Consider the following 72,089-nt stretch of genomic DNA (forward strand, 5'->3'; position numbering starts at 1 on the left):
AGGCATGTATCTAATATGACTATTAAATGCTATCCATCCACAGATCAAGCAACAGTACTAAAGTCAAGCAACTGTTTTTCTTCCTCTTAGATGCACAGACCACATACACAGACTGTAGATCAGCGCCTGATCCCCCTCTCCTTACCTGTGTTTAGTAACACACTATTATTACTTTTTATAACTCCAGGCCTAATGAGAGATCAGTCCGTTTATTTTTTTATATGAACTAGCAAAAAACATCTCACCTGACTGGCCTTCAGCAGAGCTGCTGCCTCTCTTAAAGAAGTGTCCTATGTCACTCTAGAGGTTGAGGAACTGAGGGATATAAAACTGTGTTACGATCCATACTGGTAGTTATACAACTGCTGCATTCACATTCACTTACTGTTAAAAGTCTATGGCTGCTACTGATACGCTTGTTTCAAGTACCGAAGGGAAATTTAAACACAAATAATATAAAAAGCTGTTAATAAATTTATTTCTATCACGTTTGCTCGTTCACACACTGTGAAGCGTCTTAAAATTCATGCTTAAACTAGCTGGCTCGTCGGCTAACTTAACCTAGCTAGCCTAGCCAATGTTGTTTACCTCAGTTAAAGTTAGCTTCTTCTTTCGGCTGCTCCCTTTAGGGGTCGCCACAGCGGATCTTCTACCTCATCTTGCCCTATCCACTGCCTCCTCTACTTTTACACCAACCATCTCCATGTCCACCTTCACTACATCCATAAACCTTCTCAGAGGTCTACCTCTTCTCCTTCTACCCGGCAGCTCCATCTCCAACATTCTTTGACCAATATATCCACTATTCCGCCTCAACACATGTCCAAACCATCTCAACCTGGCCTCTCTGGCTTTATCTCCAAACTGCTCCACCTTCACTGTCCCTCTGATCTGCTCATTTCTAATCTTGTCCATCCTTGTCACTCCCAACGAAAATCTCAGCATCTTCATCTCCGCCACCTCCAGCTCAGCCTCCTGTCTTTTAGACAGAGCCACAGTCTCCAAACCATACATCATAGCAGGACACACTACTGTCTTGTAAACCTTCCCTTTCACTCTTGCTGCTATCCTTCTGTCACACATCAGCCCTGACACCCGTCTCCACCCACCCCATCCTGCCTGCACCCTCTTCTTCACCTCTTTTCTACACTGTCCATTGCTCTGGATGGTTGACCCAAGATATTCAGATTCAGATTCAGATTCCTTTATTGATCCCAGGGGGAAATTGCAGTTGTTACAGTTGCAGCCACTTATGTAAAAATAAACACTTTACTAATAATTTAAGACAATATAGAGAAATTTACAGTATGTACACATGATTTAAGTACTTATGAGTATAGTAAGGTGGCAGTGATTGTGATAGTAATATGAAACATCAGGTATAAAGCAGTTACAATTATTTAAATTAAGTTAGTGTCTCTCTGAGTTATTGCACACACAATTGTTATTATTGCACATATGAACAGTTTCGTATTGAGTTTTGTGAATCACACACCGAGGAGGAGTTATTGAGTTTGATGGCCACAGGTAAGAATGACTTCCTGTGGTGCTCTGTGGTGCATTTTGGTAGAGTGAGTCTTGAGCTGAATGAGCTCTTGTGTCTCATCACTGTGTCGTAGAGTGGGTGGGAGCCATTGTTCATAATGGCCTTCAGCTTAGATAGTGTCCTCCTCTCCGACACGGCCGTCAGCGAGTCCAGCTCCACACCCACAACATCACCGGCCTAGCGGATCCGTTTGCTGAGTCTGTTGGCATCTGCCACCCTCAGCCTGCTTCCCCAGCATGCAACAGCATAGAGGATAGCACTCGCCACTACAGACTCATAGAAGATCCTGAGCATAGTCCAGCAGATGTTGAAGGACCTCAGCCGCCTCAGAAAATAGAGACGACTTTGGCCCTTCCTGTAGAGGGGTCAGTGTTCTTAGCCCAGTCCAGTTTATTGTCAATATATACACCCAGATATTTGTAATCATCCACAGTGTCCACACTGACCCCGCTGATGGACACAGGGGTCACCGATGCCTTGTCCCTCCTCAGGGCACCAGTTCCTTTCTCTTTGTCACATTGAGCTGCAGGTGGTTCTGCTCACACCATGCGACAAAGTCCTTCACCGTCGCCCTGTACTCATCCTCTTCACCCTTGCTGATACATCCAACTATTGCAGAGTCATCAGAAAACTTCTGAAGGTGGCAAGTCTCTGTGCAGTAGCTGAAGTCCGTGGTGTAGAGGGTGAAGAGGAAGGGAGAGAGGACAGTTCCTTGTGGAACTCCAGTGTTGCTGACCACTCTGTCCGACACACAATGCTGCAGGCATACATACTGTGGTCTGCCAGTCAAGTAGTCAACAATCCAGGACACAAGGGGGGCATCTACCTGCATCACTGTGAGCTTATCACCCAGAAGAGCGGGCCAGACGGTGTTAAATGCGCTGAAGAAGTCAAAAAACATGACGCTCACAGAGCTGGCTGGCTTATCCAGGTGAGCGTAAACTCGGTTGAGCAGGTAGATGATGGCGTCTTCAACTCCCAGGCGGGGCTGATAGGCAAACTGGAGGGGATCTAGAAAAGGCTGGACTATGGGTCGGAGATGATCCAAGACGAGCCTCTCCATGGTCTTCATGACATGAGACGTCAGTGCCACTGGCCTGTAGTCCTTGGCGTCACTGGGTCGTGGCGTCTTTGGAACAGGAACAATGCAGGATGTCTTCCACATCATGGGGACCCTCTGGAGACTGAGGCTCAAGTTGAAGACATTGGATGTCATCCACCTCTACTCCTTGCATCTTCACCCTTCCACCTGCCTCCCTCTCATTCACACACGTTAAAATCCATAATGTAGGAGGGTATCTTCACTCTGTAACTATTCACTTTTTCTCTCTGTATATGACAAATTATGAATAAGGCCTTATGTTTAGCTAACTACTGTAGTGAGCTTTTACCCCAAATCCTGTCACGTCAGTGGTTGCCGAACAACGGTATCATACAGGGTCATTTGGCTTACAGCTTGAGATCTGTGATATGATTGGCTAGAGACGTTATAAAGGCCACTGGTTGAATATGGATGAAAAGCTGAGGGAAGAGTTACTTCAAAAACAGAACAGCAGAGGGCGTCTGCGAGTGAGTTCTCAAAGAATGGGGTTAATAGAGCAAGACGGCTAAAAATGAAAGCAGAAATATGTATTTCTCTAAAAAAGCAGACCTACCTGTATGTTTCTTTTTCTACAGCAAACACATTTTGGCAGCCTGACGCTGGCATTACGCTCCTGCGTGCTGACTGATTGGCGAGCGGAGCAGCTAAATTTTTCCTTCATCCCGCTCCTTCTACACTAGACCAAAACAGCTTGTCTTAATAGACTCATTACCATTTAGCAGCATTTACAACACGAGGTGGATCAGATGAGAGACAAGACTAAATTTGGACACCTTGCATCAACGTCTTGAACATTCTCTCTTTCAAGATGCAAACATCTCCAGATAAATGTTTGAATTTCAGGCTTCTCGCTTTATTTCTCTGTTAGCACAGACTTTGAGGTGATTCATGAGCTCCCTCAGGAAGGTCCTGGAGTTCGACTGAAGCTCCTTGCACTTCGCCAGACCAAAGGAACCCAGGGAGAAGATGAGTAATAAAGATGGTGAAAATGAATCAGTATTGAGAATGGACCAGCCCATGAGCCTGTTGCCATGCCAATGCAATGCTTTGTGTCTTTAGGCCCCAGACATCCTACCTGAAAATCAGTTCTTCTTTACATACAACAAGTCTGATAGAGAAACAGAACAGGAGAGTCAGGATTTACTGCTCTGTCAAAACCTCCTTCAGCCATGCAGAGCGAGCACTTTCAACTCAATTCCACTAAAACTACTGGAATGGAAATGAAAGGCTTCAAGGGCACAGTTATCAAGTACAGTTCCTCCAAGCAGGGACGCACCAGGAGTCACTTCTCTGGCTATTTGGCTCGTTTTCATTTTCACCTCACATCTCATTGCACCAGATTTTATTATCTGGATGTGGAGAAAGATCATTGTTTATATTTCTGTTTTATCCTGTTTATTCTGAGTGGCAGTCCACTCTTATATTGTCCCAGATGGTATACTCATTAACTCAAGACATCATAATGTTTGATAAATAGTGAGCTGACTGTGGAGCAACAAAGAGAACGATTGAAAGTTTTGAAGTGACGGGAAAGTTATGAGTAGAGGTGTTTAGTGTGACTTTTATTGTTATTACGTGATTAACAGTATGCTTTTAATCGATTGCTTTAATAGATTGCTTTTCTGAGCATATAGCGGATATTGTATCAGACAGGGGGCAGTCGTGGGCTGGAGGTTAGGGAACCAGCCCTGTGACCGGAAGGTTGCTGGTTCGATCCCCTTGGCTGACAGTCCATGACTGAAGTGCCCTTGAGCAAGGCACCTAACCCCCAATTGCTCCCTGGGCGCCGTGGATAAGGCTGCTCACTGCCCCCTAGTGTGTGTGTCTTCACTAGTGTGCATATATGTGGGTGTTTCACTGCACGGATGGGTTAATTTCACAGTGTGCAAACACAGTGACAAATGCTTGTAAATTCTAAAGACATTTTTCGAATCTTTTTTCAAATAGTAACATTTCTGCCATATCTCATCTCTCACTCCTAATTTGAAGGGTGTGAAATCTTGGCAAAATGCAAATTAGTTCTCATTTAGTAAAACCACATAATCTGAAGCATCCTAACTTGATTTTATTTCCTTGTACAAAAGTATTACACAATACTGCCTTCTGCAAGTCAAATATGTCCTTCAGAGGAATTATTGTTTTTTTTTTTTAACATTAGTTAATTATTTAAATCTAACATCATATTCATTGCTTTCAAAAAGAACAAAAGACATAAAAACCAAACAGCCTAATTAGCAGCCATGAGAATCCAGTTCAGACAACAGCAATCATTTTTCACACTGTTCATTCTAATAGAAAGCATTATCTTGGTACAGTATGTAGAAATGTAGTGCCTTATAAAGTGCTCCAAACAAGCACTAACGAACTGTTCAGAAAAAAAAGAAAACCAGGAAAAAGCCACACTGCACATGAAGACCATCTCCATGTCCCTCAGGGAAAACCTATCAGTGTGAATTTTTGAGTTTTGAGGTTCAATTGTGAAGTTCTATTCGCTCTTTAATCCAGATGTGTGCCCCGAGCACCGGTAGCTGTGACGTGACACACCTCCACATCAGCTCCCAGCTTCTGCAACTCCTCCAGCCAGAGCTGCTGTTTCTGGGACAGACGGTCATTAGGGCCCTTCACCTCCACCAGCTACAAGAACAAATCAGTAGATGTTTATGGCAAGCCTATCTGTTTTTCTGTACTTCCTTAACTATTCATTTTACTGTTTTAACATTAATTCAGTGCTTTCCAAGCCTGGTACTGCAGCTCCACCTGCCCTGCACATCTTAGGCCCGGAACACACTAAGCCAGCTGTCAGGCATGGGATGTCAGTGTTTTTTTGACAGTATTTTTTTTAACAGTAGTGTAAGTAGTGAGTTTTAGAACTAAACATGGGCATTTTAACTGGTTTTGCACTTTGAATGTCCAAATATTTACATGAATAATATGTAATGTGTTTACTGTCATACAAAGTTTAGCTTAAACACTGACGTTTGAAGGTTATAACACATTCCAACAATGTATTATTTCCTTTGTATGCTGAAGTTTTATAGTTTTAGACTATTGCCAACTCCTGCCATGTTATGCCTATTTGAGCAAGCACATTAGGTACAAGCTAAGGTACAAGCTAAGGTACAAGGTAGGATTGTCAGCTGTAGCCTTTGGGGTGTGGCAACAGCTGACAGAAAGCAATTATCAGTCGAACATGGTTGGCTCTAGTTCTTAAAATGTGGCTTGCCGTGTCCTGGGCCTTTGTGTTTTCCAATTTGATTTTGGATCAGTTAACTGGATCAGGTGTGTTGAAGCAGGGAAAACAGTGGAATGTGCAGAGCAGAGCTGTTAACCACTAGTGTACCAAAGTGACTACTTAAGTCCCGATTAACTGCTTATTGAAATTCGTGTGCCAGCAAGTATCGCCTCGTGATTTCCTATGCTCACCTTGTAGCTGTTGGTTGAGGTGCTCCAGACTACCAGGTCAGGAAGCCCCCCTCTGCTGTGTCTGTAGTCCTTTGCCATTCTAATGACAACTCCACTTAAAAAGTGGCCTCCTAGACATGCCACCAAGCTCTACATAAAACAGAATAAACCATTAACCTCAATTTAATTTATATTCTGCTAATCAACACACAACATACACTGCTACCTTCACCTGCTCTTTGCTGTAAACATTTGGTATAATGTTTATAAGTATAATGTGTTTATAAGCATGATAATCATGATGTGATTGGGTTTCCTAATTCCAAGTCACCTGAGCTTGCTGAAGAGATGAAAAACGCTCCCAGTTGACTAACGCACAAACTCGTCCCTCCTGGGAATTCCACACCTCGGCCAGCAGCTCCTGCAGAGTCTCTGTGGATGCCTCACGCAACAGCTCTGCCCGAGCCTCAATAGCCTCCTGCCGGTTGCCATAGAAGGAGTCAGTGTGGAAGTCTAGAGGACATGTCTGGGAAAGAGAACAATGTTACGATCATTAATTTGCAAAAAAAATGCCTATATATTTTCCACAATGAATGGGACTGAATCGTACTTTCATTTTACCTGATAAGGTGTACGAAAGACATCAGGAACCCCCTCCATGAAAACGATGTCCCACATTAGAAGGCCAAACAGGGTGGAGAACGTAGAGCCTTCGCCATGAATGCCTGCAGCATATGTATCTATCAGCAATATGTTTCTTACAAAGTTGACTAACACGTACCAAACTGATACGTGGTATCAAAATAATAATAATAATAATAATAATAATAATTTAAAAACTGCAGTTCTACTCATATGCTTAAAATTTTTTTAAAAACCTTGTTCGAAGCCAAGCTTTCTGTAGTGGGCTAAAGCCAGCTCTTCTACAGAACATATAACCATAGCATTATCTCCTTCCTCAGAGTCCTCGTCCCCAGTAGCAGGTCTGAGGAACACTGATTTGCCCATACCACCTTCGTGGGGAAATAGTTGCCCTCGAATTGTGACCTGTTAAGAGAAACAAAAACATTGCGTCAGCTGAATGTCTATAAAGAAAGCTTCTTTGCTTAGACCTCAGACCCAGTTATATATAGTCCCAGGAAGGTAATGTTAACATTGTTAGCTTATATAACGCACTGCTGTTCCTGCTGCTATATCTACACATTGTAGTACACAAGAGTCCTTACATAGTCCATACAGTCTATAATCAACAGTTGTAACAATAGGTCTGGATTCAGACAGCTAAATCTAAAAGAAAAAGTTAGACTCACGTGAGTAACATCCTGCACATGTAGAGAAGGGAGCTTGCGGAGCAGCAGGCGATACTTCTTAAAACTCGCTGACTCATTCATTCTGGCAGCTCTCTGGTGCAAAGACAAGCGGTGGCCTGTCCGTACTAATGGGTCCATCAGTCCATCCCGGATAGCATAGATAGCCTTTAATGGAGTAAAAAGTCCCCAAACAGTCATTAAATTAATTTTGGTCACTGAACCTAGCAATTACATGATTTTCACAGTAAAGCCTTATTCTTAGGAGTTACTGATATTACTCAACTCCTCTGTAATTATTACTGACACGTATGTTCCATACAGTCACCATCTCTGTAAAATTATTAGGTTTGAATGAGAATGTGAGTGTGTTTTTAACAATTGTGAAACAGGTTTAACATGGGCATTTAGGCGCTATGAGCTGACAAATATGTTCAAGGTTTATTTTTCAGCAGTATTTACAGAGAACTTTGGTACAAATGACACACAAAGAACTAACAACTCAAGATGTAATTAATAATAACTGAGGACTGCAGTAGTAATAATCCTGTCTGAATATGAATTAAGGGTTTTAAAGATTCTGAATACTGGTTCCCCCTCTACGGATTTTGCTATGAGTTCTGTAACTTCACAGATGACTGACAGTTGCAGTTCAGTTTAAAATAAAGATGGCAATAAATGTGAAGTGAATATTCACACATTCATGCATGTCTGCTTCATTTCTGGTGTCTAGCAACCCTGTAGAACATACTTGTCACCAGCAAAAGCCTATAGCTTTTGCCCTCCCAATGATGACAGCTCTTAAGAATTTTTAAAGAAAGACCTCTTCACATAGGTTCAAAGCAGTTCTCTCTGTGGATTTGCAGTACCTGCTCATGCTGTTTGAGGTGCTGATGAAGATTAAGAGCCAGTCTGTCCCACCAGCGCCCTCTGCTGTCTGGACAGAACACTGTCTGAGACAGAAGAGAGCGTAGCTCCTCCACTGCATCCTACACAATTAACAAAGGATAAACACCAAGCACAAAGCATTACAAACATACAGTTCTACAGTTTAGGCTAAATTATTATACAATAGGTTAAAATCTTACAGGGACAATTCCTCTGTATAACCAAAAAACTTCCAGGTTTTTTCAGCCACAACTTGTTTTTTGTCAGCTAGATAAAGTATTTTACTTGAAGCCCTACTTAAGATATTACTCTAATATCTTATTTTATTATATTCATTTTTAACTTGTTTTTGTTATAATGGAGTGCATCTTCCATTATTTGATATGTTTATGTTTACATACGCACCTCATAGCGGCGCAGTCTCTGAAGTATCTCAACTCCACGAGATAATACCCGTGTGTATGTCCAGCCCACAGTAAAACAGCGCAGGAACACTGGTAGTGCCTCGTGACAACTGTGCACAAATACAGATTTATGAACCACATTAATGACACCACCAAACAAATGGCTAAAAAATAAGCAAATTTGCAGTTTTTGACCTCCACCAACATTTCTGACCTCCAATCACAAGTTTGCTTAAGGTCTTGCCAGGTGGCCTTTGCAGTACTGTAGAGCACATGGGCATCTTCCCAGCTGCCAGCTTGCATTGCTGTAATCACCTCTTGAAGGGTGCGCATGGCAGCCTCATATCTGAGCAGAAGGGAATGATAACTGTCCGTCATACACTAATCTAATGTCTGTAGCGAATTACAAACTAACCAGCACATTTAGTGCACACATTAATGGACCTAAAAACACTAATACACTGTCAAACTTACCTGATAAGGTCATCCCTGTCCCGAAACACTTGGGCAGAGCGCTGCACCGTGTACACTGGGAATGCCAAACGTCCAGAATTGACCAGCAGAATGGTGTACAGCTGGCCCTGACCCCCTGCTGCCATCTCCTCCTCTTCCAGCGTGTCCGTAAGGGAGAAGAGAAGCAGGACTCGGGAAAACACTGCACGAGGGCCCCGAGACAAACGCACACAGGAACCCGCTAGCTGCTTAGCCCTGCAAGAGGTGTGAAACTACTATGTGAAGTAAGAACATGATTTCAAAATAACAACTGGTATAACACAATGACTCTGGCACGGGTGCCCACTGACTTAGCCACAAAAATTGCACCTCTTGAGAATAACAGCCCCGGTGCTGTTTTGAGCAGGTGCAAGAGCAAAGAGTGAACGCTGCTTGGCCAAACGGAGAAGTCCTTCTACTAGCTGTTGTTTCTGGGTGCTGTTCCCTGGACCTCCAAGATGGAATGTTTTGGCCAGACTTCGGAGTTCTGGAGCTGGTAGGAGATCAAGAACTTCTTGGACATCCTTAAGTTCTGACTCTGAGAAAGAAATTTAAACAGAATCTCGATGTGGCTGACCTGTTTGCTAGCTTAAGAGAGTGTTTATTAAAAAAATTAAGCTATGAGATGATGTGCATTTACCCTTGGTTAAGGATGTCAGTAGGTATGACATGAAGTGGTAAAACACACGATGTTCAATAAATAATTCAGATGATTAAGAATAATAAAATCAAAATATGTGCACTGCATTTCATTAAGAATAAACAGCCTATGGTTGCCATGCAGCATAAAGAAAGAAGGTTATTCGATGAACAGGGTTCTTTGTTCATTAATACAGACATTAACTGATGTGTGAGGTCATATGTAGATATAACGAGATTGTACAATGCTTTGAAAGTGGCTCAGCTAATAAGATTTTGAAAACAGATTTTTCTTTAAAAAAAAAAAAAAATTCTATTAAACCCTATTAAATCAGACACATGCCAAACACTAACCTGTTTGTAGGAAGCCACTACAGACAAGCTCCTGCACAACAGGTCTGAGGTCTGAGCCAATCTCAGAATAATCCAGTTTGCTTACTTGCAGCCATTTCAACTTCCTCTGGAACAAACGCACATAGAGCATCTGCCCAGGCACTATTAAACAGAGAGAACAATGATCCGTTTAACACCTTTAGAAAGCAGGTTTAGTAGCCATAAGTTCTGAGGCACGCTCTTCACCTGAGAGCTGCTTGAAACCATGGACAGATGAGAGGTCATCTTCATTGAAGAGCATCATATCATCCTTGTTCTCCAGTACTGCTTCCAGAATGGTCAGGAAGTTCTGAAGGTAGTATGGTCGCCTGGGTGAACCACTTTCCACAGAGACTTCACTAGGTTCCTGTGGGTGACCTCTACTCTTATGTGGTGGTGTGATCTCATCTCTTTGTACATCCTCAAGTTTGGATTTGCTGACTTCAAACGGTGAATCAACATGTGACCTCTGACTGTGGCTAACTACAGGAAAAGTGGCGTTTTTATTTTTATATCCAGCATATCTACTTCTCTTCTTCAGGTTTGAAGCAGCACATGTTTCAGGAGACTCCTCCTTCCTCCTCTTCATTAATCTGAACATAGCAGCAGTTTTCACTGATTGAGAAGCCTCAGCGCTCAGTGATTCCACTTTTGGCGCAGTCTCCTTGAGTCTGTGTGTGCTTTCCACTTGAGGTAGATTTACAGTAGCTACTTCAGAAGGAAATGTTTGAGTTGATTCAATACTCACATTCTCATCACAGTTTTCTTTCTGTGAAGTACTTAATTCACTACAGTTTGGCTCTGCTTCAGCAGGGGGGTTTGCGTTCTCTGAAAACTTCAGCGCTCTTCTTGAGAGTTTTGAAGACAAGCTACCAAGACTGACCGTCTTGACAACCTTATCTTGGTCGCTGGCTTTTGGTGACTCTTGCTTTGCTGAGCAGTTCTTTTTAAAATATGGACTTGTTTTTGTACCTTGATTGTTCTTATCAAAGCTTGCATCCATTTTCTTATCCGGACTCCTAGGTACATTATTTGGAAGAGGACAGGTTGTTTTCTCTTGTTTATTGTGGCTGGCTGATGAAGCTTCTAGGCCATTTTCCTCAAGGAAGTCCCGACACTGAGAGTCAATGTGTTCATTAATTTTGTAACGAGGTATGAGCTTGCCACATAGCGGGCAGGCCAGTTTAGATGGTGGTGTGTTCTTGAAAAATGAAGTAATAGAAAGCCCTTTCTGCTTATTACTGGTATTTTCTTTTGCTTTGCCTCTCTGGCCATCATTTTTTGCCAGTGAAAGTCTCTTGAGAGGCCTGGCATGACCTTTGGTTTGGTTTCTGCCAGCCCTGGAATCCATATTAACTCGTATTCCTTGGATGACAAACTATGTATAGACGTCTTGAGATACCTGGAGACGTCCTAGCTCTACAGCTTGGTTTCTGAACCTATGAAAGCAGACATACAAATTCAACATGTTCCACGGTTAATCATTGTACCAGCAGTTTACTAATTTCACATGTAACCAGAAAAAGATATTTCTTTAAATGAGTGTTCAAATAAGATGCCCACATTCTCTGATAGAGAAGACTCTTACATGCACCAGTATTTTACAGTTGTATAGCTCATAACCATAGACAATTTATACCCACAATGATAATACATTAAACTAATTCAATCAAAAGACCCTGCTGAAAACTTACTAGATTATACTGCCCAAAGAGATTCATGCATTACCTGCCCTCTCCTGGGTGCATTTGTAAATTCGACCCGACATTCATCTGTAACCAAGGGACTCTCCTCAGAGTGCTGCAGAGGGTCCTATTAAATACAAAATAAATGCACAAATCACTGTAGTTAGTTTTTAATCATAATCATTACATTAATTTTTTAAAGCAGAGTTAATGTCACAAAAGTCATGTGAAAGTAAAATCTGTTATCATTCCAACCATTTCAAAAGGCCAACAGCTTTGAAACTCTGGCACTCTGAGAGCACAATTTACAAACACACCCTAGTCTTTTCATACATCAGCCATGCTACAGCTTGTTTTAGAGTTATTAAATATTTAATTCTTGCCTGTAGCAAGAAAACAAAACGCATGTAATCTGAAAACACCTTTGATTTGAAGGACAGAAAGTAGCTAAAAGTACTGCAATGAAATTCATTCTTCAAATATCAACCTAAAGAAAAGAGTCTAGGTTTGTTCAATCAAGTGATTTACTGATTGTTCTAAAATCTATGTACAGGTTGTTAAATTGAATGTATTGATGATTGTTTGGTTAAGCTAGCAGATAAAAAACTGTGGGCTCCCAGCACTAGGACTGCAAACTGCTGGCACAATTGCCAAGCTATCAACTGTAGTTTTGGTGTTCTCTTAAATCAAATAAATGAGAAACATTTCTATTTTTATTGTAATAAGATTTAAAAACTGTGTGACAGACTTCAGTTCTGGAGGTCCATTTGCCCAAACAGGAATTTGACAACAAGAGTGGCAAGAGTCCTGAAATTAATTTAAATACAGAACAAAAAAAAAAAAAAAAAGTTTGCCAATGTCCCTGATAAAAATCCAGTGCCTCCAATGGAACCGCTGAATCAAGAACACCAGCTTGAGGCTGACTTCAAAAAAGGCAGTCCTTGCAAGTAAATGAACTACCATCATTGTTAACTGCACCAGTATCCTTTCCACAACTTTCATGAAACCAGTTGTGGCAAACAAAACAAGCAATCCAGTTCTCCATGTGTTTTGAATCCCCGCTCTGACCATACATCTTCCTGCACAAGGCACACTGGTCATCAGATTTCTGTGCTTTCACTTGGCGCTCCTGCTGTTTGTTTTTTGTCATGGTTCTTTTGGTAACATGCCCCTTAGTAGCAGGATGGAAAAAAGGAAGTACTGAATTCTTCCTGGTGCCTGGCTCTGCCCCATCAGCAGCTGGAAGTATATCAGCAGAGCTGGTTCCTGCCTCATCCTCTTCAACTTCACAGACTGGTGCATGTGACGTCAACATTTGGGCCAGGCTCAGTGAGGGGTATTTTAAAAAGCTTAAGGGAGCGCACTGAACAGGGCTTGAAATAGAAGGCTGAAGAGAGCCTGGAGAAGCAGACTGTTGGGTAGGGCTTGAAACAGCTTGCTGCTGCACATTTGGGGGAAGGACACATGGCTCCTGTTCCTGCACAATCTCTGCGGTGAAGAACAGGTTATCTAAGGAGCTGATGATGAGGCTGGCATTAAGTGGATATATTCCAGTTTCACAGAAGCCAGCTCGAGCAGTCTGAGCTGTGGCTGATTTCAGCCAAACCTTTGTGAGCACAGAAAAGAAATCTTTCCTCTGGGGTTTCTTGCGTCTGGATTGGCTAGTGAAGTCCTTGCTTTCCAGAGTCCAGTGATGTTTTAGGATTTTAAACAGTGTCCTTTGAGTTGGCTGCAAAACATGTTTGTTGTGAACAGGAAAGCGCACAACATGCACATTGTGGCTCATCATTTCGCTGAGGAAGTCAAGGTTGAAGACGTGACTGCTGTCACCATTTACAAGGAGTACATGCGGTCTGGGATCATCTTTTGGAAGCGCTACCACAAACTGTTTGCCCCAGTCCAGGAAGAGGTCTAAGCTGATCTGTCCATTCTCTGACACTCGTACTGATGTGCTGGATGAGAGCCATTCTGCGCTCAGCTGGTTGCTTTTAAAAATGATTTGCAGTGGGCCATACTCACCCGCCGCATTCAGACTAGCAAGGACAGTAGCTGCTATCTTCTCATGACAAAGAGCTTCTGAGTTTGTGGAGATCAGATTTTCCTGGAGTTTCACTTCATCACAATTCCATATATGTGACGGGACGTCTCTGATGCCCAGACTGTTCAGTATTGACTCATAGTTCTCAAACCACTGCCTCACCACAGCAGGTTTCAAACAGGCCGCCCGGACAGCAGAAACTGCTTCAGTCTTCCGAAAACTGAGGCCTGGGTTTCTCTTCAGGAAACCCTCAAACCAGTAGTAGCCTGCTCTCTTTTTGGTTTCTGAAAAACCTCTGATTTTATTTGCTTTGGCAAACTGGAAAGCTAAATTCTGAACCTCTAGTTTGCTCATGGGAAACCCAGTCTTCGCCAGACTCCTAATAAGCTCGGCTAACTTTATCTCACTTTCTTGTGAAATAATCGGGTTTCTCCCGATGGCATGTTCATAACCCTTAACCATTCCCTTGACTCGACGCTGTAGCGTTGACTTTGGTACATTCCACGCTCGTGCCAAAAGTCTTATTTGAGGCAGCTGTCCTGCCTCCACTTGCTCACTATACTCCTTGAGTGCTCCCTTCATTCTTTCCTCACTCCACTGGTTCAGCTTTCTCCTTTTCTCTGGCTGAGGGCAAGCTGTCTCAGGATTGGAGCTGTCTTCTCTCTCTTTGCCCTCCATCATGAACTGAAATACAATCTCAGATTCTGAGAAACTGATCTGAACAATGCACAGAGCAAGCTGGCACCAAGAGGGCACAACAACATCCTAAACCATCATCCTGCCACTTACCCTATCACAGCAACATCAGCATAACCTCACGCTGTTCACACAGAGGGCACCACTATCTAGAACATACCTGACCTGCTCATTAACCTGGTAAAGAATTAAAATCGTCTCAGGAACACTTAATCTGCACTACAGAGAGGAAACTAGGCCACTTGTGCACTGTCCCACTTCTGCTGACAGCCTATGTTGCCCCATTTTACTGAGTAGCTTTTCACTAACTTGACGTATTTCAGGGATATTTAAGTGAAGACCTTTGTAGATGCTCAATGTTCAATTTACACACACGGAGTTCACGCTACATGAAACGAATTCCACATACCGGCTCCATTCAGGAGGACGCTAGATGTTTAGTCTAGTCATCTTCTAATCTTCTCCACTGTGAAAATGACTTCTTCCCCCAAATGCACAGACATAAACAAACCGACGGCCGGCTCTGCAGCTGGAGCTGACAGCGTCATCAAATCTTACGGTACATAATCGCTGCCAGACCTGCTTGTGTAGCACTGTAGCGGGAACTGGTGCGGGTGTGGATCTACAGACACCAAGTCTACAACTCTGACTCGAGTAAATAAAGGGAAACGGCCGAACTTCAGTCAGACATTCTGTCAGCCGGAGTCTCCATCACCATCAGAGCTGGAGAACGCTGCGTCTGACGAAACACGTTGGCGCTAAAAGCAGCGTCATTACGTGTTTTTTTCTTTCTTCAAAATAAGAGTCTTACTTTAGCGACTTTTAGCCCATAGACCCTAGAAGTGAAGAGAATTGCTATACATTGCACATAAAACTTTTATCGCAGTACATGTATTTGTACGAAAACATTCATTTAAAATATTTGAAACACTATATTATATTTTAAAACATGTAAATATAAATATTATATATTATATATATTATTTTTTTTTACTTCTAAATTATATGTCGCTGTTGTAGGTGCGAAACCTCACATACGAGGAAAAAAAATTTCAACTTGTAATGGATTACTGTAACTTTCTTTACTTGTAAAAATTGTTTTAAGTAATTTTGGACAATCTGTGTTGAACTTTAATTTTTTAAAACACAATTCAAGGGCAACTGGAGTTTTCATTGTGTGCAAAAAAAATAAAGAACTTTATTTAGCCTGTAAGTAAAAAAATGTCTAGGTGGTTTAACAGTCCATAAATTGTAACAGAGAACGAAGTCATTAAAAGTTTTAACTAGATTTATATAATTATATTATGTCACATAATTGACATAATATAATTGTGGGTAGGTCCCCTGCAGGGCCTGAGTTCGAATCCTGGCTGGGCGACCAGAGTCCTTTCTGTGTGGAGTTTGCATGTCCTCCCCATGTCAGGTGAACTGGACATGCTAAATTGCCCCTGGTTGTGAGTGTATATGTCTGTGTGTCAGCTCTGTGATCAACTGATGACCTTGGAATAGGCTCCTGCAACCTAGGAGGTGTGTACATACATATATATATATATATATATATATATATATATATATATATATCAGACACACACACACACAGACACACACACACACACACACACACACACACACACACACACACACACACACACACACACACACACACATATATATATATATATATATATATATATATATATATATATATATATATATATGTACACACAGTTATGTGCAAAATAATAGCAGTGTGTTTAAAACAACTGAGAAAATGCTCAATCCTCATAACAGCATTTATTTCCAAATACACAAAGGCACTGGGAGCACTGCACATTCAATTCCAAATGAAGTCTGTTCAAGAAATAGCAATGTCTGCATTTTCATTCACAAACTTCAATATTTACAGTATAAACTGAAATTTGTTTACAGATATAGCTTTTCTGTTAATCACTGAACTAGTATTTAGTTGTATAATCTTTATTTCTGATAACTGCTTTACATCTGTGTGGCATGGAGTCAAATAACATCTGACACCTGTGAACAGATATTCCAGCCCAAGCTGACTGGACTACATTCCATAGTTCTTCTGCATTCTTGGGTTTTGCATCAAAAATAGCATTTTTGATGTCACTCTGCAAATTCTCAATCGGATTGAGGTCTGGGGATTGGGCTGGCCACTTCACAACATCAATCTTGTTGGTCTAGAACCAGGATGTTGCCCGTTTGCTGGTGTGTTTGGGGTCGTTGTCCTGCTGAAATACCCATTTCAAGGGCATTTCTTCTTCAGCATAAGGTTACACAATTTCTTCCAGTATTTTAATATATTCAAATTGGTCCATGGTGCCTGGTATGCGATAAATGGGCCCCGACTCTAAACATCCCCAAACCATTATGCTTGCACCTCCATGTTATAGTCTTCACAGTGTACTGTGGCTTGAATTCAGTGTTTATGGGTCGTCTCACAAACTGTTTGTGGCCTTTAGACCCTGATCATTGGATGCTTCTTTGCCGTTCTTGTTATTCTATGTTCTACATGGATGGTAGTATTTCTTTTCCTACCATCTGTTTCAGGTTTTGTTTGCCATTTTAAAGCATTTGAGATCATTTTAGTCGAGCAGCCAATTATCTTCTACACTTCTTTATATGTTTCCCCCTCTCTGATAACTTCTTGATCAAAGTTCTTTCTCCTTCAGTACAATCTCTGGATTGACCCATTTTACTTTTCCTATTAATTTGAATGCACCACTTTGATTAAATGAGTCAATTACACCCAATCAGCAGCATGCGTGTCATGACTGTTGATTCTGTTGTTTGCCCATTACTTGGCTACATCTAATCATGAATTTTTTCCCATGTTGTATTATCTTTTCTGCCAAAATCAGTAATTAAACACATTAGTGATGTTAGACTATTATTTTGCACATAACTGTATATATGTCTTAAGAATATTTCACACATTTCATTTGATTTTTTCCTCAATGTTTTACCTTTGTACTAGTGCCACTACAATAGTGAGGTTTGTTAAAAGTTTATTTAGAAACAAGTCAAACATAACACTTCAGTTAACAGTCCTCCCCTCTTAAAATGCCAAAAAAACATAAACATAGAAAAAGCATTCCTAATTCCTCAGGGAATTAAGGAAGAAGGTAAGCAATAAAACACAGAAATACACGTTTCTTCATAGCGTGACCTGAAAATGAAAAGGTAATCCTGCATCAATAACTTAAAGATAATTAAGAAAATAAACCATTTATTAAAAAAATGAAATGTGAAAATCCATAACCTGGTGTGTATCTTGCCTTAATGCCAGCATTAAGTAAAAAGATGATGCAGAATCTTATGGGACCAGCAATGGTATTTTTGACACACAGCACAAGACACACCTGGAAAGGGGAAAGAGGGACCTGTGAGAAGGTTTCCTATTTTCTGCTGGATAGTAAAACGAAAAATCATCGCAAAACAGTAACATCGACTCTACTTAGGCCATTGATTTCTCTGTCTCTGAATTGTATGAAAAAATATAGGGTACTCCAAAGTGACCTCTTGCTCCTTGTCTCTGATCATTCGGTGGTAAAAATGTCCATTTTAGCAATAAATACCTTACACAGCACATTCTAATCAACAGCAGCTTTCTTAATGTAGAGACATTACTGACTTAATACATTATTCTTCTGTCTTTGCAAACATATATCTGCTACAAAACTATTTTTGGTTGTAGCTAGAGGTAGTCTATATTTCATCAATAGGCTACATCTTAGACCAATTTAAGACCCAAGTTGGGTACTACATTTTTAAACATGGTATGAGCTACTGTTCATGTGCACTTAATGAGGTAATGCAGTTGCACTTAAAGTATTGATGGCTGATAACCTTCTGAGGAAACCGACAACAGGGTTTTGTAATTCTGCTCCTGGTCTATGATATATAAGTAACAGACTCTAATCACATTTCATCTCCATCCTTACCATTTCGAACAGCATGTGAGAGCTCAGAACTTATACTGCTCCTTCTCACCAGCTTCTCAATCAACTACTCTTCTCAACTACTTTCACTTTCCTTCCATTCTTTTCAAACGCCTGTTTTTTTTCTCCAAATGCACTAAAGTGGAGAGACTGGAGAGATATTATAATTTCAAAAACAGCCAGAACTTACTTTGAGAACTTACTAACAGTTCCTGAGGCAGTTATTTGTACACTAAGTAATAATTATGATGGTAATTCCCATTGCTAGTGGCACTGCTGACTGTACAGAGTAGGAGTAGATCCAGAAATGAAATGGGCACTGAAAGTGCTGCTTTTATCGCCATAGAACAGAAATGTACCTTGAGCTAAAGAAGCCCAATGAGCATGCACCTCTCAGTCAGTAACGGACCACTCCATACCTGTGTACTTTCACAAAAAGCATTCATGGTGCCTGTTCACGTTAATGGAAAATTCTACTTAGTGTGTTTTTAAAGCTACATTGATTTTGGGAAACTGACCATGCAGGAACACATTATGTACACTGTGGATGTTTTGGTGAAAATACATAAACGTACCTCTTAAAGTAAATTATTCTGCCAAAACAGATTACAGTTACTGTGATTTGGAACTATAACCTGCTTCAAATCTGATTTACAACTGTTGGTAATCTCATCTTATTTGTATGTTGGAAGAAACAATACTGTGAACTTGACCCCTTTCTCAACTCACTCACATCACATCTCCTAGACTTGCTGCTTTTTAAACTTTCTCATGTCCGTTCAACACAAGGGCTACAAACGTCATCCTACTTTTCCTTGAGTAAACCATTCAACCTGTTTTCACATAGGCATGACTTAGATCAAGTGCTTCTGAAAGAGCCAGCTTATAGGACAGAATGATGAGGAGAGAGAGAGAGAGAGAAAACCACAACTAAAACTGAACTATAATATTCGGCTGGCATGCAACTAACCACTATGTTGCGACTGAACTTAATAGAAAGGTAATGCTGCATATTCAATCAACTTGAGAGGCTGCAGCACCACAAGATGGTATAGCTGGCCTACATTTTCTGTTGAGGCGTAGCAAGAAAAAAGATCCTGAAATCAGAACTAACATAAAAACAAGGTGACAAAAACTCAGATGATGAGGAAAAGAAGAAAAAATGAAAATCTCTTTGCTTCATTTCGCTTGGAAGACACTATGAGCACAGCTGACCTGAAAACATGCTTCCTGCTGCTCGTTTCACTTTTAAAGTGTGTTTTGACACACACTAACAGGAAAAGAATGGAAGACGTCGAGAGGACGGGAGATGAGACAACGAAAAGCCTTCCTCGTCAACAAGATCAGCAGCTTCTTTATCGTTTTCCTTTTTTTCTACTCTAAAGCACAAATTTTGCTAGCAACATTTACTCCTACGAAAGCACGAGGACACACAAGTTTATATATATAGAAAATAAAAATACAAAAAAGGTAAACATCTTGACTTTCACTCAAACAAATATGAATAAAATGAGAATGCCATTTCATTACAATAGTGCCAAAAAAATAAAATAAGATATAGCTTGCATAGGGGGATGAAAGAAACGTAGGTAGAAACACTTTGTATACCAAAGGCAATGTGGGGACTTTTTTTTTTGAAAGTATCACATAGTGCAAAACCCCAAGAAGGAACCAGGGAGGGTTCATTAAATAAAACTTTTCCCCCACACCCATGCTAATACCAGCCCTAAACAACCCACACCCTTCTGCATGATTAATGAGGGACCGTTAACAAACCCTCTCCAACCCCCCAACCCCCCAAAAAAACCCAATGTGGACTTTGGTCTCTCGTGTGATCAGCGAATGGGGCGGGGTGTATGAGATTGCCGTGGTGATGGACATCATGTGACCCTTCCCCTGCCCACTTGATTGTTGATTGCCGCTAGCGCATCTTGTGATCGTCAGTGTTGCCCATGTTGGAGCCAGGGCTGGGGTCCTGCTGTCGCCTGGGCTGAGACACACACACACACACACACACACACACACACACACACATACAGCACAGTTAAATGAGTGTTATTTGCCTGCTAATTTGCAGAAATTGCATCATCTCATTACAGACAGAGGCTGTTTGTTGGGGGAAGGTTGGGCTGAGCAAGTTGTTGACGCTTTTTCACATTTCTCATGGATTGGACTGCATGAAAGCAATTCTACAAATATTTTAGTGGATCCCACGCATAACCAAGGGATGGAATTTGAGCATTCTCTTAGGAGCTACACCTAAAATGGATAGCCAGTTAGCTGATAGTAGCTACCCGAATGAATGGGCATATCCTTTGCATGTTTAGGGAGGGGCAATATGGCAAAATATATTATTGTGATATTTTCCCAATACACAACATTTTACTGATTTGATAAGTTGGAAAAATAACAGTACAAAAAGATAACAAATTATTAGTACAATGATTTTTATTCAGTGTTTCACACACTGCACTAGATCAAATTAAACAGGACCGATTTTGCTCTCTTTTTAATAAAACATGCAGATGCTCAGTGTTTTTAAACTAATAAAAACATTGATTATACGTTAACACTAGAAAAGTGTACTGCCATGTGTTATCCCAACAACAATAAAAACATGCTCATAATGCCCGCCCTGATTACTATCTAATCGTATCAGGAATTACATATAAAACAATGCAATATAAGTCACTATTAAGTTAGTTTAACTTATATCAAAATATTTTATGTCAAGGCTCAACTGACCCTTCAACCCCCAAAACACATTGAAATTGCATTTATGGCTACTGTGAGAAGGTGTTAGAAACTGCACCAACTGCATTAATCATGAACTTAGCTGACATCAGTCTATTTACATGTAGTGCTAAATTACCCCCTAACGTTACCCATTGGTAGAAAAGTTTTGTAAAAAATGTATAAAACAAAGAATTATAATATAATATTATAAAATAATATTATAATATAAATCTCAGACAAATATGCATTGAATTCCAGAGAAATTCTCTCAAAAACTGACATGCAACATGTAGCACATACAGCAGAGGGCAGCAGAGGCTAGCTCCAGTGCAGACTCTAAAATAAAAATTCAGCTGCTTTTTTTGGTTTGAGTGGCAGACAGTCATTAGTCAGGGGGAAGTCTTCAAATCACTAGCTTTAAAAATAAAAAGATGACTGCTGCCTCCTGTCACAGATACATATGTTTATGTGCATATGCCTAAATCTCTCCCAACATAGACGTCTGGGCATGACCGGGGCAGACAGACGGGCAGACAGCAAGGGAGAGACAGACAGAGAGGCAGACGTGGTCACAAATCGGCCATCTGACATAGCGTGAGCTCATCGTCCACCTGACTAACCATTTTAGCAGGTTCTAAGCCTGGAGCTGTTATTCCTCAACCTTCACGTCTCCACGAATCCTCAAAACTTGCCATATTGAACAATATCTATTAATCAAAGCGACTGCTGTAGTTTTCTTTGATGTGATTATAATGGCATATGAGGATGAATCAGCAGTCTGTAGTTCGAGTTTCTCATCGTGCCTTTTCCACTGCCTACCATTACTCACTCACATTGCATCAGTGTGGTTAGAAAGCAAGAAGAGAGGAGGTTTGTATTTCAAAGGGCCTTGGAGCCACTAAATGCAATAGCGCACACACATACATACAAATAATTACAGTGTTTGTGCACTGTGAATAGAAAAGTCATAGTTACATGAAGAAACGCACGTTGCTTATTACGTTGGAGCCCTTGCAAGATGAAAAGCTCTTAATTAGCCCTCACACCTAACGCAATTTGACTCCGGGACTGGGTGATAACAGAAAAGATAACAGGTTCGCAGTTCACAGGCCAAACCACACTACTGATGAGCAATCTGAAAAATCTCTGTACAGTAGACATGTAGACTACAAACAACAGACAGATGTTACAGCTAAGCCCTGAGAAAAGCGTCTGTGCATATATGTGCGTGTATAAGGACAAGAGGTAATATCGATCATATGAAGCCAAGCAGCAGTGTTTGCCAGTACCGCAAGTCAATAGAGCTTAGATTAGGCTGTGCGAGACAGCACTCCTAATGAAGATGATCAATACTAATGATATATTAATACTTTCTGTGCCTGAGCATCAGTCATGCTCTAATCCCACCTGCAGTAAAGGCTTAAACTTGGATGAAAAATGGCCCATCTATTCTCCATCCATCAGAGAGAAGGCCATTAAAGTCTTGCCTCCCTCCCCAACCCCCACTGCCAACACACGCAGTTCTATGGTGGGACCACACACACATGTGCTTACACAAACACACCATGTTGAAGACATTGCATATACAGACAGAAAAGTAGACATACGCATTCATACAGCTACGCATTCGATACAATCGGCAAATCCGACACTCACCAAATCCTTGCTAACACTTTATTCTACACAATCAAAAATAAAAGGCTAATCTGCAAAAATACTTTTGGTGTAATTACTATTCTAATTCTTAAAAATCAATAAATCAGAACAAAATTATCAATAAATATACTCTTTGCTTTGTAAGTAGTATTTTACACTTACATTTTCAGTATATCTAGCCAGTTTCCACTTGCACCAGTGACAATGCTCAAAAGCCTACTTACACCATGTCTGAGTTTTATAGGCCAACAAAAACAAATAAACAAACAAATAAATGCACCTCAAGTTTTAAAAACTTAAAAGAGCCATGTCTAATTTTTTCTTGTATATTATTTTTCCCCACTTATGACATAAGAAGTAGTAGTTCATTGTTGCAAAATTATTTTCCAACCTTGCTTTATACCTTATAATTAAACAGGCTATTTTTTTCACTCTTACTTTAAGACTGATTCATGTAAATGATCTCTTTTCTGACTGGCTGGCCTCAATCAAAAATCTGTCTGGGCTCCCGAGTGGCACAACCATCTAAGCATTGGCCCTATCATTAGGAGATCACAAGTTCGATCCCTGTTGATGCTACAGCCATCCATAGCCGGGAGTCCAAGAAAGCACAATTGGCCTCACTCTCTGGGTGGGTAGGATGGCCCTCCCTTCTCCCCAATCACGACAGCGTGATGCTAGTCAGTGCAGGCATATGTTAGCTGACGTAACAGATGTGGCACCTAGTGCTTTCCTCCGAGCGTGCTCAGCTGTTCAATGACGTTACATGAGCAGCAGTTCGAAAAGAAGCGGTGTAGTGCACAATTCTGCCCATATGTTTTCTAGGTAATGAGCGCTATATCATGGATCCCACTTTTTTCCTTCTGATACTGATACCTGATCCTTTTGTATTGGCTGATACCGATATTAGCTCTGTTTGACCCAACTCACTTATAAGTCCTGATATTTATACAATGACATTTCTTAAATATTTACTTTGGTAAAATGTTCTGTATCACAAATAAAACCCACTCCACTTGGCTAGATGGCATTTACTTGTTGGATTATATTTATTAGATCCTTAAGAATACTTATTTTTGGTTATTTACTGTATATATTCAGTATTTAATCTCATAAGTAGTAATGGAAGCCATGTTTAACAACTGAAGTAAATGTAAAATATTTTTATTGTGCAGAACTGTGAAAAACCCAACTGATCAGTGTATAGATAAACCTGTGATGTTTACACATCAGCCCCTCTGGCTCAAAAACGGAGCTGAATGTTGTTTCACATCCAAATTTTTCTAGTCATTTGTCTCATACGTGCATCTTGTTCACTCGCACTGCATCTCTGAGTATCAATTCAGTAAATATTATGGGACTTGATGTGAAGGCGTTAATGTCTTAAATCTATAAATATCAACCCACTGTGAAAAGACTACATAATAACTAAATATAAAACTTTAAATAAGTACAAAAAAATACATCTTATTACGTTTTGCCTGTTGTACCAGACCAGATGACTGTAAAATGAAAAAGTTGTTATTGACAATCATCAATAAATCAATAAGTAGTCTTAGTTGTAATTTCAATAAAGATTGTATGCTTAGAACTAGAGGGGGATATGGCAAAAACATATTGTGACACTTTTTTACAATACACAATGAGTATCACAATATTTTGTTAAATAAAATAAAACTAACGTTAAGCTAAGAACTAGGTAATATACATAAAACAAATGAGACTAAATGAAATAAGATTGTGTTAAAATAACACTGTGTTAAAAGTAGGACAAAATGTGTTGTCCTTAACTGGACACACAGATGTGTTTAAAATCACATTATGTGTCAGTATCTGTTTGGAAAGTGTAGATAACAGACTTTCTCTCTTCCAAGGTTAACTCACTCTCTTCCTTAGAAAATGCATTGCTACTCTTTTGTATCTGCACAACATAACAGTTTTTCTTTCTTTAAAAAAAAAAAACCTAGGACAGGGTCGTCTCCTCTGCGGCAAGCTCCTAGCGCACAGTTCTTTGTTTTCGATCGAGTTACGCTAGGCGGAGGACAGGCAGCGGCCAGTGAGACCACAGCTATGCGAGAGCTGCGTGTCGTTCAAGGGCCAGCGAGCCCACAGGGTCCAACCAAACTCAACCATTACTCCCCTATTCAGAATAAAGCAAAGGGAGAGAGAGGGCTGGGGAAGAACAGCAGCAAAGGGAAACGGAGTCCAGAGCTACAGTCTCATAAGGGCCCTCAAGGTCCGAAGACTCCACGCTGCTGGTGGGATGAGAAAGCATTTGTTAAAGAGTAATTACAGGGGTGCGGGTTTTTCCCCACAATTTGTTGTGATTCGCTGATGGAAGGGAAAAAACCTCTCAGCCCTTGAGATTATGGATTGTCTTGACCGCCATGAATGAGAAATTTAGATTTTCATACTCGGTTAAAAAATGTATTAAAAAAACAAGACCTTGGCATGATTGATTTTTGCAGGGTGGAGGCGGTGGAGGAAGAGGGGGAGGGTGGAATAAAAAGCTGGTGGTTCATCAGAAGGAAGGCTGTGCTCATGTGCTGCCAAGCTGTGCCTGGGAACTCCCAGAGGGATTGGCAGCCGGGGAGAGGAGTCCTGCGAGGAAAGTCTGGCCTCTATTAGCAGGACTATTACTGAGACAAAGACAGTGGACTTCTCTTTCAGTGATGAGACGTGGCCTCTCATTTAAGCTTAACAGTCTGGACACTTAAACCTGTGCTACAGGATGTGCATTACAAGGAAGCATCGTTTATCTGACGGCAGCCTTATGAACATGGATTATGACTGAGGTTTCTTACAAAAATATACAAACATACGGCAAAAGTACAGACACACATCCACATACACACGCACAGATCAAGCTGCTCTCATGCACGCACATGCTCTTATGGAAAGTGTTTCATAATTCACAAAGGACATTCATGCAATTCATGCTCTCTCTCTCTCTCTCTCTCTCTCTCTCTCTCTCTCTCTCTCACACACACACACACACACACACACAAACACACACTTACAGGCACAGACATGGTTTAGTGCATGACACAGGGATAGAGAGAAGCAGAAGAGACAGACCCTGGTCCATGAATGCCATCAGTCCCAGATTTTTGATGCCACAGGGTCCTAAAAAACACAATTTGGTTTTCAACTTAGGAGCGTAGTTTGGATTGACTTCAGAATGATTCTGTAGTATTGCACAGATTCTTCATGCACTGAGCCACGAGTCAACAAGAAAAGCACATCAAACACACACACACACACACACACACACAGACATACACACACACACACACACATTTTAAAGCACTCGCTAAGTTAGTTTTACATTGATACATACAGATTCGTATGGGTTCAGGCCTGTGCCGGTAACAGAGTTCTCTTATTTGGGTAACTATATAAAAAGTAACTGCAGTAAACAGTTAAACTGTGTCAGGGAGCTGATGTTTTTTATTTTTAAAATGAACAAAATAATAATGATAGCTAGTTATTTTGAGGCAGTTACTGGCACTGAAGCAGATATGAGAGAAAAACTGAAAGCTTGTGAGCTGACAATCTTTCGTTACTTAAAAGAACATAATAGCATCACAACTCAGTTAAAGTTGTGGTTGTCATTTTGTTTGGCAATGGAACTGTAATCAATCAGTAATTAGGTACTGAATTGATTGTTTCACACACAATTTACTGTCTGAGGTTACTTAGTTTATCCATTTCACATTGGCTTTTTGATCTCCAAAAGCAAAGACATGATTTTGAAGCTGTTTTCTGAATTATTTCATTTATGTTAGATACAGCAAATATGGTATTGATGTAGGATATCGATTCACCCAACATTTTTAAAAGTTCCATTATGTTCATGTGTGGGAAACCTAGTGTCTTGCAATGTTTTGCATGAAATAAATGAATGATGGGTCTTTAAACTGGGGGAAAATTAGTTCTTACAGTCACCGCTGTTACTGCAGTAACTCAGCTAACTGTCACAGGCACGGGCACAGGCCTTGGAAAATATCAATTAGTTCTAAGCATGTTAGTGGCTGTAATTAAAAAGTTAGAAGAAAAATGAAAATGAGGATTATTGCACAACAAAAAAGAAAGGAACAGCACACACAGATTAAGTACAGAACACACTAATACACACTCACACTCACACACACACAAAGACATACACACAGTGTTTGTCCCACCACAACTCTACAAATACAGAAAGTACTGTTATTTTTCATGCATTAATCTAAACTTTAGTAAATAAACACGTACACACACAAACACTCTCCCTTGCAGTCTCACCTCCAGGTCCTCGCGGTGTGAACGATCCCTGTCCTCAAAATCACGAGCCCTTCTGCGAGCCTCCTCAAAGGCTGCCTGAGCCAGAGCATCTTCGTGCTTTTCACACACAAACACATGCACAAATGCACACAGAGGAGACAAACAAGGCTCATCAGGCCAGCAAAATACTCACAAAACAGAAAAAACAAACATAATTAGCTGAAAATGCTGGATCTGATATTGGAGAAAAAAAGAAGGACTCTGATTCAATTCTGTAACAAATCCAGCCTTAAGTAACACAAATTCATAGTGTGGTGTCATTTTATGATGTCACGATTGTTATCCATGTATTTCGTTTTTGTGTAGTTTGAGCATGATAGCCTACTTTTAGACACTCAAGTCCTCAAGTGAAGGACTTCAATTAAAAAATTGTTCACTTAAAAGTCAAATATGAAAAATCATATTTCTATTGCATGAGTTGCAAGGTTTCAATATTGGTATTGTAAACAAACTGATATCTTTAATTATAACAGAGAGCTGCACCGTACAATGTAAGGGCTTACATAACATGTTCCCCTGCCTATACCTGTGCTCTTTCATCATCATATTCCAAACAGCCCATCCCATCCAGACGCTGCAGGTCAATCCAGCCTCTCCAGATCACACACACTCCATTCAAGATCATAGGGGCCTTCAGGTACACCTGAATACAACACATGCACAAAGAGATTACAGTAAATGTATTAACCATAATAGCCAACTAATGATTTTGCAAAGTTGTAAGAGTTCTTTCTCATGCAATATTGTAATTTTTTTGTTGTAGTGATTACAAAAGGCTTGAACATAAAATTGCACATAAACAAGACAAGTACGAAAGCATCACTAATGCCAAAATTATCTATATTGCAATCATATTTTTGATAGAAACAATAACCTTACTACGTCACTCCTGGCTATATAATAGGACATTTGAATTGTAAAGCATGTTGCAGGCCTCAACAAGGCAAAGAGCTCAGTGCTCCCACATGGAGGCCCATGTATTATGTGTATACATTCCACTGTCTTTTTTTTTTTTAATTTCCTCCAGTACCATGCTCCACTGTTCACTTCCTATGATGCGGGAGTTTATTTATAGAAGATAGCGTAGTGCTGAGAAAGGCTACACCGACACACTCTTAGCAGAGACGAGTAAAGTTCGTCTGAATTTATTTATACTGAGCTGGGGCAACGGGGACGATGGGCACATGATTACATCCATGTGTGTGTGTCTGTGAGTGTATGTGTGAGTGTGTGTGTGTGGTTGTTGCAGGGGGGCGTGTTGTGGATGGGGGCAAGACATGTGGAGTGGAGGTAGGTGTAAGGCAGAGAGAGAGAGAGAGAGAGAGAGAGAGAGAGAGAGACACGGGGGTCAAAACTGGCACTTTGCCACAGGACTATCACATCTCAGCTGCTGAAGAATCCAGGCTGAGACAAAAGCGTGCAGTCTAACAGTCTGTGGCTGCTGTTTATTTCTGTAGCAACACGGCGCAGGAGACAAGAGCCCATAAACACACACACACACACACACACACACAAAATATTATATATAAATGAATGGATATGTGTAATATGCACTGTCATTTTTTTTTAAAAATGTAATTTTTTGAATGATCATTTTATTACTGCTTGTCTCATACACAAAATAAACCTACATCTACATGTCTACTGCCATGTGTCAAAAACTGGGACATGATATTCTTATTCTCGCTTGCCAATACAGATAGTGTGTTTCAGCACCAGTATTGGGGCCGATACCCAAATAGTATCAGTACTGGTGCAACACTAACACATTTTATAGACACAAAGCATCCACTATAATCACACAGGCATCTAAAAAACAAGAGCGCTCTGCTCCAAACTGTATAAAAGCACACAGACGCTAAAACCCAAAACACACTGCAGTGTGTGGATGGCCACTGAACGGACCACACTGGGCAGTGCTGACTGCCCTCACAACCTGCCAGCCAACACTATGTGCCTAGCCAGACACAACACGGGCTTTGTCTGCTTTTACTGCACTGCCTTAACTGTCTCTGTATGTGTATATAAAGAGGAAGAAGCCTCCTGTTTTTCCACTGACTGACTACACTGACAAAGTATCAAACACTGAAACTCAGATATGCCATCAATTAATTTCCATTAAATTATTTCTGTCTAATTTAACACTTATACCTGTTCACCTTTGTGGAAACAACAAAAAAATAAAAAAATAAAATGTATGCAACAGCAAAGATTTTTATTATTATTACTACTACTATTGAGCTGTTTTATAGAAAGAAAAAAGTACATTTTTAAACAATGAAAAAAATCGAGCAACACAAAAGCTTGTTTTAAAAATTATTACCAGAAAAGGTGATATACATTTTTGTAGTAGATCATGGTTTCGTTTGACACAGTTTGAGAACATGGAACTTAGTCTGGAAAAACATACCAACATACAAAGTTAACTGTGAAACACTTTTTTAATATTATTTACTGAATTTGGGTTTGAATCCAATTTATCACCCACAGTTGATGATGATAACTCTCACCCAAAAGGTCTGAACACCATTTAGTAAAAGTAGTATGATTGTAGGATAGCAGTAGGACTGTAGTAAGATTTTTTTTAATTCCAGTCAAAATAGCCATTATGTTATTCATTTTTTCAGGAAATATTTCGATATTTTGGTTAGATATAAAATAACCCACATGCATTAGGAAGGGGAACATCTGAAAATATCCACAGATGTTTCTGTCCATCCTTCCACAATTCAAGTAGTCATTTCAATCATCAACACTGTAGGTCTGAAAGAATGTGTAACTGTCAAAAAGTTATTACTGAGAAAATACTCAGCAAATAGACAAACAGAAGAACATTTACTCTAGAACACAACCTGAGATGTGGAGAACAGATTTATGGGCTGGTGAGCCTAAATGTGTAATTGGGTTTACTTGGGTTGTAAGAAAGAGAAAATGCAACTTCTAAGACAGAACTTTGTAGATGTGGACAAATATCCCTGCAGATTGACTGAAAGCAAGTCTGGAAGCTGTAAACAAAAAGTGTAATTGCTTTTTGCACAGTACTGCATATTTAATGAAGGCTGTCAAATAAATAAATAAATAAATCAGTAAGTTTTAACTGCTGACTATTTTTGTGAGGGTTGAAACACATCATTAGCCACAAAACAGGGCACATTTCACTGAAATCTGAAAATATGATAAAAAATATAAAAATGGGGCATATATTCGCATGCTTGACTTGAAAGCAGTTCATGTACATTTCCAACCAAAGCACTCTACTAATCCAATCATGAACTCATTTAATATTTTTACACCTTTCTAGCATTAAGGGACATGTAAATTCTGATGGAAAACATGCTGTCTGTTGGGAAAACAAAGTAAAACATTTTCTCATAATGTAACAGAAGGAGACTGAGGTCAGTGTTTTCAAATCTGATGCTAAGAGCAGTTTCTCTTTCTCTCCTTCTCTGACTCACTATATACTTTCCGACTTGTTATCTTTAAATATATGTATCTTATTTTCTATGTGGCTCTTTTTCACTCCATCTTCTTTCACTCCTCCTTTTTCCACACTTCCTCAAACATAGCACCTCTACTCCTTGTCCACCTCGTTTTCTCACAGTAAACACCCCCAGCACACCCAACCCCCACCAACACACACACTCATGTGTAAACCAACTCCAATATGCAAAGTAAATGCTGGGCAGCATGACAGGAGTTTAACTAAATATCAATGAGACCAAGGCGACAACAGCCCAACTGAAATCAGATCCTCATTTCAGAGAGATAAATCACCCAAAACATTTGGGTCAGCGCTTCAAAAGACACCAGGCAGACACAACCACACTCATACACACATGCACACATGGCTGAGAGAAATCATACTGTATAATTAAAGAGGAAATTTATGACAAACTGCTGAAGAATTATAAAAACACATGCCTCAAAACACAGCAGTAATGTAATATTTCCACAGCCTGAAAAGAAAGTCACCAGTGGTCCGGAGGAGCAAGGCACAAAGAGCAATACATCTCAAATAAATGCTGAATATGGACATCAGCATACATATATTTTTTATCATTTTGGAATCTTTTTCTCCTGCTTTCGTCCAACTCAAACAGTTACTTCTCCCAACCAATACAAGCCTTTTGGCCATTAATAACACATTTAAAAAGTCTTCCTGGGTTCTGTCCAGAGAGAACATTCATAACTCCATCAGCCTAAACACACAGTTTTCATTGGGGGCACGCCAGCAACACAGACAAATGAGGAAAGAAGTCTCTCTCTCTCATGCTATAACTTATTGAAGTGATAGGTAAGCTGTAGTCATGCAAGCTCGCTCTTTTATCCTCACCTAAATCCACTTTTGATATTTTTCTTGTAGGAATAAAATTCTAACAAATCTACAGTTGTTTTTGTCATTTTGCTATACTATTTAAATGTAATACTAGTGTAATAAATCATATTTTTAACACATTTAAATCCCCCTTTTCTACATACAAATACAAATGTGTTATCGACTGAAAGTTCAGAGTTTGCATTTCAACAGAATTTCTCTGCTTGTTTAAATGAGCCACAAGCGAGAAATAATTAATTTCAAATTACAATATCAGAGATGGCACATGATCCAATTCCAATCAATATCGGGCTGCTAGCAGCAGGAAAGGCTGGACTCAATATCAGAGGAAAAAAAGAACAAATCCCATAAATGTATTTCATTTTCTGGGGTAACAGAGTTTTTGAGCAATTTTACCACAATGGATTTTAGATTTTCATCTTAAGTGAAGTGATATTGTATCAGTACTGGGTGATACTAAAGGTCTCAGTACCGGTGTTGGAAAAGAAAAAATGGTCTTGTGCCACCTCTACATAATACGCTTTTGCCATCACTACCAAAAACTGCTGCTTTTAATGGTTAAAGCTTAGCAAGACAAAGCCGCGTTCAGGTCAGCATGAAAGGGCGTTCAGGTCGGCTGCAAAAGGAACCAAAAACAATGGTTATAATAGATATAGAGACTTGAAAGATTCCAACCTTTATTCACTGGTTGAGCCTAAGTGGCTGCTGGAGCAGTTTCAGTAGTTTTTGGGTAATGTAGTATCTGAGGATGGAATCTTACACTGGTACAAGTCCTGGCTTGCCTTGCATTGGTTTATAGTAACAATACAAAGCTTGAGGATGAAAAGAACAAAAGAGGCAGAGGAGGGAGAAGAACGGAGGGGAAAAACAGAGAAAGAAAGGCACACAGCATTCATCATGCTTTCAGTAAACATGAATAAAGGCTTGCTGAATTTAGAACAGGACTTTGCAGACCGTGTAAAAAAAACACAGGGATGATGAAAGGGCGGAGCAGAAGAAAGGTTAGAGTTGAGGGTCTTAGCTGGGCTGAAGGGGCTGCAGAAGCAGGCGGCAGGGCTGGGTGGGGCTTCAGGGATAAGACACAGTGGATCTGTGTGTGTTTGTGAAGTGGAGAGGTAAGTGGGGGTGGCAAGTAAACAGAGGGATTCAGTTCTGCCAGGCTTTTGATTCATGCAGCCAAAACAATCCACTCCTCTACTCTCCACCTCTCTCCTCTCCATTTGTTCAGCCGTGCTTACAAGACCAGAGAACAGACAGACGCATCTGCAAAGTTCTCCAATTGCACAGTTCCATCCTCATTTCAATCTGCAGCTCTTCCAGCAAAGGCCTTTGTGCACATTTGCATGTATGTGTGTGTGAGAGAGAGAGACGCTGCTGAGTCATGTTTTCAAAGTGTATCTCTCTCTCTCTCTCTCTCTCTCTCTCTCTCACACACAGACACACACACACACACACACCAACACGCACAGAATACATGAGCAGTGAGAGCAGTCTGAACATGTCTGGGGACAAGATGTATGTCCTACAGTGTTGAGAGATGAAGGAGATATGAAGACTTAATGAAGAACATAAACTCTCTCTGAAATTCTCGAAAATGTGTGTCGCATGAGTTTAAGTGATATGCCTATGTAACTCCTGCTGTGGAAGGAAATATAACAGATCTGTGTGTTCCACTTACAGGCACCTGACAGTGATATTTATGAGGTGTTACTTCTTCAACAGATTGATTCTGCAGGTAACTGAATTATGCTCTTTCCCTTTCTATGTTGAGTTAGAAACCAGCCAATATCTGATAAGAGAGAAAGACGAAATACTCAGAGGAGTCAAACCAAGTCATTCCATTGTTAAGAGTCAGCGGTGCTCTAACAAAGCATGTGCAACTCAGAAACGTCACAGTGATTGCCTCTTTTACTGTGATAGATCAACACATGCTAGAAGCTAGAATAGGTGATCTAATTCACTATTTGACTTAACTGACTTAATACACTTCTGCAAACCAGAAATGGGAGGTCAAAAAAGGGATAAAGAAATGAATCACTTCAAAACTAGTATCTTAACTAACCAACTTTCTGTTGTAGTTCTCCAGCCTTAACATAACATTCCTGAATCACACAGAACAAAATAGAAAATAATTTTGTTTCTTGTACACAGAATATATACAGGCCTAATATAAGAAAATTTTTGGAAGGCATCTCTGCTACATGTGTGGCAGCAGAGTGTGTTTTCTCCACAACAGGCTTTGTGGTCACTAAAAAGAAAAACAAAGACAGAGCATGTCAACAGGCACATCTCTCTAAACAAAAACTTGTAATATCCTATAAGCCTTAACAACTTGAATGTTAGTCACTTAAAGCCCATACCTACTCCAGATTAGCTCGCTATGCTGTTTTTCTCTCATTCTTATGAACGTTATGTATTTATAGTCATTTAACTTAAATATTACAAACCCAATTAACCAAAATAGTTGGGATAGTATCCAAAATGCTAATAAAAACAGAAAGCAGTGTTTGGTAATTTCTCTCCAACCTGTATTATATTAAAATCACAGTATTTGATGTTTTACCTCATGAACTTCATTGCTTTCTGAAAATATATGCTCATTTCAATTTTGATGCCTACAACACATTCTAACATTCTTGGGGCAAGAACATATTTACCAATGTATTACATCACCTCTCCTTTTAAGAGCACTTAATGATCATTTGGTGGGGCTAAAGACACACATTGATTGTGAAAGCAGATTTTTTTGCCATCCTTCTGTTACACAAGTCTTCAGCTATGCAAATGTGCAGGGCCATTGGCTGTCATAATTTGAGCTTAATAAGATACAAGTTTTCAATGGGAGACAGTTCTAGACTGCAGGAAGGCCAATCTAGCACCTGCACACACTGATTATGCAGTTATAACATGCGGCCATTGTGGCTTGGTGTTGTCATGTTGAAATAAGCATGGACGTCCCTGAAAAAGACGGAGTCTAGAAGTGTTGAAGTATGTTGCTCCAAATTGTATTAAATATTAATGGTGCTTTCACAGTGCAGGTTACCTAGTAATACCCCATATGCCAGGGTAGACCCTGTTGTCCAGAGAACACATTCATCATTTCCATAAATAATCTGAAAGTAACTTCTCAGACCACAGTACACATTTCCACTGTACATCAGTCCATTCCAGAAGAGCTCAAGCTCAGAGAAGTCAGCAGCTTTTTTGGACACTGTTAACATATGACTGCTGCTCTGCATAATACAGCCTTAACTTGCATTTGTGGATACAGCAATGGACCATGTTTATTGATAATAATTTCTGAAGTAATCTTGAGCACATGTGGTGAAATAAATCACTCCAACATGCTGGTTTTTAATGGCGTGCCATCTGAGGGGTTAGAAGTCGTGCGCATTCAGTTATGGTTTTGGCCTTTTTCTTCATGCATTCTGGCTTTTTGCTTCCTCCAGAGGTTTCTCTGGATTAATATTGATATTATGCAACGAAGAGGGAAAAATATGTCAAATCTTTGCAATTCCTGGCTCATGAACATTATTGTTTAACTAGTGGACTTTTTTCTGCTGATGCGTTTTTGGTAAAATTATGAGCCTCCACCCACCCTTCCTCATAAAGGACTGGGCCTTTCCTGGACACTCCTTTTATATCCAAGCATGATTTCATCACCTGTTGAGGATGGTTATTGAACATTTCAAAATGTTTCCAGTCCTTCAAAATGTTTTTAGTCCTGCCCCTGTCCCAACTTGTTTAGAATGTGTTGCCGGCATCAAATTTAGACTGAGTGTATGTTTCTAAAAATAATGGAGTTGATTAAATAAAGCATTGCAAATTATTTGCACTGTTTTGTGCAAATACACATCAAAGTAGATTTTTAAATCACCGGTTTTGGTTTTTAATTGCATTTTACCTACTGTCTCAACTTTTCTAGAACTGGATTTATATTAATGTTACTGTACATATAGAATAGAATAGAATACATATAGATAGAACTGTTTTTCTATTCCATTAAGTGCATGACCAGTGCCAAAAGAATCAAATAATTTAAATGCTAGGTCTTATTTTTCTTTTAGAATCAAATATGCCACAATTTAAAATACAGAAAGTATGGAAATCAAAAGAAAGCAAAATGCTGGATACTTAGAAAGCACAATATTAAAAAACCCGGATGCAGGTTGAGGCCTGCCACCTAAAGGGTGACTGACATCCTGTTTCCCACCACGCACTTCTCCAATGAGTTGGGAAGGACACACAGCAGATGGAGCTGCCAGCAGCCATGTGGAAGTGATCAGAGGAACCAATTAGACGCAGGCAGTCAGAGATACACACAACACCTCTTCAATCTAATGTGTATGTGTGTGGATGCATGTATGAATCCCAGACAGCATCCTATATAACCTGACAGCCAGCAGCCAGTCTTGCTAGCTCTATGGCTCGGGAGGGAAGAAGTATTTTTATTAATGTAAACAAATAATCAAGAATAAATTTGAAAATGAAAACAGGGGCTGAAAGGCGGTGTCAGATGTGGAGTAGGCCAAGTTTGTTTTTCTGTTAGCTACATGGGCAGTCCTGTGTTCTTGCATTTTTTCGAGAGCTATTTCGGGCCCGACGAGCACAGGGGTTTCATTTACGAGTGGGCCAAACCCGAGAACCTTCCCATGGTGCACTAGGCAAGGGGAGCCTTCGGTGCTCTTGCAGAAGGGCCTGCTTCAATCCCACGCTTAACAAACTCAGGCCTGCCCTACTCCCCCGACACAAAAACATACATAAATTGTTTTTATACAATGTTAGGACATAGGCTCACACTAATGTAAGTACCATTGTGATACTTTTTTTAATCCTTAACCTTATAATCAATTACAATTTTTTTCCCTTTAGTTTTAAATAGAATGTAAAGATTTTGAGAAGAAAAGCAATTCACAATGTCAGCACTGTTTTGATGACAGTGACATTATAGCGTCACAGTCGGAAAAAAATCTTATATCTTCATTTTGGTCATTATTTGAAAACGCCAGCTGCTGTTCATACTCTGCCAAAATTCCAAGACAAACAGACCAATAAAAACAGTCTAAAATTACTTGGAATAAAATCTAATTACCTTAATTATACGGTAAGTCTTTAGTAGAAGTTTTTACCTTCTCCTGTAAAGTCACTGTTTTAGAGAAGTTTTTGATCTGACACTGATGATATGTTACCCCTGTTCTTCCATTTTTTCCTACAAAGTCAGGACATTTTGTCCTGAAAATATATGAAAATAAACACAAAAACACACACACACACACATACACATTCGCTCCCTTGAAATGGCTTCAACATCTGTAAGGACAGCCAGGTTTTTTTCAGTGCTGCTACATGGAGAGGGGAGCATAGAAAACGGCTTAACCACAGACTTCCTCTTCAGAGCCAACCGACAGCTCCCACATCCCCCACACCCCAGTGAGTGACACTCAATCAAGCTCACACACACACACACACACACACTAGAGGGACGTACACCAATTCCTACACACTCCTGCAATCTTAGGAACACAAAGGGTAAGCGAGACCGTGAGCGAGCACACGATCTACACAAATTTATGCTGGAAACTCAAGATTTAAACTGCTCCTGCTCTAGCGGAACAAATGAACCTAATAACCCTAACATGTGATTTAAATGTCATTATGTCTGTATCATGGAGCGTTCACACACACAGACACATGCACACGCACATATGGGCTCAGGCCTACTGAGTCAGGCTGCCCATTGTCCACGCATCTATACAGGAAATGAGATGAAACCAGCAGAACGTTACTTGCACAGCAGCCAATAGAGGCCGCCAAGCACCTCCAAGAAAGCTCACAGAAAATACAGGGCAAGAGTGTAATGTGATTGTGTATTTCAGAAAGAGAAAGAGGAGAAAGAGATGGGGGTGTGACATACAGGCAAACACACAAAGAGCACCCAATTAGTTCTAAAGAGAATATCTGAGGATATGCTTTGTTTCTGCAAGGAAAAAAAGCCTCAACTCAGACACACTAATTGGCAGAAAGTCTGAAACAGTTATCAAGGTGTAGCTGTTGAGTGGGTGGTCACAAACAAGATTAAGAATCTAAAGATTTGTAGCCTGGATTTACACACATGCAGACAGCTTCTCTCTATGGGCCACTCTTTAACTCTAGTCTACTTCCCTTTTATTCAGAATTACACAATAGACAGATGCATGGTGGTTCAAAATGCTGACAAATTGTTCAAACAAGGAGAGGGGGATGCTAATGATGACGAGGATGAAAAGAAAGGGGAATACCAGATCCTTTGTATGGCAGCAAAGAGAATACAATTAACCCCCAGAAGTCTTCAGCTATTGCTGTTGAAATTACACAACGCTGAAAAACGTAAAGGATGTTTTTCTGTCCGCAAAACAAATCCGTATGCACAACAAAAACTTTTAATCAAATTTAAATTAGAGTAAAATATGTCCTCTTCTACACAGAAGCAAAAATGTGGTATCAATTAAAAGTTCAGAATCCCTCTGCCTGTGAGTAGGGCCCTATGATTTTGGACATAAAAAACAGATTCAGATATAGCATAGAAATGCCTGGAATAGGAATGCACGGATACCAGTTTTTTTAGACCGAGTGTTAGTACATACACTATATGGACAAAAGTACTGGGACACACCTCTTAGTGTTTCATTCAGTCCCATTGCTACAGGTGTAAAAAATCAAGCACCTAGGCATGGAGTGTGCCTTTACAAACATATGTGAAAGAATTCAGCAAATTAGAGCGTGGTACTGTAAGATGCCACCACTGCAACAAGTCAGTTCACTAAATTTTTTCCCTCTAAGGTATTCCACGATCAACTGTGAGTAGTATTGTTGAAAAGTGGAAGCGTTTCGGAACCACAGCTACTCAGCCACGAAGTGGCAGACCACGTAAAATTACAGAGCGGGTCGCCGAGTGCTGAAGCGCATAGTACATAGAAGTCGCCAAAGCTCAGCTGACACAATAACAGAGCTAGCAGAGTTCCAAACCTCCTCTGGCATCCTTTTTAGCATCAGCACAAAAACTGTGCGCCAGGAGCTTCATGGCATGGGTTTCCACGGCCGAGTAGCTCACATCACCAAGCACAATGACAAGTGTTGGATGGAGTAGTCTAAAGTATGCTGCCACTGGACTCTGTGTGGAGTGACGAATAACGCTTCTCTATCTGGCAGTCTGACGGACAAGTCTGGATTTGGCGAATGCCAGGAAAACATTACCTGCCTGACCGCATTATAGCACTGTAAAGTCTGGTGGAGGAGGGATAATGCTGGGGTTGGCCTAGACCCCTTAGTTCCAGCTGATACCGAGTCAGATGGACATTTGTGTAAAGACCATTTGAATAAACCATCATGTATAGACAAAGTCTACAATTTATATGTGAAATGCAGCCTCTACAGACACTGTCTATGAACAATTCAAAGTAAAAAAGCTGGTTAATTCAAAATAATACACTGCACACTGAGTACTGAGCTAACACACTGAGGAAGTGAGCAGCGCTGCTAACACTGAGCACTGAAACTAAAAGCCAGGCAGTGATGTACACAGTAGGACAATAGGGTCTCTCTACAACCTGTTTTACAAAAAAAAACATTTGAACATTTATAACTCACTATTCTACCCAGTAAAACAAAGCTGGCATAGAGGGACTGGCAGCAAATGTCAACTTTTTTCTGTCCTCCATTTAGTTGACCTGCATGTCTCCACCCATATTGGGGTAGTGCCTGTCTTTGTGTGTGTTTAAAATGAGCTAAAATCACACAGTGTATTCTTGTTGAGAATCTGCCAGGGCAGACTGAGTCTGTAACACTTCTCTGTGTGAGCAGAGCCCCCTCACTGCATTTGTTCATTAGCAAGGTGGTGTATACTCTTAATGTCTTCTGTCACAGCTGGTATCAGAAACTTGATATTTGGTGTATTTTTACAAGTATGGGTAAATGAACATGACATCGGTGTGAGACCAGTATTTTTACAGTTAATAATTGTGTACTTACACAGGGTGTGTTTTGGGTCTTTTACTTCACAGACTCCCAAAATGAGACTAACACTGACCATGTGTATTTATAAGACCCTGCTGGTATGGGTTCAGGGGGCTCCCAGTCTCCCTTCTTTCACTGAAGCACATAAAAAATCAGAGTTCTAATAGTGGACTATTGTGGGGAATCTTTAGTCTGCTGAACATGAGCAAGAAGGGTTTGAGTTGAATTAATTAATAAATTCATTCATTAATTACTTCACTCTTGTAGCTTATTAACTATGAAATCTCACTTGAGTGAATTAATATGAAATTACACCATTCTTTTATTGTCAGAAATGAGTTCTGAGGGTTAACCTGTAATTTATGAGATAATTTACAAACAATGGAATGGAAACAAGCTACTGCAAGTAGACTCGAGTTGATGTGAGTTAAACAGATGTGAGCTGAGTCGAGCAGATTCGAGCAGAACTCAAACAGACTGTAGGAGACTATGCCCAGCGCCTGTTGCCGTAGTAACCTCATGGTGGGCGGCTGGCAGGCTGCCCTTCCTCCGGTCGCGTGCCAGTCCTTCGTCAGCAGATCTGAAGTGCGCGGGGAAAAAGAAAAACACTGTCGGAGCCTCTGAAGCCCAGAGAGGAGGAGGCCAATACTGCACGGGGCGAACAGCGACAAGACACACACTCACTCACATAGGCATGCTGACAGAGGAGCATTGTGTCCACACACCTCGTGAGTGGGGCTTTTTGTTAGCAAAAAGAGGGAGTGTGTATGTGAGTGTGCGTATGGCTGATTTAACACAAGTACTAATTATGCTGCAGTTGCTGATCACAGACTTATTCACAGAGCAGCAAAATGTCTCTTGCTGTGTGTGTTACTCAGACATGTCTATGTATGTGAGTCAGGGCTCCCACGGCCTTTTTTGGATTTTCCCTCTCCACAGGAAAACTCTGGGAGAAAGAGAGAGAGAAAATGGTAAAAGTGGTAAAAGTGGAATTGATCCCAGTGTGCTGAATCAGCTCTCTGATTCACTTCTCTGAGCTACCACCACAGGGCCAACACTTCACCAACACTCAGCCCACATCCACTGCCTGAAAACAGCCCACATTAGGCTGTAAGGAAAAATTCAAATAAACCTTCATATGCATCTATGTGTGGGCACACACTAACATACCCACACCTGTTCCTCTGCCAGTGTGATGACTAAGACAGTTTCAGCAGATGTGACTGGACACCTCACTCCTTAAACTTGTACCATTTCCCCAACATCATACCCATAACCTTTGCCCTGAATGTCTTAATATGAGTGTAGCCCCATAAAGTTTTGAAAATAACAAACACACGGGATATTTCACATCGAGTCTGAAATGGACAGACTGAGATGCTGCATAAATGTTTTAATCAAAGTCAGCTAGATTTTTAAAGGTTGTATGGATGCATTAAAAATCAGGCTGACCAATCAGATGAACTTTTAATTTCATTTTGTCGTTCAATGATGTAAATTCTAAATGTTGTTGTCACACTTATTGTCATATCTCACAGAGCTAAAGATCTCTGATCTTTCACAGAGGACAATTTTGAACAAGTAAATATATTAATGGCCCTCCTACTGCAGTTGCATTTTACTGTTACTCTGATAAAGCAAACCAGTAATTGGCCCTTACTGATCTTAATTCACTCAGTCAAGATCACAGTGCATATAATATGAAGGCAATCGTCTTATGTTTATGTATGCATGTGGCATAAATACGCATTAGGTAATTCCACATGCTGATATATTTTTCTAGACCTAGAGTACGAATGTCCCACATACACTGGGAACAGAATTAATGAGTTAAACGGGACATCATCAAAGTAAGACAGGGTTAAGAAAAACAAAAGGAGCTTTGCATCTCTGATTAGAGACAACCATATAAACAGAAATAGACACTATTTGCATCCTTGCTGACTTTACAAAACACCCACACAGAATTATAAAGCCTTGCCTATTAAATGTAGATTCCCATAATGAGACTCATTCCACAACCACTATTATCTCTTCTATGGATGCAATAACCAATAAGCTGCTTATCAGCTTATTGATAGGGATGCATCAATCGAAAACTGTAAGTCCAATTATGATTTACCCACCACAAAATTTGCCAGTGGCCAATTTCTTCACTGATTTTTTTACTTTAGTACATTAGTCAAAGTCACAATATAAACAAAATTATACTTTTTGACTAGCAACCCACATTAATCAAATAAATTACTACTGCTAATTCAGCACAATGAGTCATATATAATAATGTTACAACATTCTGTTATAGGTGTAGTAGAGCACAGTTATTTACATCATGCATAGGTTATGCATGAGTTCTCATGTCATGTATGTCTTAAAATGGCAACGCAGTTAAAATATAATAAAAACCCATAATAATACATTGGCCGAATGCTGATCGCATTTGGAGTTATTAACTTATTAACTTATTAACGTTAACTGTATTGATTGTCTAGCACAAGCACTACAATAATACAGGACCTGTGTCCTGGTGCTGTATGACCTACATCAAAAGAGGGTATGATCATGTATGTGTGAGTTTTCATGGTGAATATGCTGCTGACTAAGAGAAAAAGGCAGCTGCTTTCTCAGAACAGCGGTATTAACAGCAGCCGAGGGACACGTACATGTGCGCTCACAGTCAGTATTGGGGCAATGGAGTGGGTGGAGTAAAGTGAAGCTACACTGCTTTACTCCTTTTGAGTGAGGAAAATAATACACCGCTGTCTGTCTCTCTTTCTTTCTCTCTTTCTCTTTCTTACTCTATCACCCCTCTTTTCTTTCTCTCTTTCTCTCTCTCTCTCTGCAATTGTTGACTCAGAGGAAAACACCGATAGCAAAGTTGTCACTGTCACTAACAAAAATTCTTTAGGTATGAGTGAAAATATCATGATGAATTCTTTCTCTCTTACTTTCTCTCTTACTTTCTCTCTCTCTCTCTCTCTCTCTCTCTCTCTCTCACACACACACACACACACACACACACACACACACACACGCACACAAAAACAGGTGCGCCCAGGTGCAGGTGCGGAGCACGTCTAGGCAAAGTAGCATTGCACAGATAGAGCATGCCTCTCTGTGTAATCAGAGACAGGCAGAACCTTAACGTTTGCACTATTGTTTCAGACACACACACACACACACACACACACACACACACACCAGATATGCCCAGGACCACGTATCCAAATGACCCAACAGACACACTCCTTCATAAAAACACCCACATACACACACACACACACACACTCACAAACATCTGCAGAACTCAATAAGCTTAAGGTCCACACCACCTGTCACACACACAAAAACAGAGGGACATTAGGGTGGTTCCGCCCCTTGTGTGCACCCCTCTATTCTCAACCCTATAATTACACCTTGCACCATCAGGCTCAACACCCTCCAGCCAGACACACATACACACACACACACACAGTGGAAGCCATCGGCAAGCTCCTCAACTGACCCAACTGAACAGATGTGTGCCATTTTGACAAAATGAGATGAAATGATTTGCCCTTAGGCAAGCCTGACTACTAATAATTCATTCATAGCTTTGAAGTGAGACAAATAATCTTTGTTATGCCAAATAGGCAAAATATGACATACTGTCACCTGAGCTGTTGAGCAATTCTCCTTGGAAATAGGAGCAATTTCAGCAAAACAAATTTTATATCAGGTTTAATTAAGACCATTAATTTATACACAAAGCCCATGACAGATACAGGGCCAATTTATTAGTAACAACTTTATAATGTGACACTTGCAAAGTAAAAAAGCATTTTCAAAAATCTAATTAAAAAATCAATCATTTTAGATCTCTACAGTAACTGATGTTTTGTTAGACTTACTTTACATCATGTTATCATAATTACATATGCACATAATGAGCTGGGAAACTGAACACAATTACATTTGATTTCTATTCAACATTTGAAGTCTAGAAGGAAGAGAAAGAGAAGAAAAACACCTTTTCATCAAATCCACACATTAATAAAATGTACTGCTTACAAACATGAATATGGTGCTATGTGTAAAATCTGCACTTTGGAAAGAACTTCTCTGCCTGTTTTAATGAGCTACACATGATAAATAATTAATAAAGTATTTATTATAAAGACATGCAGTCAGGCCAATTGGACATGCTAAATTGCCCCTGGGTGTGAGTGTGTGAGTGACTGTCTGTGTTTGTCTGTATGCCCTGCGATGGACTGGCGACCTGTCCAGGGTGTATCCTGCCTTCTGCCCAAAGACTGCTGGGATAGGCTCCAGCACCCCCCCGTGACCCTGACGGAGAAGCGGCTTAGAAAATGGATGGATGGATGGATGGATGGATAAAAGTGTCTTCTAAGGGTTAAACAAGGAAATGCTATTTTTGATGCAAAGCACCATTAAGCTCCAAAAGCTACCTGAGAGCTGATGGCCCCTCCTTCTGGAGAACATTTAGTGTGCTTAACATGAATGAATATGAGTGAGTGTGTGACTTACAAGCCAGGTCCATGACACATTTTGCATCTAAAAATAGTGTCTCAAAAGCAAATAAGGACAGTAAACCAGCAGTTAGTACAAAAGGACATTTGGTGGGCTGTGTCCTCTTAACAATATGAAATGGCAGTGGGAATATATTCTCACATATTCCATTGTGGCCGTGGCTGGGCAGCTGTGTTTAGGAGAACTGGGTGAGATTTTCTGTTTGTAGAAATGGCTGAGGATGTGACAGTTGCGTAGAATTTGGTGGAAAGGAGAGATATGAGTTTGGCTCTAAAGCACCAACCACAGCTCTGGCTGAGGCAACTTCACTAAAGTCTATAACAAAGAGACCATCCATTCTCCAAGCAACACAAAACAGCTTTGAACCAGTGTATGAACTTTGATTCTAACAAATACTGAATGTGACAGATATAAATGTAACTATATCCTAAAATACATATGCAAGAAGCTTTACAGTAAGATTGCCCTAGACATAGACAAAGCAAAAAGCTGCTGGATTAGATGGCAAAGAGGTAGAATGCTCACTCCTAACAGCTGAACACATAGGTCAATCAGGAAACTGAAGCCTTGCAGAAAGAAGCATACTTTGCATTTAGATATTAGACACAATGTGGAAGCACCATTTTCTAAGATTATATAGCCACTTTGCAGTCATAACAGAGGCTCTGAACCAGTAACTTTATAGGAAAAGGAAAAAACATTCTTAATTCTTAACTGTAATACAAGCCAGTGTAACAAGATTTTATTCTAAGTCATTTGCAACATTTTTACTAGTTAATTTGTTATAAATTATTCACACAATTTAATGGGCAATTTAATTAGATTTCGATATGGCAGCAACAAAATACGTGTGCAATTTCAAAGTAACCAACATTGGGTTGGAGAACCTGGCAAAATTTTAAAATTCCTGATACTTTAAGCCATATTCAAAATAATAAAAAACTATAAATACAATAATCTGTATTCAGCATTTCACACAATGCATTGCACTAAATCCAATTAAACAGGACTACTCATGATCCTTTTGTAACAAACCACGCAGTTGGTCCGTTTTCTTTAAACAGTAACAATATTTGCAACCCACTCAGATAAGCCCATTTTGTAATGTAATGCAGTTTATAATGATATTAATACATATATTCATCCTGTCCACCCCTAAAACATGCAAACGTACATACAAATTACCAAAAAGGTCACTGGCCAGCCTAAGCCAGGTGGCCGCAATGGTCCCCTCCTGTGGTGAGCGAGGAGGCACTTTCCTGGAAAAAGGCAGCAGGAATGCAGGCCGCAGCAAGCTGTCATATTTCTCACCTACATCCTGAGAGTAAAATAACCCCAAAACCCAAACAGTCTGCCATGTCAATGACACTGTGTGTTTCTCCAGTGTCTTGGGAGCAAAGGGCACTCACAAACCTATGAGACGCTACCAGCACCCCAGTTAAAGCCAAGTATTTGCCATTTCAAACCACATACTACAACCCCAATTCCAATGAAGCTGGGATGTTGTGTAAAACATAAATAAAAACAGAATCTGATGATTTACAAATCCTTTTCAACCTATATTGAATTGAATATACCACAAAGACAAGATATTTAATGTTCAATCGGATAAACTTTATTGTTTTTTGCAAATTTTCACTTTTCCACTTTGCATCAGTCCATTTCAGATGAGCTCGGGCCCAGAGAAGCCGACGGCGTTTCTGGGTGTTGTTGATATATGGCTTTCGCTTGGCATGGCAGAGTTTTAACTTGCACTTGTAGATGGAGCGACGAACTGTGTTCACTGACATTGGTTTTCTGAAGTGTTCCTGAGCCCATGTCGTAATATCCATTACAGAATGATGTCAGTTTTTAATGCAGTGCTGCCTGAGGGATCGAAGGTCACGGGCATTCAATGTTGGTTTTCTGCCTTGCAGAGATTTCTCCAGATTCTCTGAATCCTTTGATGATATTATGGACTGTAGATGATGAAATCCCAAAATTCCTTGCAATTGCATGTTGAGAAACATTCTTAAACTGTTGGACTATTTGTTCACACAGTTGTTCACAAAGTGGTGAACCTCGCCCCATCCCTGCTTGTGAACAACTGAGCCTTTCAGGGATGCTCCCTTTATACCCAATCATGACACTCACCTGTTTCCAATTAACCTGTTCACCTGTGGAATGTTCCAACTTCTTTGGAACGTGTTGCAGGCATCAAATTCAAAATGAGTGAATATTTCAAAAAGTTTATCCGTTTGAACATTGAATATCTTGTCTTTGTATTGTATTCAATTGAATATAGGTTGAAAAGGTTTTGTAAATCATCAGATTCTGATGATTCAGATTCATCAGACACAACGTCCCAACTTCATTGGAATTGGGGTTGTATAACTGTACACAATGACCAGTTGCGATGTGTGGAGCAATATGTCTGTGTTGCGCTTTTTAGTAAATAAGAGATACTTGACTAATGAATGGCTAATGAATGGAAATTAGTATGGTATTTTTGGTCTCATTGGCATGAAATTAACTTCAACATATATTAGCAATTCATCAGCATCAAAATAAGTCACCAAATTGGGGATCAGCTTTATACGAAAAGCTCAAAGCACAATTTAGTTTATAATAGAGCAACGCAGGCAGAGTCAGAGGAAAAGAAACCTCTCTCTCTCTCATCCAAACATAACAGCAGTGCTGTGCTCCTGAGCAGACCTCCATGTTTCCGAGAGAGCGGAGATGAAGCGTGCTTGAACAATAACAGAACAGGGTCTGCCTATTGAGAAGCCACCTAGACACTGCAATAGCTGTAATACATAAGACTGTGATGAAGATCACACTGCAGTTCAGTGTCATATAAATTAGAGATAAAACTTTGTAAAAGCAGCCAGACAAAACTAATAAAGGAAGGTCAACAGTTTGTGATACCTTTAATTTATTAACCGAGTTAATTTAAATTAACTGAGTCGGTCCAGTTTATGTGTCGGTGCCTGAAGGCCATGCTTAATCCCTGTCTGGGAAACCAATCTTACAGCAAACATATATTTTACAAAATCATATTTTAAATTCTGAATATAATACTCAAGTACATAGTGTAGATACTGGAGCACCAGTGTATTACTTCTGATTTGCAGCTAGAGATGAAAGGACTTGCTTTGTTCTGTGTACTTGTGCATGTTTAACTTACTATACTTTGTTACAACAAACGTATCAACAGATGAAAGAAAACATCAAAAGAAGGCAACAGTGAGGCTCAGGAGCCTAAAAGAGCCGTACTATTACTACAACATTGCCGGAAAGTGACAAGCAAAGCATAAGAGCACTTGGACTACCTACATTGACACAGACAAGGGTGAGATGGTGAGATATGTTCCTGCATCTCTGCTGGTGCATGAGAGAGGTCATCGATCGGAGTGGTGTGACTGGAAGGCTGACAGACAGGATGGGGAAACTTGAGCAGAGAGCTATAATTGAAACCCAATGGGTAAAGGCAAGAGGACGATAGACAAAGCGTCCTCTCTCTCTTTTACTTTTTATGCTTCTTTCTTCCTCTCTCTTAACAAGGCAGAAGTGAGCCCCTCATTCTTATACAATCCCCACTGAGTAGAATACGACATAATTAAACACAGAAAGAAGCCATTTTCCCCCAATGAATCAAAAAACGTTTATATCAGGGAACAAAGGGTGGGGGGACGGGGTACCGGGGTTCAATGGAGTACTGGATGCAGCAGGAATCAATTAGCAGGCTCGCTTTGATGATGTCACTGACAAGTCCTCTACGATCTGAGTGGCTTCCGTTCATGCGGGCCGGAAACATGGGTCCCGCCACAGCCCCAGCACGTCTCCACAGAAACTGGCATGCAGTTAGGGTTAGTTATTAGGAACAGCAATCAAGTACTTTTACATTGTACTAGCCATTAATAGTGCAAACAGCTCCCACAGGAAATGCAACAAAATGTATTGTAATGTTAATACCCAGATGATTTACCAGAATCTCTGAATATCATGTAATGGAAATGGAGGAGTCATCAGAAGCCACTGCAGAATGAATTTTCTGAGACTACACGGTGAGTTTGGTGCTTTTGATCAATTTTAGCTTTTTGTGACAGTTTTGATGATTTACCAGATTTTTTTATGAGGCTATTTAAAGCACAATTCAATAAGCCCAAATTCCCCCAGGAGTTAATATCGGCAAATACCTTGTTCACATTAAATACATTCATGTAGCGACCTAAAAAGACGTATTGAGAGAAATGATAATAATATCTTCTGCAAAACAGATATATTCAGTACTGTGCAAACATCTAATACCACCCTTCATTTATTTGATTTTCAGATGGCATAAGGAAGGTTAAAGTCATAAGAAATTACCAAGAGTTTCCAAAATGAGGCCACAACAATTATAGAGAAAATGTCCCAACAAAAGTCCCAACAAATGTGCAAGACCTGGTAAGTCACCAAAACTGTCACAGAAAATCATAAAAAGTAATAAAAGCTTTAATCTTAGAAAAATTAAGCTCTGAAAAAATCCACAGCTGTTTCTGTCCATCCTTCCACTTTGAGAAGACAACTCAATGCTATGAGTCTGAAAGGATGTGCAGCTGTCAAGAAGCCATTACTGATAAAAGGAAAAGACAAAAATGAACAAACTTGCAAATCAAACAAAGAAGCTGCTGCTCAAAACAATGGACTGATCATCCCAGAGTCTAGACCTCAACATCATGGAATACTGTTTGGGAATATTTTCAGCAATGTAATAAATTTTGAATGTAAGAAGCAGATAATGCAAAAAGCTTCCAAGACTAAGCTTTGGTGGTGTGGTTAAATGTACCAGATTACATTGAAAAACTGAAAGCAAATCTCCTAAAATGGAAGCTGCAACAAAGAAAGTTTCCTTCTTTATTACATTGCTGAAAATTTACTTAATGCACTTAATGGCCATTTTGATTAGAAATAAGGAATAATAAAATGTGGAAAGTTTACTAAAAGCAGCATGCTGTTTCACCTCGTGCCATGGCCCATAAACACTTTCACTTTCACCTCCTGTGTGGGCGCGCAGTGACAGAAACACTAACAAAAATAGCACTATCGCTGATTATCAATCGCAAATGCAAGCAACTCTGATTGTTCATCACTTAAAAGAGCTTAGTAACACAGCAAAATTACTGACTTGTGATCTTGATTTGACTATTACTAGTACTCACACATCAAAATCTTTTTGTTTAGTTTTAGGAAACCTGCGTGTGACAGAACATTCGATGCTTAAGAACCTCATTAACACACCTATTAGTTGTAAGATCCAACAAAATGGGGAAAGCTCAAACTGAACTGCATATCTAACTCTCATTTTGTTCTGGGACCTCTATCACCCCAGCCAACGCTTTGACTTGAGACGATACCACCTTACAGAAATACTAGCACTATATAGTGAAGTACATAGCGTAGGGTGTTAGAACATAGTGATTAAGTTGAGCCCCAGCGAACGGCAAACCAGCCCCTGACTTCCTGCTCCTGGTTGACTGCAGTGGGGAGGAGATGAGAGGCGTTCATCTGCTCCTTGTTTGATTCCCTCCAGTGAGCTGCACAGGCCCAGCAAAGGCCTCTCTCCGCCTCCCTGCTCACATGCTCCGTCTTGGGGTTAACTGTCAAACTGGCGCCACGCTGCTCCACAACATGTTCTGTGGCACATGAGCAGTCATGAATATGGAGATGCGCTTAGTAAGTGTAGTAGAAGCTGGCTGGGATATACACAAACCCACTTATGCATACACACACAATAATGTATGAAAAGCAGACGTGATAGCGTGTACAGACAAATGCGCAGTCACAAACACAGGCACAAACAAATGCCAATACACATGCGCACTTGTGCATGCAAAGCTTGGGAACAAGCTTTAACACAAAACTATTAAAACTCCAATTCCTGTGGCGAGCCTCAGACTGCAGCCCCTTTCATAATGGAGTCATTTAGGCCGACTCTTCCCAGTGCTATCTGCCCCCGAGCGAACATTCTTATGCACACAGACACAGCAAAGATTTATAGAGTCTAAGAGAGAGTAACACCACGCCCCGGTGTGGCTTCATAACACAGGCCTGCACACTAGGCCCTACCTCCATCACTAGCAGAAGTGTAGCAAGTATAACACGCGTAGACTTACTGTCTTGGTGTATTGTTATTAATGAACTCAGGTCCTTTCTGAAATAAGTCTTCTAGTCATGTTTAACTTATTGAGTAGTAAATCTATGACCCTGTACCAATAGCCCGCTTCACACTGTGGAGGGTCTCATACACAAATTGGCTGCAACAAGGAGCTCTCCGCCAGTTTACAGCCCTACTTATGCTTTTGTACTACAATGAGGACGACAAAGCCTCAGCTCTCTTAGCATGGCCCAAGCAGACGGACCCAATTTCTGCTTTGCATGAACCCAAAAAAAAAAAAAGAGCAAACCACACACGAACGCTATGAGCGAAGAAAGAGGAGAGCAGAAGAGGGGGCCAAGCATCAGATCTCTTAAAGTCTCCCAGCCGAAGTACAGCTTCTACATCTCCAAGGAGATCACATTTCAACAAGATTGGGTTTAAGTGGTGGAGATGGGCTATATGGAAGAGATTCTGCCTGTGTGACTCTGAACATGCCTCAGTAGTACCAGGTAAAATGAAGAGTAAATAATAACTACAGATACCAGGTGGACAATGTTTAGTGAAGTCATTCAGCCAATAACCAACATTAAAAAATACAAGTTTGTCTGACTAAGGTAGCCTGAGCTACATGTTGTACAAACTCTCCCTTGAACAATGCACAAATTCTCAACTTTCACATACTTTACATTCTTGCCCTGGAGTATTTCTAAACTTGACATGTATTTCTGAATAACAAGCAGGGCTGGGCCATATGACAATATTTATTTTTATTGTGATAAAATTGTGCCTTTCTGAACAATTGTAGATACCATCAGTATTTAGAGAACACTGAACACCTGCATGTTTGATTACAGAGAGAGCATATTTAGTACTGTTTAGTCCTGGAATACTTTGTTAGAAAAATCGTGTATTGTGACCATTTCTCAGGATGAAATACAATATTAGTCATCTACAGGCACTTCCTATGGAGAGATTTTCAGTTTCACTAAACTAAAAGAAATCATTTTTACAATTTTTCATTACAAATTTTCTGATATTCATTTTCGTCTTAATTGTCACACTGCATCACAATCAAGCATTAAAAGCTACAAAGCACTGCCAATAAGTGACTCCGCTACCAAATCAAAGCAGTTTTTCTTTTGACTGAATCCCAAATGTCACTGAGTGTTGCTGAGCGTTTTTCCCAAACCCAGGTTTTCACACAGACTACCAGAGAGGCATTAACAGGGACCTGAGTGTATGGATTATACTAGGAAAGAAATAAAGAATGGTAATCATAATACTACTCAACCACAATTATTATATTTGTCAGAAACGTGGTCCTAATTACAGAAAAAAGTAAGTAAAAAGAATTGTTAATTTGTCAGTTCAAATGGATCACAGTCATCCATTCATTTTTCCCGAGAGTTTGTCTTTTATTTTGTTTCACAATAAAAAAATCAGAAAAAAGTCTAATTTTTTACAGTATTTGAATTTGTTATTTCTCCCTTTAATATTCTATGGTCAAAAACAATTCCTTCCAACAATGTCAAAAATGCTTGTACAGAGTTTTCAGGAAATGTCTTTCCTTTAAATCATCATTCACAGAGACATGTTTGTTGAGCTAAAACATGCCCACCCAGTGTTTGAACTAAGAAAGTCACAGAGGCCGTAACACACTCATGCCTCGGTCCACGTCCGTCATTAGAAGCACACTGTACAGGGATAAGGAGCTAACTGTAGCAGGCTTGTAGCAGAGCTCCTGGCTGGGACAGGGTTAACATCTCCTCCCTAGGCCATGCTAGCTACCGCTAAAATTAACCTCCCCCACAGCTGGTTCCCATTAGCCTGCAGTGACACTGGGAGCCTGTACTTAAGCTGTGCTGTGGGGGCTCTGCCGCCCCACTCAGATAATACTACTGTCCCCCGCCACAGGCCAAGTTTAAACTGGCCCAGCTCCGCTTCTGCTGGCAACGCCTGTGTTTTCAGACTGGGAGAAAAAAGGAGGAGGAGGGGAGCACAAGGGTAAGAGGAGGGGGTTGCCGAGGAAGAATATTATAGACGAGAGCCTCCCCCAAGCCCAAAGAGAACGAGAAACTAAGAGGCAGAGCTAGAGAGAGAAAGTTTGCAAACCTGTCTGAGTTGAAATGAGGAAAACACGGAAGTGAAAAGCAGGGTAGAAGCAGGAGCACAGAGTTCATACATGCCTTACTGTATCCTTAGGCAAATATCTATTAGAGTTGTGAAGTTTGTAAATGCCTTAATCGAACAGCTTAACATCAATTTAGAGAATTATGTCAGTTGGAAGTGAAAAACATAGCTTAAATATCCTAAATAAACTTAAACATAACATCTCAGTTCTCAAGCTTGACTTGAAGTTTTATCATTTAAGTTTCTGAAACTGCTTTAGCATGTACATTTAAGTATATTCCTTAACTATGGAAACCAGTAAAGGAGTTTGATGCCATGCACTTATATCACATCATATAATAGGTAAAATTATCTCTAAAGCATTACCTTATTTAACTTAATTAATTTATGAGAAATATATACAATATTTTACACAAGCACCCCATGACCTTCAGTTATTCCAGGGTAGGTAAGCCAAGCCTCTGGACAAAAGTGTTAAACTCTGGCAGATACTTCATAAACAAAAAGGCACATTATGAAATAAAAATATTACCATAAAAGTGAGAACTTTTAAAAACTGCATTTATAAATGCATTAAAAAGCACACATTTTAAAGATCTGCATTCTTTTTTTACTTTTTAGACACTCTTCTTGAAAAGCCTTTCATTCTGTGACTACTGTGATATTATAGTATTCATTATCAAATGGCTGTGTGTCAGAGCTACATAATTAGTGCTTCATTAAAGTGTTCCCTGCATTACTATAGCCCGCTCTCGTTTTATGACTTGACTCACCTTTTTTAACGGAGTGGGCTTTTATAGCGAGTGAGTAGTGGTAGTCTAGTAGTGAAAAACAGCCATCAGAGTGCCCACCATGAGTGACGAATGAGGCGCTGATGACTGATTTACGATTAGAGGCTCAGCCAATACACAGCTTTACTGGAATATTTAGCCAATAAGCAGCCAGATATCACAAGCTCCTGGTGACAAGCTAAGCCTGCCTTAGACAGTTTAGCATGTCTGGATCGACCGTGACTTTGTGTACTTTTCAGCTAAGGTACTATTTATTTGGGTTTTTTTTTATTCAGTCTATTAAAACTTTGTGCAGAGGAAAGAACTGTTTGTGCAAAAGGTTAACAATCAGTTTAATTAGGAGCAGAGGTTGGAGAATACGCATGAACTCTCCTGGCTTGACACCTGTGTTCTACTGGGAATTTAGTGTGGCAAACACCGCACATATTTAAGTATGCTACAAGTAAGAGCAGTTGACAGAAATCAATAGAGAAAGTGTGAGAAAGAGTGGTACACAGAAAGAGAGAAAAGGAGAAAGAGTGAAAGAGAGAGAGGCCTTATCAGTGCAGTTGGTCTTGCAGGGTTTCCTTCTGAACAAAGGGGGAGAGGAAACCCACGCTCTAAAACTTGATTCCTGGGTATAAACCTGTCAGGACCTATTGTTTGGGGCATTATCTCCAATAACACAGTCCCTATGTCTTCAAGGATGACTCTTACCAGAGGCAACACAGCAATATTTCATTTGTGTTGTGCAATAACGTCCAAATAAAGATAAGGTTATTTTGCCTTTGTTCTGATCACTGTTGCTCCAAAACGGAAATTATCCACTCTAGGGTCTACATAAAAAACAAACTAAAGTCCTCAGTGGTTCTCTGAGCTCACTCTGCCACAAGCCTCACTTCAAACTAAACACAAAAGGTGAAAGACACAAGTTATAAGGCAATCATGCTCACCATTAATCATGTGACACATAGACTGACTTTTTCAGCATACTTTAAGACTGGACTCGGCAGTGGCAGGAACATAGCATAATGCTGTTTAGCATAGGGCAGGGGAATCTGCTTTGTGAGATCCAGTGGGGATGTTTTAGAAGCAGACAGTGTGAGGCTCATTAAAGCTGCATGGCCCTGAGTTCTGCCGGAGGTGACGGACAGGGATATAAGGTTACCAGCAAGCTTGACCTCTCAAACATACATACACACATCCTCAGCTAGTCATCAGCACAGCACTACACACACATGCACAACCTGTCACGCCTTTTTAAATAATTAACAGCCAAAGATTAGTCCGTCAGCTTGGGGGCCGAAAGGTCCATCGATTTCTCACGGATGCATTTTTAATGAGCGCATCTCAGCGAGGCACTGCCCGTGAAGAGAGCTCCAAGCCCTCTGCAGCAGCAAAGCCAACAACACCAAGACTGACCGAGCGTGAAGTAAAAAAATACAAACAAAAGCCGAGAAGTGCCCTGCTAATGCATCTCAAACAAACACCATTACGCACCAAATACAGAGGAGGAATTCTACAGGGGCTGGTCATCAGAGGATCTTTCTGCATGTGGATTAAATGGTCTGTGTTTACACCAAAAGCTACCAACTGGACTTTTTTGTTTGAATGTATGATATTTTAATATTGGGCTATACAGCAACGATCAGAGAATTCATTCTGTCAAATTGATTGAGAACTGCCTTGAAATCCATGCTCAATAATTTTTTCCTTGGTTATGATTTGATTCGCACTGGACAGTATGGTGAACATAGACAGGCTGTTTAGAAAACAGCATGTTATTAACTGTAGGCGGAGCAGGGCGAAGTGACAAGCATAGAACATTTTCAGGCTTTTCACAGGGCCTGAAAGCACATCCATATCAGAGAAGGAACAGGGCTCATATGACACTGAGATGACTCACTGATTTCTGGATGACTCGAGCCTTTGTACTGATGGGAACAATGTGGAGGAGCTCACTGTCTGTTTTAACACATTCTCAGTACAGTACAGAAAATGTGCTGATTGTTTTTCTTTTGCGTTTGAGTACAGTTACAGGGCAGCAGATCCTAAGTCAGTATTTATAATGCCCTAAAGGATATTACTAAAACAGCCATGTTTATAAAAAGAACAAGTACAAAAAAAAACATTGACTTAAAAACCAACTTAAACAACAGAAATAACATGGTTTTAAGGGAAGTTATGAATGGAACAATGTCATTATTGTATAGGTTTGTTTTACATTCTTCTGGGTTTGGAGAGTCTGCGCTAGACTACACATCCAACATGAATACATAAAGAAAGGGGGGGGGGGGTGGATGGAGAGACCAGTTGAAAAATATAAAAGTGGTGGGCATGTCTAAAATAATAACACAGCTGAAATAAAATACTACAGCTGAAGTATAAAATGGAAAACGGTGACATGCTTCATTCAAGAGAGGGTGTTTTTCTTGCAGGGAGCTCAAGCGTAATAGTGCGAGTTTTCATTTTTCCCTAAGATGTGTGAAACAGAAACATATCATTACGGAAAACCAAGGCCTTCGCCCATCAAAACCAGAGACCCGGCAGAATCAAGAGTCTCCACACAATTCCTCTGCAGTGCGATGTGGGAGTATAAAACACACAATCTCTCTAGCCAGTTCAAGTTTCATCTAGGTTGTGCATTTGGTTGTGCTTTAGCATGACAAAAACTCAGATGCTTTAATTAGAAGTCATTTAAAAGCGAGTCAGAATAAACCATGTGGAGCCCCGAGGACAAAAAACAGAGAGAATGGAACTTTTGAGAAGCATGTGATGTGTGATATACATATGTGAAGACATATAAAGAAAAGCAGAATGAGGATAAATGATTTATTAACCAACTGAACCACAGAATTATTATTCAGTTATTAATCTTAAGACTTCTAATAGAGTAACTACAATTAATTACTCAGTAAGTACTATAAAATTAATACCTAAGTTACAGTGACATTATAGCTGTTGGTAATCTTTAATTAAGTAATCTATGTTATTTCATAAAATATTACTTGTTTCAGAGAAAAACACTCATTACCACTCGTCTTTTAAAAAAACACTGTGCTAAAAATTATTTTGGTATGCTTTATTCAAAAAATAGCAACTGGTTTGATATTCTGTTCTCTAACACATTGAACTTTATACTTTTTTAATAATGGCAAAAATGTCCAAATACTTTTTGGGTCACTGTATGTACTTGAGCTGGACTGAACTGTAGGCCCAAATATAGGCTCTAGGAGTTTAAATGGTTAAAGATTAGAGAGTGAGAGAATGATAAAGCTGTTAACCTGAGACAGACAGACAGACAGGCAAACAGTCAGACAGTCAGACAAACACTCAGACCGACATTAATGGGGATTACCTTTCCCGGCTCCCGCTCGAAGTCCACGTACTCTCGGGTGGGCATCTGCCTCTGCTCTCCATGCAGGTTGGCAGGGAAGAACTGCAGTGAGAGATTGGTGCCGGTCGCCACAAAAGCCTTTTAGAGAGAAATCAATACAAACAGGATCAGAAAGCCCGGCCCGAGCATTAATTATGCAGCCCGTCATTTCTTTTGCACATCAGAAAGGGGTAGGAGGAAAACAGCCTGGAGCCAGGGCCAGGGGAAGAGAGAGAGAGAGAGAGAGAGAGAGAGAGAGCAAGAGAAGGAGAGGGAGAGAGAGAGAGAAAAAAAACACAAGTCATCATTTTCTCTATTTGAAGTATTGAGTTACACACATCTGATTTTACTTTACCAGCTCTTACTGCTGGCAAGCTGGGCTGCGGCACACTGGATTTTAAAGAGTAAGCGAAGGATGGAAAGAAAGAACGATGGAGTGAGTGTCTGATGGACACGGCAAAGACAACAGACAGACAGAGAAAGAGAGGTAGAAAATCAATAAATTGTTTTAAACGCAGCCCTTCACTTACATTAATAGCAGCAGGACTGATATACTGGTTTAGAGTCATGGCGCAGTAATTCAATAACACTGCGAGCATATGAACTACTAAAGGAGAACAGCTAGTGCAAATCTGGACTTTAGAGCAGGATATAAAATGTGTGTTAACTGTTCAGGAGAAGCTGGTATGAAAAGATCTCTATAGACAAAATAAGGGAGTTAATTTCTCACTGCGCATACATGCACACAAATGGCCATAAAAGGTCTAAGTGAGAACTCCAATCCTATCTAAATCTAAATCAGGAGGACAGTAAACTTCATTAAGCAGTTTCATCATCTTGGCCCACAAAGAATATAACTTCTTTGTAAATATATTTATAATATTTATAATAAATATATTTCTTTGTAAACTGCAAAAGAGAATTTTAATCCTATGATATGGATCAGCGTCAACGTAGGTACATCCGATCGACAGAATCACGCAGCCTGTAAAATAAACATCAACCAGAACCGATGTGTTGTTATTTCACCCTGATTGGCTTTGTGCACATGCACACACTAAAACGCACGTTACAGCGTTTATTCAGCTGGTAAAGTATATGTTTTAGGAAGTATATCAAAGCCTTATTTTCAGTTATGCTTAATGTAAATAAGATTTAAATCTTGTTGTTAATTATACCTGACACACCATCCTACGACAGGCATTTACATTCTGTCATATATGATTTACACACAAAAGACTGAGCACCATGAAGTATGTACGCTAATCATTACTGTGATCAGCTTTCAGATGATCCCCAGACCACTTTTTTTCATCTAAAAATACGCTTTCTCTTATAAATAAATTAAATCCAACCAAGAACAAAGGAGGGGTTTCTCTTGAATTGTTTTACCTTAATCTACTGATCTGTGATCTGCTCACGTCAGTGACAGCCTAACAGTAAAAATTCTCTCTCTTTCTCTCGTCTCTCATCTATTAGGCTTTATTAAACATTTATACTGTTTGTGAAAAGAAATACATTTCTTTGCCAAACGTTCTGAAGACAAAGAATCAGCTCACTCACTCCCTCCACTGTATTAAAAACCAGCAGACTACAGCCTTTGTTGCTGGGAACATAATGGCGACATACCGTTAACAAGCACAGGCTAGAGGTATTTATAAGAGTCTTTAAAATTAGACACATCCGAGTTCATCATGGCGAGCGGTGAGAGAACCTTTTGAAGATGATGAAAAGAAAAGTGCAGACAGAATCCAGTGGCTGAGGGGCAAATCCTTCAAAGACACACAATTCATCAGCATATCTAAAACCATTAAACTCTACTTTTAACAGGACAGACCCTGTAAATAACACGTAACAGCATTTCATGAAATCAGGGTCCTTTCTGTGCTTGTCTGACACATGAAGAAAATGAGGAAGTGTTGGACACAGCCAGTTCCGGGTGTCTAATAGCTAATGTCTGTGAGAGATGCTGAGACAAGTTTAATCAACTGACTGGTTCAAACTCAGCTGCTCATTAAACCCTGTGTCACTGTAATAAAGCTAGCAGACAATTATTTCTAAAAAGGTGAAATAATCTGCCACTCTCCATTTCTGCAACTTCCTAGAGCTGCTCCTCACCAAACGTGCAGCAGTGCAGGAGTGAGGCACACTGAACCTAAACACATAAAAGGGTGCAGCGGTTTGTAAACACGTGAAGGAGCTGCACCCTGAAAAGTTAAAGAGGCTGCACATCATTTCAGGAAAGAGGCAGAACAGCAGAAAGAGTCTCTCTGTATTAGTGGACGGCGGAGATACTCACTATCTCTGATCGGCCGTCTCTGCAGGCATTCTGAAAGCGGGCTTGTCTCTCCTCGTGCGGTCGGTCTCGGAAACCGGTGTATTTAATCTGTGATCACAAACGGAGACACAATAACACAGTTTAACACATGAAGGATGGGACGTTGCAGCTATTCTGAGAGGCCAGCGGCGTTCGTGCTGTTCCGAGAAAACAAACTCCTAATGTAAGTCTAATAGTCACAGCTTTGGGCTCAAAACCCACTAAAATAATAAACGTCTGTAAGTTAAGTTCGTGTTTTCCAAGGTGTATTTTAAGGTGGACGCTGGTGAGGGTGAAGGGAGCCGAATTGTGGTGCGAAGAAAGATGCGGTGAAGGTGACACGAGTCGAAGCTCAGGTTAGCACGGTTTTACTGTTAGAGCTCAGAAAAGAGGAGAGGAGAGGAGAGGAGAACTTTTTGGGTGTGAGTTTGAGGCACGTTTAGTGTCAGAGAAAATGAACGCAGGAGAAACGTGGAGGGAGCGGCAGAGTAACTTCTCTCTGAGGCTAACACAGAGGAGCTCTGAAGACCGAGAGCAGCATCGCTCTGCTCTGTTGTTGTGCTGCCTTCGCGTGTGACTCTGCTCGGTTTCCGCCACTCGCTGAAGCGTCTCCGGCGGCTCGAGCTTACCTCGCACTCTCGGCTCAGCTTTCTGAAGAACTCCTCGTTTTCAAACTTGCTCCTCTGGTCCGGCACCACCCGCGGCATCCTGAGCGCTGAGTACGGTCTGTTCCGCCGACTTTTCTGACGAGCTTTACGAGAGAAACGTCTCCTCGAAACTCTCTCTCTCTCTTTCTCTATCTAAGTCTGTCTGTGTGTCTCTCTCTCCTCTGATTCCCGCTCTTATTTCCTTCCGTCTTTCGTTCGCGGTGACTGAGGCGACCGAGCAGCGTGCTCGCCGTAAATATTCGCCTTATTTTGGCACAAAAGACTGTGAGTGCGCGTCTATCTCTCTCCCTCTCTCTCTCTCCTCCCTCCTCCTCACTTTTCCTCCTCAGTCTGGACTCCTGAATTGCCCGCTCTCTCTCTCTCTCTCTCTCTCTCTCTCTCTCTCTCTCTCTCTCTCTCGCTCTCTCACTCTTGCGCGCGCGCTCGCTTCACTTTTTTATCCCTCGCGCTGCATGGCTCACGGTTACTTCCTGGCTCCTCGGAGTCCGACTTATGACTGTACACCCAAAATACCCCCCCCCCCACCTCCCTCCTCTCCTCCTTCTCTCCTCCTCTCCTCCTCCTCCCCTCCCATTCACAACTACTCTTCACTACAGAGCCACAGTGCGCACGCGTTCAACAAGGTAAAAGTTGGCGGAGCTGGTGGGCCGCGCGCCGTGTCGCCTCAGTCTGAAACAGCTTGTCAACATCAGCCAGCACTGCATGGGTTTGTCGGCCAAACAGTACCGCATGCAAATGAAAGGGTTCTTTAGTAAAAGCAATGGTTCTATTTAGCCAGAGCTCTATAGAACCAGAGTTATGTATATAATCATAGCATGGTTATATTAAGATTAAGTGACCCTTATTAGTCCCACAACGGGGAAATTTCACCTCCCCATTTCACCCATCCGTGAAGTGAAACACATACACTCTAGTGAGCACACACACACACTAGGGGCCAGTGAGCACACTTGCCCGGAGCGGTAGGCAGCCCAATCCGCAGCGCCCGGGAGCAGTTGGGGGTTAGATGTCTTGCTCAAGGACACCTCAGTCATGTGCTGTCGGCTCTGGGGATCGAACCGGCAACCTTCCTGTCACGAGGCTGGCTCCCTAACCTCCAGCCCATGACTGGAGAAATGGTGAAATGATGAAATTTCCTTGGTGAAATGGTCCTTCAGATGGTTCCATACAGAACCTTTTTGAAAATGGTTCTCTATAACAACAAAAAAGGGTTCATCGCTTATTACAAGCATGGCACATAATGATAGAAAAGTCCTTTTTTGGTGCTATGTAGAACCATCTTCAAAAAAGGTTCTATATAGAACCATATACAACACACGCTCCTTCAATCTGAAGAACCATTTCATCAAGCAAAGAACCACATAACCAAGACATGGTTCTATATAGCACTCATGGTTCAAAATAAAACTACTGGACCCTTGGAGAAGCCTTTTTTTTAACTGTGTAGCTTCAGCTGTTTGTTGTCCTTTTGCTTTAGCCAGCTAGCAGGAAAGAAAAAAACAAGCATCCCCCCTTCAAGTATCTGCCCCAAAGTGTTTGTTGTTCTTGAGAACACCCACCTTCAAGATACGTCATCATAAGGGGAGTTTGTTAGTCTGTAAACTGGGTTAAGAGTACTGTGAAGCAGACATGGAAACACCAAAGTGTGTGGCTGTTCTTCCTACAATGTCCATGGGTAGAGGCGCTTCCTGCAGCAAGCTCCTATTAAAGTCTTTCATTTTCAAGAAATGTTGGGTGAACAGGAGTCTTTAAACTTCTGGCCAGATAGTGTATGTTCAAGCACGTAGGACTCTTAACAGTTCAGCACAGGTATATAACTAACATATTACACTGCATGTCCAAAGGTATCCAGACACCCTTTTCCATTACTCACACAGGCATACAACTACACACACAACTTGGGCAATAAGAATTCCCATAGAAAAGCATTGACAATAGAATGGGAAGGTCTGGAGCAGCCATTTGTGAGCCTAAGGTCACCATGCCCAATGTGAAGCTTTGGTGAGAGGGGTATTAAGCCCCCAAGCATCGGGCTTTGGGCAGTGGAACTACTTTCTCTGGAGTGATGGAGCTCCATCCAGTACCTTTGGGATGAACTGGAGTAGCATTTTTAAACCAGACCAAACTATTCAAGATCAGTACGTGGCCTCACTAATGCTCTGAATGCAATCAAATCTTCACAGCAATGTTCCAACATCTTCACACAACGTGAATGTCCCCTGATTTGTGTCCCATATTTGGTCATTAGAGATTCCTGGCTAATTTCTAACCAGGGACCAATAATGAATCTGAGCCTAACCCTAAACTAAAAACCAACCTTCTAAAGATAAGTGGAAAAAAGCTCAAGCTAAAGGTACACTGCTGTAAACTGCAGTTCGCTTTGAAACGGGGTCAGGACTATGGTGTATTTTGTTCCAGTGAAGGCAGGGCGAAGACTCTGGATGGTTGAAAGCTTATTTTTCTTTCCTTGTGCGTGTTTTGAAGCTGTGACTTCCCCGAGGACAGAGGCACTGAGGGGGGAGTTACAGCTAGAGATGGGGAATGGGGAAGTAAACACAGCATCAGAAACAGTCGAAGGCCTCGAGGTCTTGTCGGATCAAGCAGACAGATTGCATCACTTTCATGTGGTTTGCCATATTTATCACAACTGTCTTCCTTTCAAATAGTTTCTCGGCACTTTGCGCTCCCGATGTGTGTGTGTGATATTGTTAGACTAAAAAGGGTGAGGTGAGGATCTGTTGTGTTAGTTGAAGCTATTGTTCACTTTCTGGAGGGAGCTGAGTTCCCGTGTTTTTAATATATATCCATATGTCACGATAACTGATAAGCAATTCCCTTATAATTACATTTTTTATTGTTTAATATTTACATTTTTGCACCATGTAAGGGAACAATTTCTGCAATTTTAGCTGCACTAATCAGTCAAGAGTGGTTTGATGTGAAATGCTGCATTCTAGACAAACTGAGTCACAATTGTCTTCAGCAGTGATGGGAACCAGACGTCTGGAGTGTTTAATGTGTCTAAATGCTACGTTACAGAAAGTTATTACAAGTAGTGTTTCCGAGTGTGTTGCTTGATACCTGAGATGTTCAATTACAATATTTTTTAAATGGTTTTTGCCAAAATAAAATACATGTAGGGCGGAGAGTTGGAATTTCAGTAAGAATGTCCCAGTAAAATGTCAGCAGCTCTTTCATGATGAATGGAGCGATATAAATGAGCCAAAAAATACTTGTCATGAAAACATGTTAAATTTATTAACCTTGAAAAGTTTATAAAGTTACCATTACAGAGAGAGAGAATTGCAACAATGATATGCTTATTGTGGGAAGCATTTCCAAGTAACCATGTGATTATCAAATATGTCCTCTCAAAACATGACTCCATTGAGTAACATCTAACCCAAATATAACAAGGAATGATCAAGAAACAGCTCTGCAAGGGCTAAATAATAACCACTCAAAGTGGAAATATAATAAAACAGGACAAAATCCTGATCTTTATAACTGTGTCATGCCTGTGTAATGTCCGAGTTATTACGCAGTAATGCCCATCATCACACACTGGAATATGCAATCCCTGATGTGTAGCATGTTGTAATTATATCTGCATAGGCCTCAAGAGAAGCAACTAAATTTAAACAAATCCCCCTTTGTCTATCTTTTGCAAACATTTTATTACATGTCTAAAAGTATTCAGGCATTTATCCCCATGAATTCAGCACACAGTTTGTATAATCTCCATAAAAAACCACGGTCAATAGAATGGTATACTCTTTAGCAGCCGCATATAAGCCTAAGGTCACCATGCCCAGTGCCAAGCATTGGCTAAAAAGGTATAAAGCTCCCCTGCACTGGGCTGAGGAGCAGTGGAATTGCATTCTCTGGAGTTATGGTGCACCAACCAATGATGACTTAGAGTTTGTGATCCAGAACTAATCATCTGACATCAGTACCTGGCTTTACTAATGCTTTTTGGTAGGATTTCTGAAAAAATGTATTGTTTGAACAAAATTCCAAAAGTTTTTTTGTTTTCTGTCACCGCCTGCTTCAGTCCACTTCTGCTCCCAGAATCCCTGAGCAGGAGTCCAGCACCACACCAATGCTAAACAATGCCAAACATGTCCACAACTGGAGATTCTTAGTTATATCATTCCTCAGAAACATTCAGTAATGCTGGGGCAAATAATTTATCACACTGATTTATCAGTCCACTCAGGCTTTAGTAGGAACTTTAGTGTCTGTAAAGAAAAGCCATTAATTGGTCCTCTTTAGAATTTGTCGAATGAGCGTGTCTGCTAGATGCCATATATGATAAGCATGCACAAGGTGTTTATTTTGTATATTTTTTATTTATTTAGTATTTAAATATGCTAGGTGTGGAGCCTCTAAAGTGCCAAAAAACTGAAAAAAAGTTGCACAAACATTGCATTCCCTTGCAAAATATTTACATCCCCCTGTAAATGTTTTGTGTTCCTTTGCAATTATTTTGCATTCTTTCAGAAGGTTTTGTGATCCCAGGCAACATACACCGCATTTGCAAGGGAATGCAAAACGTTTGCAAGGGAGTGCAAAATTATTGCGAGGGAATGCAAAACATTCGAAAAGGACCATAAAATATTCGCAAGGGAAGGCAAAACATTTGTGGTGAAATGCAAAATTATCATGAGGGAACCTAAAATTTTGCAAGGGAATGCTAAATCGTTGTGAGGGAATGCAAAACATTTGCAGAACTAGCTAAATATTTGCAAGGAAACAAAATTCTTGCTTTTTTAACCTCTGTACAAAAGTATTCTCCTAAAACATAAAAGTAACCAAAGGTAACCTTAATGTCTGTGTTCTGGATACATCCTCCCAATACTCATATATCCTTACATCCCATCTCTGCTCTCACTGCAGCAAACTCTCTAATATTACTAGTGATTTCACAAGAAAACTGAATGAGCAGGTACGTACAAACGTCTGGACGTTATCTGGTGAGCATGGTCAGGACTCACACTGCCACATCTGTGTGCAGAAACACAGCTCTGTACTTGACGTGCTGAAAGTTTCAGCATGCTCCTCTCCTTCCCTCCGCAGCTCCTCACACTGAGCTCTGGAGTGAGTAAACGTGTTAAAAGCCTGAGCTCGGTGCCAGATGGGGCGTGTGAGTGCTTTAATAGCACCACAAAACGCTCATTAATTAATGAAATATTCTGCGGTTACTGTCAGAGACCCGTTCTGACAGAGCACTCACAGTCGAGTCGAGGTGTCTGCCTCAGTACTCTTCAGCTGAGAGAGCTTCGTCTCTGAGGATACACCGAATGCGAGGAGCTTCGCTCGAAAACTTGAGAACTAGTCCTGCTTTTTTGTGCGCAGTGCAGCAGTTTTATAATTGTCGGACTCGTCAGGAGTGCCAAGCCCGCCACAAAGATCAATGCGTTTCGCATATTTTGATCCTTTCTGAGCGCGATTTTTCATCTACCTTCATATGAGGGTTTCGAAACAAGCCACGTTTTGCTGAAGGATATTAAATATTAAATTGTGTCACGGCAGCGAGCGAGCAGCATATAATTACTGTGCTGACTAAACACGTTCCTCTCAGGCGGCGTGTTGAACACAGCCCAGGTGATGTCTGGGTAATGACGGCAATTTAAAAGGCCTCCAAACTTCAGTGAAGAGGCTAAATACAGACTAGCTCTGTAGAGCGAAGCTCACGGGCTGCTTTCAGCAGGAGGAGGAATAAAGACCTAAAGCGCCTTTCAGGCCCAGTTTCATAATTTGACCAGCTTTTGTCATTTAAGCAAGCTGCTAGTCATTTCTGAGGAAAGAGTGATTCGTGACGAGCTCGGTGAGCAGGAGTGTCTGGATTATGCGGCTGTTATCGGAAAGGAAGCTGGAGAGCCCTATCTGTTCACTCTCAGGCAGCAGGAGAGGCTAGGCTAGGATAATGCCCCATAACACAGAGATGATAATTCACGTACTGAGTAAAACTGGGATGGATGTAAACAGAGGTGTAAAATTCCGGTCCAGAAAGTAAAAATCCTTCCCAGGATTTTGTTCCAACGGCCTGGCTTCTCTTGTTACATCAAACCACCAGCAGAGCTGTCCAGGCAGTTGGAACAAAATCCTGGGGAGGATTTTTACTTTCTGGACCGGAATTTTACACCTCTGGATGTAAAGCTACTTTTCTGTGTATTTAATGTTATAAAATGAAATATAATCATTTAAATTGGTCTGGCTTTGCCTTCAGTTTCATTCACTCGCTGGTAATTTCTTTTTTATGTGTTCTTTATCATTTTATTTTACACGGAAAGCGTGACAGAACCTCACAAACGTAAAGGGGAACTCCACCGATTTTTCAAAAGAAAATTTAGTTAACTGGTTGAGATGTGAACAAAGTGATTCACAGCGGTTTGGTGTGAAAGAACGAGTCAGAGTAGTTTACAGTGGAGGTGATCGGACCCAGAGAGGGGTCTGAAGAGTTTATTGCCTCTGAATGCTCCCTCACAGACACGTATTACATGACATACGTTGCCTGATGTCTAACACTGTTTCTAATCCACTCATGGGCTACATACAGGACGTTGTAAGGCAAAATAATCCATAAAGATTGTGTATATTTTCAGATTTATGACTATTTTACTGTGATCGAGATTGCACACAAAGCCACGTCTGGGTTCACTGGGGGTTTCTGATGAGCCATTTCACACCAAACCACTCGGAATCACTCTGTTTACATCTCAAGGGCTGAATTATTCACAATTTTGAAAAATAGGTGGAATTTCCCTTTAAGTTGCTGACTCAGTTCAGCACAAACAGTTCTACAGGGATTTTTATTACTAGAGCAGCCCTGACACGTGTTTGTTCTTACTCAGTTTGAGCCGCGTTTGTTTCTGCTTGAGCCATCATTTGTCTGAAGTAACGACGGGCTGCTTTTAGTTGGGTTTGGGTTTCGCTCTCCTCATCGGCTCCGTTATCAGACTCAGCTCAGCGAGCGACGTCATTGGCTGAGAATCGCGCCCCGTGTAGCGAGTGCAGTGCAGAAGCTGAGGCGGTTCAGTTCTGTTCAGTTTCACCGAACCGACTCTTTCGAAAAGTCCGTTTCAATGAACCTCCGATTCAACCATTCACCGAGGCACAAACACTTAACTTTATTCTCCTCTCCACGTGCGAGAGATTTGGTTCAGCGAGTGTTTGACGGAGGCTACAGCCAGCTACAGTTAACAGCCGTCTACACTGAAAAAGATCGCCTACATTTTTACGATTTATTTCATTCAGCTGTGTGCGCTGGCTCCACATGAATGAAATCTACATAGTCCCGTTACTGTGTGTAAGTAGTTAATGAAGTAAAGCTGAAGCAACATTTCGATTGCGTGTAACCGATGAAGCAGGTAATTCGCTGCTGTCGGAAATGGTAACTTTACAGGAGAAGGAAAAAACCTACTTTACTTTTAATGTAAGTCAATGGAACAATGGGCTTTTCTTTTGGTCCATAATGAAATTTACGCACAATGTACAACAAACATTTGTGAGATATGAGATACGAGGTTTTGTTGAGACGGCAGAGAAATTTCAGGGTGTATGTAGGCTAATTAAATTCAGAGAGGTTTTTCTTAGTACGTTACAGGTTTATGTTTGGATTGTACGAGGTAAAAGATCGTTATTCGGGGTTTATTATAGTTTTGTGTAGCGGCAAGAAAAAAAAGTTTGATTCGGTTGGTCCGCGAATCAGTTCAAAGGAACCGATTCGTTTGTGAATCGCCTCCAGCTCACTGTGATTAATGGCGACCCTGAATCTTCCGCGCTGCTCTGGTCCTCGTCGAGGTCAGACGGCGGCGAGACTCACCGGCTTCAACACCGGTGTCCGACAGTCTGGACTAAATAACGTCCCGCCACGAGCCTCTCACGTTTCAGGCGGGAAAGCGTGTTTGCTTGTCACACGCCAAGGTTAAGAGGCCACGCCGTGGCGGCTCGTTTATTTCGGGATAGAAATAAAATTATATTTATACTTACTCACGCTGTCCGAGTGGGCATTACTGGTTATGTCACCATTCTGTGAAAGGAAAGGGTGGTGGGGGTGGTGGCGGGGGGCAGACTCCCTCTGTATAGCCTGGTTAATTTGAGGGGGGGACACTTGTGAGAAAAACGTGACATTTTAAGTCGCATAAATGCCGTAAATTCATCCGGAGAGTGACAGAGCTCGCTTTGATTTGTCTAGTTTTTAGAAGTCAGTTTCGGAACAGCTAACTGGCCTACAGAGGAGGGAACGCCATTCGTGTGGCTGCTGTAGTTATGATTCCGACCGCCAGAGAGCAGCATTGATCCTGTTTTGTCTTGACTGGGCCTGTAGGCCCCAAGCACTACATCATTTCCCTGCCCCTGGTGTCCCTGGGCAATAAACCTATGGTGCCCTATCAAGGTGTGAAATACAATAACCTCTTGGACCCCCTGAATTCTGAAACTAAACCTAAGACATTATGCTGTCCATTAAAGGCAAAATAGACGGTCAGATACAAATACAGGGAAAGATCATTGTTTAGCTGCTTCACCCATGAAACCTCTGTCCTCTCTCTTTCATATTCTTAACTAACTAGAGATGCAGCACTGGTCTGTCTCCAGGTAAATGGTTGGTCCTTCATAGCAACTGTATGAATGGGATAACTCTGAAAAACTATAATGTGCCACATCATATTTGTAAATCTGAAAACATGCCCAATTTCTCAAGAGTTTAGTGAAAAGAATGAATTTTTGCTCATTTTTCAAACCAAAGACAAAAGAGAAGATGTGAAAGATCTCAATTAGTGTGTGGAAGTGCACACAAATGTGGCAAGTGAGGTAGTGGCTAACATGGGACAAAGTTGCTTAGAACCTTTAAGAAGCATTTGATACACAATCCTAATTTTATTGCAAGGCTTCATGTTATAGACTGCAACACGTTATATGCTGACCTCATAATACAGATTTGGCCTATTATTGCTACTAAATCTTTTCTGTTAAAAAAGCAAGAGTGTTGAGCAAAAAGTATAAAACCACACAGTGCTGCATCCTTCAGCCATTAAAGCACACATGAAATATTGAGAGGGACCTTTTCGAGAGTACATGGAGATCTGTTAGGTGGCTTAAAATAGCTGAAATACTTTCCCCAAATGATGTCATGTTTGTTTCATGTCCTATCTGTCTCTTTTTCTGTCTCACTTTCTCTCTCTCTCTCTCCTTAACACACATACACAGGGCCAGGCACACACCAGTTATACAACACAAATCAGAAATGAAAATGGGAGAAGACAAATATAGGACAGGTTAGAGTCTAATGTACTGCAAGTGTTTTTATTTAGCTTCACCATGATAGAATGTTCATTTTTTTCAAAAAACATAGGTAATGTAATATTGAGTCTTCAGAAAAGTCACTTACATTTAGGTGGTACCTGAGATTAAACTGCAGTTGAGAGATAATCCTGAACTGCACTGAAAACAGGATGCGCCACATGCACCAGGAATACTATATATACATACGCATATATAAAATTTTGTTTGGAATTACTACTATATACAAACTCTACGTCCCAAAGTTTGTAGACATCTGCTCATCCAACGTTTCTTCCAAAATTGTATTAATTTGATTTATGTAATATTATTTATGATTTATGTGAGATGTTGGAACATTGCTGAGGGGAGTTGATTGCATTCAAGAGTATAGGAAAGGGTCAGGTACTGATTTTGGATGATTATCTCTGGGTCACAAACTCTACCCCAACTCATCCCAAAGGTACTGGACAGAGTTTTACTACTTCATAGCCCAATTCCAGCGGGGTGGTAACTTCAGGCTCATGTGCAGTCAATATTTTACTGAGGAGATTATTGCTGATGTTGGAACAAAACCTCGTATCTCCATTTTTGACGTTTTTCAGTTTTTGATATTATCTTTAAAAAATGCCTGTTGTTTTTTTTACATTGTGTATAAATTTCATGATGAATGGACCAAAAGAAATGGCTCAAAATGACATGGAAAAACGTCTGGTTCCATTCACTTACATTAAAAGTAAAGTATGTTTTTTTCCTTCTCCTGTAAAATTACCATTTTGGAGATACAATGTTTTGCTCCGACAACAGTGTTATATAAGTACTGAAGTCATTCATTAGAAGGGGTGGATAATTTATGATTTTGTTCTGTTGATTCGCTGTTCTGTGTCCTTCGCTACATTGTGTATGAATGGGTAAAGCGCTTTAAATCACGAATGCTTGTGTGAAAGGTGCTATTAAATAAAGATCTGACAGGATTTGACATACTCACTGCTATTCAGATCTTTCTGTTCTGTAACAAACAGAAAAATGATACAGCATCATATGGCACTGAGTGCCAGTGGGTTAATGCTATCTCCTAAAATGCACTTTAGCAGTGTCCATCTTTAAATGCGGTGGGTCGAAGGGCACAGTGGTGAGTGGTGGCAGCGAGGAAAAGGTGATCTACACGGTGCATCATTCCACCACTGGAGAACAAAAGAGCTAGCGAGGCAGTTTCTACGGCAACAGCTGACTCAGGATGCTGACCTTTGTGGGATAAATGTGATCAGCATCAGGGTCAGTGGACCACTCAGCACTAGCGTGGAGAGCACACAACATCTCAACCCCCTCATCTGGCCTCCTGAACATATGGATATATGACTGCTATATCTGTAGCTCTCTCTTTTGAGTATACAGTAGCAGCAATGTATGCTCTTGAATTTTGCATGAGGGATAACAGCAGTGTTGAACGGTCTACTGCTGCTGCCATTCTTCTCCAATACTTTAAAGGAGCAGACAAATTGTCGAGCTGTTTTGTGTTCAGCCTGAACATTCGCTTAGCCTGAACAACAAATATGAACTCCTGTGAATACTGTGAGTGTGCAGACTGGTTCACTCATATTCTGGTCCATCATAGTGCATTTAACCAGTTTGCATGTTCCAGATTGTGCCTCAAAATATCAGAACCCACCCTTTAAAGATGGTGACAAAATGCATGAAACTGCATGTGATGTAAGCGATGGGGATTGCTTGCAGAAGAAATCTGCACCAGGCTGTCTCCTAGCAACAGGCAGACGGTGGTGCTGCACTATAAATAACTGTGTGTATGTGTAAAGCAAAGTAGCTTACAGGGACAGAGACCAGAGACTGAATTTTAGGGCATACCTAGACACTGCATGAGTTTGTCATATTGGATGGTTTGAATAGCAGAGCATTTACTGTTGAAATGAATGTCTGCTTAAAACAATTAAAAGAGGAAGAGCTATGGGCGGTGCCTGTAACAAGCCAGTGATAGCTATAGCACTTGAAAGCAATGTCAGAATCAGATGCACTTGGTAGCTATTTGGCAGACACAATGGCAGACAGATGGAAAGTTTTGGTTTCAATTGAAGTGCATTTACAGCAGCCATGGTGCAAGCATGTTGCTCTGTTTCCGCGGGCGAAGTCATCCTTATGTGGCTGCCTGGAATACTGAAAGAAGCTGTTAGACTCCGCTGCCAGAAGAGGGAGAAGGAAGATTTCGTCCACGCTCTTCTTCAGATCTTTTCGTCCCTGGATATCTTCCTCCCCCGCCCGTCCACAGTGTTCTTGTCAGCATCTATTCTCTCTCTCCCTCTTGCATCGTGAAATATGGCTCTTTTGTGCTGACGCATGGTGCTCCCTTTAAACCCGCTCAGAGGTGGCAATGGAGAAAAGCCCTGGAAGGAAAATATTACAGATAGTGCCTGCAGCCTGTTCTAAATGATCCCAGAGTAATTTGTTTCGGGTCGTTTCGACCCAGCCGGGTGTTCAGACTGAATATTTTCCTGAACAGAGAAAGGCCTCCTAAATATGTAATCTTCACAGAAGCTGCACTACACTGTCATCTAGCGCTGGCTGATATATGATCTATATTGGTATTAGTGACGCATATTACTGTTTTTTAGCTTTAATTTTATTTATAGTTGACAGAAACGTCCTCAACGGCATGTCATATGCTGGATGCTTCAAAAGAAACAAATCAGTACAATCAAAATAAGCTATATGAGGTTGGGAAGTTTGGAGGAAGAAAAAAAAAGTCTTAACATTGTGTAGCAAGGCCCATGACCTACAATATTCTTATGGGTTTTTTTTCTTGAGGTCCACATATGTTTGTATGGTTTTTGTACCAAAAATTCATAGTACATTTTTACACAACCAATTTTCAACATCACTGGCTGTTTCTTCTGTGCCTCGAAGACTGGCATATGTAAATGAACTCTGTTCTTATGGGTTGCCCTGTATTAAAAGACACTCCTGGTTGAAACACTCTCTATAATGGCAGAGTGAATGGGCAGAGCTTCTGTTATAGGCTAATATAAATTTAATGGTAAGCATGACATTGAAATAAGTGAAATCAGTGAATTCACAACAGGCTTTTTGCAGTATAGTTTCAGTATATGGACTGTGTGAACGGTGTTAACAATGTTTACATACTATATCAGTGATTTCAACAAAGTGAAGAAAAAGAATTTTTCCATGATATAGGCCCTTTAATGCAAACTCTTACTGCGATACTGTGGTATATTTAGAAAATATTGTGATCCTGTATTTTATCAATACTGCTGAACACTCATCTGTCTTGCTAGCTCTTTTG

The 72,089-nt window shown here is 40.6% G+C and overlaps 2 protein-coding genes across 5 annotated transcripts; both read right to left on the bottom strand.

Moving 5' to 3' along the window:
- Nucleotides 1–4,693: 4,693 nt before the first annotated feature.
- On the bottom strand, nucleotides 4,694–15,298 carry fan1 (FANCD2 and FANCI associated nuclease 1). Its single transcript, XM_017704217.2, has 15 exons — nucleotides 14,981–15,298; nucleotides 11,881–11,964; nucleotides 10,360–11,591; nucleotides 10,135–10,275; nucleotides 9,472–9,679; nucleotides 9,124–9,357; nucleotides 8,864–8,995; nucleotides 8,651–8,759; nucleotides 8,227–8,346; nucleotides 7,361–7,525; nucleotides 6,929–7,097; nucleotides 6,672–6,775; nucleotides 6,382–6,576; nucleotides 6,072–6,200; nucleotides 4,694–5,282 (listed from the first exon to the last, which is right to left on the bottom strand). Exons 3-15 carry the CDS (start codon nucleotides 11,501–11,503, stop codon nucleotides 5,145–5,147), a joined length of 2,988 nt encoding a protein of 995 aa, XP_017559706.1. The 5' UTR covers nucleotides 11,504–11,591; nucleotides 11,881–11,964; nucleotides 14,981–15,298; the 3' UTR covers nucleotides 4,694–5,144.
- Nucleotides 15,299–17,583: 2,285 nt separating this feature from the next.
- cbfb (core-binding factor subunit beta) lies at nucleotides 17,584–59,954 on the bottom strand. Of its 4 annotated transcripts, none has more exons than XM_017704216.2 (7): nucleotides 59,453–59,954; nucleotides 58,806–58,892; nucleotides 56,489–56,605; nucleotides 27,778–27,894; nucleotides 27,213–27,308; nucleotides 26,004–26,051; nucleotides 17,584–20,518 (listed from the first exon to the last, which is right to left on the bottom strand). In XM_017704216.2, the coding sequence occupies exons 1-6, from the start codon at nucleotides 59,528–59,530 to the stop codon at nucleotides 26,022–26,024; spliced, it is 525 nt and encodes a 174-aa protein (XP_017559705.1). In that variant the 5' UTR covers nucleotides 59,531–59,954; the 3' UTR covers nucleotides 17,584–20,518; nucleotides 26,004–26,021. The 4 variants fall into 4 exon arrangements, with proteins under 4 accessions (XP_017559705.1, XP_017559704.1, XP_017559702.1 ...); XM_017704215.2 differs by having other exon boundaries at nucleotides 17,584–20,523; nucleotides 59,453–59,953; XM_017704213.2 differs by lacking the exon at nucleotides 26,004–26,051.
- Nucleotides 59,955–72,089: the final 12,135 nt, after the last annotated feature.

Source organism: Pygocentrus nattereri, chromosome 7, assembly GCF_015220715.1.
Source record: "Pygocentrus nattereri isolate fPygNat1 chromosome 7, fPygNat1.pri, whole genome shotgun sequence".
Taxonomy (NCBI): Eukaryota; Metazoa; Chordata; class Actinopteri; order Characiformes; family Serrasalmidae; genus Pygocentrus; species Pygocentrus nattereri.

Excerpts from the sequence above, each read along its gene's own strand:
- cbfb (XM_017704212.2), bottom strand. The coding sequence starts at position 59,530 with ATGCCGCGGGTGGTGCCGGACCAGAGGAGCAAGTTTGAAAACGAGGAG. Across the intron at positions 58,893-59,452 it reads AGCTGAGCCGAGAGTGCGAG|ATTAAATACACCGGTTTCCG; the intron begins GTAAGCTCGAGC and ends TTGTGATCACAG. Across the intron at positions 56,606-58,805 it reads GAGACGGCCGATCAGAGATA|GCTTTTGTGGCGACCGGCAC; the intron begins GTGAGTATCTCC and ends TCTCTCTAAAAG.
- fan1 (XM_017704217.2), bottom strand. The coding sequence starts at position 11,503 with ATGGATTCCAGGGCTGGCAGAAACCAAACCAAAGGTCATGCCAGGCCT. Across the intron at positions 7,098-7,360 it reads ATGTGCAGGATGTTACTCAC|GTCACAATTCGAGGGCAACT; the intron begins GTGAGTCTAACT and ends TTCTCTTAACAG. Across the intron at positions 6,201-6,381 it reads CATCTCTTCAGCAAGCTCAG|AGCTTGGTGGCATGTCTAGG; the intron begins GTGACTTGGAAT and ends TGTTTTATGTAG.